The 70,928-nt window shown below is 36.9% G+C and overlaps 7 protein-coding genes and 1 long non-coding RNA gene across 12 annotated transcripts; 6 read left to right on the top strand and 2 right to left on the bottom strand.

Moving 5' to 3' along the window:
- Positions 1-10,508: 10,508 nt before the first annotated feature.
- LOC111213911 (callose synthase 2-like) lies at positions 10,509-11,390 on the top strand. Its single transcript, XM_022715752.2, has 5 exons — positions 10,509-10,550; positions 10,610-10,717; positions 10,787-10,837; positions 10,912-11,076; positions 11,154-11,390. Exons 1-5 carry the CDS (start codon positions 10,509-10,511, stop codon positions 11,388-11,390), a joined length of 603 nt encoding a protein of 200 aa, XP_022571473.2.
- LOC125585367 (probable myosin-binding protein 4) lies at positions 11,174-14,596 on the top strand. The gene is made up of 2 exons (XM_048754297.1): positions 11,174-12,845; positions 13,077-14,596. The coding sequence occupies exons 1-2, from the start codon at positions 11,831-11,833 to the stop codon at positions 14,225-14,227; spliced, it is 2,166 nt and encodes a 721-aa protein (XP_048610254.1). The 5' UTR covers positions 11,174-11,830; the 3' UTR covers positions 14,228-14,596.
- Positions 14,597-15,323: 727 nt separating this feature from the next.
- LOC125585368 (PTI1-like tyrosine-protein kinase 2) lies at positions 15,324-18,302 on the top strand. 4 transcript variants are annotated; one of them, XM_048754300.1, is made up of 8 exons: positions 15,324-15,578; positions 16,284-16,405; positions 16,544-16,794; positions 16,881-17,007; positions 17,091-17,364; positions 17,460-17,592; positions 17,691-17,777; positions 17,889-18,302. In XM_048754300.1, the coding sequence occupies exons 2-8, from the start codon at positions 16,312-16,314 to the stop codon at positions 18,012-18,014; spliced, it is 1,092 nt and encodes a 363-aa protein (XP_048610257.1). In that variant the 5' UTR covers positions 15,324-15,578; positions 16,284-16,311; the 3' UTR covers positions 18,015-18,302. The 4 variants fall into 4 exon arrangements, with proteins under 4 accessions (XP_048610257.1, XP_048610255.1, XP_048610256.1 ...); XM_048754298.1 differs by having other exon boundaries at positions 16,541-16,794; XM_048754299.1 differs by lacking the exon at positions 15,324-15,578 and adding an exon at positions 15,759-15,780 and having other exon boundaries at positions 16,541-16,794.
- A 216-nt stretch (positions 18,303-18,518) lies between these two features.
- On the top strand, positions 18,519-22,435 carry LOC125585817. The gene is made up of 2 exons (XM_048755512.1): positions 18,519-20,470; positions 20,774-22,435. The coding sequence occupies exons 1-2, from the start codon at positions 19,618-19,620 to the stop codon at positions 21,172-21,174; spliced, it is 1,254 nt and encodes a 417-aa protein (XP_048611469.1). The 5' UTR covers positions 18,519-19,617; the 3' UTR covers positions 21,175-22,435.
- Positions 22,436-26,549: 4,114 nt separating this feature from the next.
- Positions 26,550-28,891, top strand: LOC111205322. Its single transcript, XR_007322286.1, has 2 exons — positions 26,550-27,824; positions 28,183-28,891. It is a non-coding gene; the product is annotated as an uncharacterized LOC111205322 (long non-coding RNA).
- Positions 28,892-41,930: 13,039 nt separating this feature from the next.
- On the top strand, positions 41,931-42,561 carry LOC106359316 (pentatricopeptide repeat-containing protein At2g30780-like). Its single transcript, XM_013799042.1, has 2 exons — positions 41,931-41,963; positions 42,016-42,561. Exons 1-2 carry the CDS (start codon positions 41,931-41,933, stop codon positions 42,559-42,561), a joined length of 579 nt encoding a protein of 192 aa, XP_013654496.1.
- An 801-nt stretch (positions 42,562-43,362) lies between these two features.
- LOC106374937 (oxygen-evolving enhancer protein 2-1, chloroplastic-like) lies at positions 43,363-44,633 on the bottom strand. The gene is made up of 4 exons (XM_013814858.3): positions 44,285-44,633; positions 43,972-44,204; positions 43,844-43,894; positions 43,363-43,768 (listed from the first exon to the last, which is right to left on the bottom strand). Exons 1-4 carry the CDS (start codon positions 44,526-44,528, stop codon positions 43,508-43,510), a joined length of 789 nt encoding a protein of 262 aa, XP_013670312.1. The 5' UTR covers positions 44,529-44,633; the 3' UTR covers positions 43,363-43,507.
- A 145-nt stretch (positions 44,634-44,778) lies between these two features.
- Positions 44,779-50,670, bottom strand: LOC106374948 (DExH-box ATP-dependent RNA helicase DExH6-like). 2 transcript variants are annotated; one of them, XM_048754296.1, is made up of 10 exons: positions 47,744-50,670; positions 47,512-47,556; positions 47,118-47,219; positions 46,974-47,032; positions 46,745-46,870; positions 46,467-46,519; positions 46,222-46,255; positions 45,963-46,052; positions 45,723-45,875; positions 44,779-45,620 (listed from the first exon to the last, which is right to left on the bottom strand). In XM_048754296.1, exons 3-10 carry the CDS (start codon positions 47,185-47,187, stop codon positions 44,811-44,813), a joined length of 1,395 nt encoding a protein of 464 aa, XP_048610253.1. In that variant the 5' UTR covers positions 47,188-47,219; positions 47,512-47,556; positions 47,744-50,670; the 3' UTR covers positions 44,779-44,810. The 2 variants fall into 2 exon arrangements, with proteins under 2 accessions (XP_048610253.1, XP_022557492.2); XM_022701771.2 differs by lacking the exon at positions 47,744-50,670 and having other exon boundaries at positions 47,512-47,734.
- Positions 50,671-70,928: the final 20,258 nt, after the last annotated feature.

The following is a 70,928-nucleotide window of genomic DNA, read 5'->3' as shown; positions in this document are numbered from 1 at the left end:
CCGAGGGTAACTGATGTAGCACACCTATACATATCAATTATACAAGTATTAGTAAAATATATAACATTAATTAATTATATTGGTAAAAAATTATGAATAGATTGACATACCTGATCAGCTTGCGAACCAAGAATGAAGGGATCATAATATTGAAGTTTCCGCCGCGAATGAACTGATGTAACACCAAACGCATCAATCTTCACTCCTCTATCTGGGGTGGTGTCATACCAATCACAATAGAATACTACACAACGCAATCCAACCATTCCAGGAAATTGGATTTCCAATATTTCTTTTATGTTGCCGTAGTAGACATCGTCACCAGAAGAAGATGAAACACCAGCATCATATGTTGTCTTAGAATGACCTTTCCTTGTGAATGCATATCCTCGCGTACAAAATTTAGGATATGATTTGACCACATAGTTTGGTCCCTGCACAAATTCGCGTATCCAATCATCGAACACAAGACCTCTGGCCAAACCATCATTCACCTATAAATTAAAAACATATATGATTGCAAAATTAATTAGTTTATATATATTAAATTTAAACTAATCATTTGCATAGGGTAATATGATATATGACTCACATAACTACGAAGCCACGCAGCAAATCCGTTATCTCTAAGTTGTCGAAGCTCATCTTCTGTTGCATGCCTGTGAGTCATACGCAACTCCGCCATATATACACTATATACAAAAATATTATCAATATGAAATAAAATTATTGAATATTAATCTAACAATAAATGAATAAATATTTTTACCTCTCATATTGTAGAACATCTTCACAGTTGGTGAGCAAATATGTTTGCAAATGAGCGTGCTCAGTGTCCGTAAGTCTCCGCTTCGTGAATTTTCCACTAAGTCGTCCTATTTCCTTGAACATGCTTGGGACAGTAACATGATATGTTGCTCTCTCCCCTCTATCATCATGCCGAGCAGGTCTTCGGTGTTTTGTATGCACTTCTGGTGGAAAATAATTTTCAGCAAAGATTGCAGTTTCTTCATTGATCACCTGTGCCACTATAGATCCTTCCACCCTGCTTTGATTTTTGACCATCTTCTTCAGATGATGCATATAACGCTCAAAAATATACATCCATCTGTACTGCACAGGACCACCAAGTTCCAATTCTCTTGCGAGATGAATAGCAAGATGTTCCATTACATCAAAGAATGATGGAGGAAATATCTTCTCAAGGTTGCACATGCTGACTGGTGCGTTTGTCTTCAAATTATTAATACCCTCTTCAGTCACTACTCTGCTGCATAAGTCGCGGAAGAAAACACTAATCCCTACATAGATAAAAGACATAATTTTCGTAAGTATTAAGTTTTATAAGCATAATTGTTAAATATAAAAATAAATTAAATTGTAAAAATATAATATACCTGCAATTGCTTCATGAACATTACGTGGCAATAATGCTGAAAAAGCAAACGGAAGGAGGCGCTGCATAATTACATGACAATCATGACTCTTCAAGCCAGTAAACTTTCCTTCGCTTCTATCAACGCAGTTCCCAAATTTGATGCATATCCGTCAGGAAATTTCACTTTATCTGTAATCCAATCAAAGAACTCTTCTTTTCTAGCACCATCTAGCCGATAAATGGGAAAAGGGGCCGTACCGTTCTCATCAACGTGAAGTTCAGAACGATCACAAATATCGACTAAATCCAACCTTGACTTCAAATTATCCTTCGTTTTACCTTGGATGTTAAGGACTGTGTTCATCAGATTATCGAAGAAGTTCTTCTCAATATGCATGACATCTAAATTATGCCGCAATAGATGACTCTCCCAATATGGCAGATCCCAGAAAATACTCTTTTTGTGCCAGTTATGTAGCTCTCCAACCGCATTGACTCGAATGTTTTCATGTCCACCTACATCTGGCGTCCTTTCTGCATCAAAATACCTAAACTGCTTCAACAAATCTTTCCCACTAACTTCCTCAGGTGGACCATCAAACACCTGCTTGTTCTTCGTAAACGAAGTCTTACTCCTGCGGTATGGATGATCAGGTGGTAGAAATCGTCTGTGACAGTCAAACCAACACGTTTTCCTTCCGTTCTTTAGTTGGAAAGCATCTGTGTCATCTTGACAATATGGACATGATAGCTTCCCATGTGTTGTCCATCCAGATAACATACCATATGCTGGAAAGTCACTTATTGTCCACATAAGTACTGCCCGCATCTGAAAGTTTTCTTTGCGCGAAACATCGTATGTCTCAAAACCATGCGCCCATAGTTGTTGCAACTCATATATTAGTGGTTGAAGAAACACATCTAGTGATCTTTTAGGATGATCTGGCCCGGGGACGAGAATTGAGAGAAACAAAAACTCTCGTCGCATGCACAAGCTCGGCCGTAAGTTGTACGGTGTCACAATAACTGGCCATAGAGAATACTGCCTTCCATGCTTTCCAAATGGGCTGAAACCATCAGTAGATAATCCAAGATAAACATTTCTTCTCTCTTCCGCAAATTCTGGATATGTTGACTGGAAATGTTTCCAAGCCTTTGCATCTGAAGGATGTCTAATCTCACCATTTGTGGAATGCTCTGCATGCCATCTCATTGCTTTTGCTGTGCGCTCACACTGATACAACCTCTTCAATCTTTCTGTCAAAGGCAAATACCACATTCTTTTGAATGGGATCGGAACTCTTCCCCTCGTCTCCTGATAACGAGGTTTCCCACAAAATTTGCATACATTCCGTGTCTCATCCGCTCTCCAGTAGATCATGCAGTTGTCAATACATACATCTATCACTTCATACGGTAGTTGAAGACCTGCAACAAGTTTCTGAACCTCGTAGTATGAACCCGGTGCAAGGTTATCCTCAGGTAGAATACCTTTGACAAAATCAGTAATCGCATCCATACATTCTTCAGCCAAATTATAGTCTGTCTTAATACCCATTAATCTAGTTGCAGATGATAAGACTGAATGACCATCTCTACAATTTTGATACAAAGGTTGTTTTCCTGCATCCAACATGTCAAAAAATCTCCTAGACTCGGGGTTTGGTTCTTCCCCTCTATAATGATCATGTACCATCTGCTCAGTACCTACACCATAATCTATATCCGTTCTAGATTCTTCTAACCTAATATCAGGCTGAGGTTCACTAACAGGCTGAGGTTCGCTAGTACTACCATATTCATAACCAGTTTCCCCATGAAGGTACCAAACTTTATAATTACGTGAAAACCCTTTCATATACAAATGAGTCCAAACATCAAATTCTTTTATAACCTTATTATTATTGCAAGAAGAGCAGGGACATCTTAACATACCACTTTTTGCATCCGGTTGCTGTTGAACAAGCCTCATGAATTCTCCAATCCCTTGAACGTATTCTTCCATAAGCAAATTGGTGTTCGGATCCAAATGAGGTTTATCCATCCACGAACGATAATAAACTTCTGAAGACATGATTTTCACGGAATTGTTATGACTAAAGAGAATGAAGAGAGAATGAAGTGTGAATGAGTTGAATGAGGAGGGGTTGTATTTATAGGAAATTGCTTACGGACCTCCGACGACTTTCCGACGAAATTCCGACGGATGTAAAGCAGTCCGTCGGTATTCCGTCGGAATTGTCCAATCTCAAACGGCTATACAACGGTCATATATATTTGTCGGCAACAGTCACATGGTTCGTCGGAATTCCGTCGGAAAATACTGACGGAATTCCGACGACTTTGCTGTTAATCGGAATGTCGTCGGAAATTCGTCGGAATGTACCGACGAACTTCCGACGACTACAACGGTTACATTTTTTATCGGAATGTCGTCGAAAAGTCGTCGGAAAATTCCGACGACCCATGTTTCGTCGGAATTCCGTCGGAAATGGCCGACGGAATTCCGACGACTTAATTTTTTTGGATTTGGTCGGATATTTGTCAGTATTCCGTCACAAATTTCCGACGACCTTGGTGTCCGTCGGAACCTCCGTCGGAATTCTGTGTGTTTTCTTGTAGTATGAATCCGCAGCATATCAAAGATGAAATGAAGAACATGTTTGGCATGACACTTGATTACACCACTTCATACAGAGCATTGTTATATGCGCAAGAAATGGTGAGAGGATCAGCGGAAGACGGGCTACTGAAGTTTATTATTTCATTGATCTGTTTATTATTGATAAAAAGGCTACCGAAGTTTATTATTTCATTGATTTGTAAATGTGTAAACACATTGTTAGCACATGTATTACATCTTGGGAAACATTGTTACTGATTTTACAAAAAATTCACAACTAAAAGAGTAGACATGCAATTCACAAAACAGACCACAAACAAAACTATTATAGATCATTCTTCTACAAAGACAAGCTTGGACTCCACTTTATATGGAAGAAGACTTTGTCAGAAGACTTCCAGGAAGTCCAGACGACTTCCAGGAAGTCCAGACGACTTCCAGGAAGTCCAGACGACTTCCAGGAAGTCCAGACGACTTCCAGGAAGTGCAGACGACTTCCAGACGACTTCCAGGAAGTCTAGACGACTAGACGACTGTCAGGAAGTCTAGACGACTGAAATGGAAGTCGTCTGGAAGACTTCCTGGAAGTCGTCTAGTGCATTATATTTTAGACGACTAACAGGTAAGTCGTCCCAGAAGTGTTCCGGATCTGAAAAACCTGCATATCAAATCCAGATCTGAAAAACCTGCATATCCAAAAACGTTCAAATGACTTAAAAACAGAAAATATGAGTGGAAGATTAGATAAATCTACCTTTATAGAACACACAAAAATACATATCTAAAATTAATAGATCAACCTTTAAATGAGTGGAAGATGAGTACCATCTGATTAAAAACCTGCAAAAAAGATAGATTAGTAAGAAAAACATGAGATAAAACTGAAAAATTCATATAAAGTTTGGTGTTTTCAAGTCAAAGAGATTAGAGTGGGTTTGGAGAGTTTTAGTTTGGGAAAAAATTAAGAACTTTATACAACAAGAAGTTAACAAATGAAGAAAAACCAGACACAAAAACTTACCAAAACGCTCAGATCTATTATGAAAGGGAGACTTCGTCAGAAGACTTCCATGAAGTCCAGACGACTTCCAGGAAGTCCAGACGACTTCCAGGAAGTCCAGACGACTTCCAGGAAGTCCAGACGACTTCGAGGAAGTCCAGACGACTGAAATGGAAGTTGTTTGGAAGACTTCCTGGAAGTGGTCTAGTGCATTATATTTTAGACGACTAACATGTAAGTCGTCCCAGAAGTCTTCCAGATCTGAAAATCCTGCATATCAAATCCAAATCTGAAAAACCTGCATATCCAAAAACGTTCAAATGACTTAAAAACAGAGAAAATGAGTAGAAGATTAGATAAATCTACCTTTGTAGAACACACAAAAATACATATCTAAAATTAATAGATCTACCTTTAAATGAGTGGAAGATGAGTACCATCTGATTAAAAACCTGCAAAAAAAAGATAGATTAGTAAGAAAGACATGAGACAAAAATGAAAAATTCATATAAAGTTTGGTGTTTTCAAGTCAAAGAGATTAGAGAGAGGTTAAAGAGTTTTAGAGTGATGAACATTACATTTTTGTTGCAGCCATTTGAGAGGAGGAGAGAGAATGTGTAAAGTTTTCTTTATATAGGGAGACAAAAAATCCAATTAGGTTAAATATTTTTGATTCAGACGACTTCCTAGACGACTTACTTGTAAGTCGTCTAGAAGACTTTAATATTTTTAGCGGAAAATTAAAATATTTTTTGTGGGAAACTAAAATAGAAGACTTCTCAGACGACTCGTCTGGTTTAAATTATTTAAGCGAAAAAATATTTTTTTTTTTAATTTTAGGCGGGAATATTTTCTGTTTTAATTTCTTCACCAGACGACTGAAATGTAAGTCGTCTATACCCTAAACATAACCCCTAAACTTAATTAACTAACTAAACACTTCATAAAATAAAATTAAACTTCGAAAGTGTTTACTATACACAAAAATAAACATGTATAGGTAAAAAAATAATTTTTCAAAAAAACATTCAAGCTTTCCAAAATCTAACCCTAAGTATACATATAATACTACAACATATGTTGTCAAACCCTAGACCAAAGAATACCATGATTCACTACCTACACTCATCTATGTTGAAAACAATTCAATTTTGTTATATTTTAATTTATATCACTTAAAACTGTTTGTAATTACATGATTTTAATTTTTCGATTATCAAAATATTTTTTTTAAAAATTTATAAATTATTTTTAAGATCAGCTACACCAAAAGACTTACTTTGAAGTCGTCCAGACGACTTCCAACATCTCAGACGACTTACTAGGGCTATATTCGTAAAAATGGCTTCTGTTTTTTGTTTGGTCACAAAGGGCTGGGCTGTAATTTCACAAAGCTTTTAGGTTGGTTTTGCATTTGATTCAAGTTTGAGTATATGTTTGGGTATCAAGTTGTGGGTTGGTTTTAGCAAATTTCCCCTATTGGTTATTATCATTTTAAAATATGATTTCCAATATATTGTCATTGGTTCTATGATTTTTTTTTTTTTGATAACTTGAGTATCCTGGCCCCACCGAGGTGGTCCAGACTAGAGACCGAAGTGAGCATGGACGCTGCCAGGACATCACCATGTGGCTCACCATGTAATGGTCTTCGGTCTCGGGTGCTGCAGTCCACATGTAAATTTCGCAGTGGCAAAGGTTCGAATCCAGGGGCGGGCACTCCAGCTGTAGCTCCTATACCACTAGACCAAAGCAACTTGGTTAGGTTCTATGATTTTAAAATCATGTGTTATTCTATATTATGAATTTATGTAAAGATTTAATTTGGATTTGGATTTTAGTAAATTTATAACTATTTTTAAGAGAAAAACAGAAAAGAACAAATATTTAGTTGAACTTTGTTATTTTGATTGGATATGTATTATTGGTAATTCTTTATATTTCTTTCCTAAAAATGTCGATTGATATACGACCAAATTTTATAAGAACCTCCTCACCAGAGACTCAGCTTTATGGCTTTGTCTGTCGGAGGTTTTGTTGACGGAATGTGGAAGTCAAAGCTGACCGGAGGTATATGGAGAAGAACACAGTTCTGTTGATAAGTCATTGCTGACAAAAAAATACGAAGAAGAACACAGTTCTCTTAATAGGTAATTGCTGAGAGAAAATATATACGTCATTGCTGTTTTGTTGATAGGTTCTTAATTTTTTTTTTTGCCAAATTTATACATTATCAAACACAAACTCAGAATTTCTTGGACAACAAGAAAGTTCAGAAGAAAAAGGATATTCGATGAAATAGATGACGTACATATTTTCCGTGAAATTATATATTTGAAGAGACGATAATGAAAACTTCAACTCCAAATCCCTTTATTTTGATTTTGAAATATATATCTTTTAATTCTGAATCTATCTGTTCAATTTTAAAATCTAGTCATTTGTTCAAGATTTCTAAATTCAAATAGAATTTCTAAATCTATTAAAATAGTAGAACCAATAAACCTCCACTAATAAATTAATAATAGTAGATTTTAATAATAGCAGATTCTTGATAATAATATTATCAATCTAATAAATTAATAATAGTAGATTTTTGATGAGTAACAGGCTGAAGAGATGGGCTAGACACTAACCCAAAAAATGGCAAAGTGTCATGAATAGAAACCTTTTACGTTGGGCCCTTTTTTTGTTTTCATGACATGAATCTGATGTGTCAATTTAATTGGATGGAAATATTTTGCCCATGTGGAGCTTTAAATAAGAGAACTTTTTAACATACGGGATCAAAATCATTTTTCTTTTGCCAATATCTCTAAATTTTAGGTTCTCTCTGCTGAACACCTATCTTGTATTGCGTCTCCAAGTCCCGAACTTGTCCATCAAATCATTGATTTTAATAGATAGGATTGGTATATCTGAGTAGCTGTTGCATTTGTGTGGCTAAATTATTTGATCAAATCATTTTGTTTAGGATCTAAAGATGCCAGCTGAAGCTAATAATCTTCCCGACAGCGAGGCCGTGCCATCAAGTCTTCCAGAGGTCTCACCAATCCTTCGCGTGGCCCATAAAATACATCCCACACATCCTCGGATTGCTTACCTATGTGAGTTCTGTAACAAATATCACAATCACGATAACTTTCTCATCTTTATAAAATCTCGAGATAACCGGTTGTTGCTTCTATCAGGTGTGCTTGCTGCACTTGAAGAGTCGCTAATCGTTTGCTCCTTGAACTGTCCAATTGATGTTTTCAAGTTTAAGAATTCTCTTTGGTATTGGACTAAAACTATATGTAAACCAAACCAACAAAACCTTTTCCATTTCCAGTTTGTCTATCTTGCATTATTCGTCATGCTTCGTTCACTTTTGTGTAGAATGATGAAACACACGGGGATGGAAAAGTGAGGCCTAGTGATGCACGTGATATGCAGAATTTCTATCTCGAGTATTACGAGAAAAACATCCAAGCTTTGTTCAAGTTTCTTGAAGACAACCGATATTTTGAAGGTACGTACGTAGTGTACCCTAATCACTGGAATCAATTTAGAAAGCTAGTGTGCACTTATTTTACAAAGGGCAACAAATATTTGTAAATAACAACATAGTGCATCCACCTCTGTCATTGCCCTGAAGTCTCTCGTCTTAATGACAATGAACTGGACTCTTCTCACCACCAAATTTTCATTTTCTTTTAGGGTTTTTAATGTTTTTTTTTTGGTAAAGATAATAATTCTGGTTGCTTTCTATAAAAGATATTTTTTTGTTGAATTTAGGATATGGCCCAGGGCCCATGCCTCTCTGGCCTACTCCTACAGACGGCTTACAACCTTCCAGAACTTTCAGTGTCAGAGCTGACAGGTCTTTTTTGTGGCTTAAATGAAAATATCACTTTGCTCAGATTTGAATTTTACACAGCTCTTGTATTTCTTTCTTAATGTATAAATTTACATTCTTCTATTCGGCTCTAGGTGTAACAGTAAAACGTACGCTTCAATATAGATTGTAAAACTCGATCCAATGAATATACAAAGAATCGACCTCACCAAAGCCAAGAGTATACACGTAGAAACAACTCAAGAGCTTCGAAAGGATAAGTTCAAATGTTTACACAGAGAAAGACGAATAGAAATTACACACACTTTTCGAATGAATACAAAATGATCTTCTTTTCCTCCTTTTATTCTTATTCTGTTTCTCCTCCGTTAATCTTCGTAACAAACTTTTCAACTGCTCGTTCAATGCTCTACACGTGTCCTCGTCGATTAATAACACTCTCCTCAGCTCCGTTTACACGTGTACTCCCATTTCCTATAGCAAATCCTCCCCTCCAAGAGAACCTTGACCACAAGGTTCAAAGTTTGGATACTTCTTCTTCAAATCAAAAAGAAACTCCCATGTAGCTTCCTCTTCACCTTTATTCTCCCACTTCACCAAGACTTGAGTCGCATCCGGGAAATTTAGGGTATCCGGATCCGGATCCGGATATCCGGGAAATTTAGGGTATCCGGATCCGGATCCGGATATCCGGGAAATTTAGGGTATCCGGATATCTGGGTATTTTAGGGTATCCGGATCCGGATCCGGATATCCGGGAAATTTAGGGTATCCGGATCCGTCGGATCCGTGGATTTAATATCCGGATCCGGATTCGTGGTTTCCGGATATCCGGGTTTCGGATATCCGTCTCGATATTCTATTATCCGCGGATATCCGGATCCGGATTCGGATCCGTCAAAATAAATAAAAATAATTTTTTTAACAAAAAATACAATTTTTTTTAATATAATACATAAATTAAATATTTATAAATATATTTATATATGTTTATAATATTGTAAAAACTAAAATATAATATTATAAGATTAATTCATGTATAAATATTAATATATCAAATATAAATATTAATAAAATATAAAAATTTAATGTATTTTAAAAATACGGATCCGGATCCGGACCTAAAAATTAAGATATTCGGATCCGGATTCGGTTTGCACGGATCCAAGATTTTACTATCCGGATTCGGATCCGGGCACCCTGGATATCCTATTTTCGGAGCGGATCCGGATCTCGGATAATAAGTCCCAGGCCTACTAAAATCTATTTAAAACATTTACTATATCTAATTAATTAAAATTTGAGAAAGATATAAAAATTCAGATCTCTTGTTCGAACCCAACACCCATGACAATGGCCCTAGGGATTTAACCATCAGAGGCGCTTAGACTTTTGGTATCTACAACCAGAGTTAACAAATTTGTTATACCATTTTGTCTTGTTTATTATACCATTCTCATCACCCACAAATACCGAGATTGTATGCCATGTATCGTATTGTTTATGAAATTTATGTATTGTGTGCAGCTCTTGCTGAACACGTCAACAACTTCATGCCAACAAAAAAAGCAAGAAAAACATTCAAGATAAACTTCATGCAAATAACTTCAACAATATATGCTATGAAAAAAAAAGTGAATCAAGGCTGCAATGAGCTAGCTAACACTACATGGTAGGAGTTAAAAAAAAGAGCTTGGCACTGAACAAGAGTGTAATCAAGCTGCTGCAAAATGCCAGATTGAAATTTCATAGCTGTCTTTTATGTTCCAGATTGAGCTTGCTGGATCACATGAAGACCCTTGCATCAAAGCTATCACAGACTTCATTTATGGGATCGTGTATCAGCTCACTGCATTTGAAGAAAATCATAGTATATGTGTATGTTTTCTTGTTTACAGTTTATGAGAGTTTTTTAATTTTGTTTAACTAGTTCTAGTAATGTTTCAGATCTACGTGGGTTCATGGTTCGTGGGTGTCATCATTATGCTCATTGTGAAGGTACGTAGCTTCTGAACAGTTCTCACTTTGAGATATAAACAAAGGGCTTTACTTTTGATATATAACTACCACAGGTTTTGGGTGAGGCGAGTCCAGGCGGGACGAACTCCCATTGCGCATTCAGGACCATGAAACTTGTGGTATTCCTGACACCCGTGATAATTGTCATTGGTATCACGGCTGTTCATCTTGCAACGTTCGGTGACCTCTTCCTCTCAACCGGATGGGGACTATTACTTGTAAGTAATCTTGTTCACAAATGTCTGTTTAATGTTATTGATGTTTTAATAAAACGTCTAAATTATTTTCATTGCAGATCTCACAAGCCTGCAAGCCTCTAACTCAAAGGCTAGGGCTTTGGCCTTTAGTAATGAAATTAGCGTGGGGATATGACTTTATGATGGGATTCATCTTGTTTGCTGTTATCTCAATGATGTCCATGTTCTTTGGTCCAGAGATTCAAACAAGGCTCCTGTTTAATCAAGCTTTCAGCAGAGGACTTATGGTCTCCCACATACTAACTGGTAGGAGTTCTGCCAACAACCAGGACTAAAACCAACAACTACCTCTTATTGGAGTTTATGAGTAGTTCATATATGTGATGCAGTTTTAATACTCAGTATGCTTTGTCTTTGCTGTTTATGATTTAGTCTTTTACCTGTGTGTTTCAAACGAATGGTATATTTCTTGCCTTAAAGATTCTCTAAAATGTATGGTAATTCCAAAAAAAAACGGTTGACCATTTCTTCATCCAAAAAAAGAACGTACACTAATTTAGGGAAACCAGAAATAACAAATCGTTGAACAAGTTTGTTTGGCCGATTAATCTTGAAGCCAAGTTTTCAAGTTTAGGATCTTTCACGTTTTCACTTCCAAATGCTCAAGAAAATGCAAATCTCAGACACAAGACTCTGAGTTGTGCCCCTTAATTTTTGCTTTCAAGTGATGAGTTTTAATGTTCTCCAGAACTCACTGTCACCACCAGTCTGAAAGATGGTTCCAACTGTCATGTTTGATCAAAAGGTTCCTGTGCTAACCTACGCAGCATGCGAATGGTTCCTCATATTCCTCATGCTCATCGACGCTCTCCTCTCCTATCTCCTCGTCTGGTTCGCACGCTACTGCAGACTGCAGATGCCATGTTTCCTCTGCTCCCAGATCCTTCATCCTCTCCACTGGAGACTGCTCATCTGCAGAGACCACAGATCAGAGGTCTCATCTTACATGTCGTGTCTAAACCACGACAACAAGCTCTCCGACTGCCGAGGAATGTGTAACGATTGTCTATTGTCCTTCACCAAAACGACCGGTCCGAATCCAGACGTGAACAGATTGCTTCTAGGGAAGCTAGGGTATGATTTGCTCTCCACAAGCCACTCTGCTCACCTTAGGTCGTGTTCTTGCTGCGATAAACCGTGGAGGGCAAGGCACCATACGCAGAGACTGATTAGGTTAGGCTCTCGTGGAAGAAACTCTAAACCTAACATTCCTGCTCCGAGGCATCATCTTACCCGAAGAGGAAGCGGTGGGAGTTTGAAGAAGATGAGAGATCGTAGACCAGCGACGAGCGGTGGCGAGTATGTCGACGCTGGAAGCCGCAGCGACGGTGTGGCTCATGCGGGATACACAGAGCTGAAGGTTCACTCCGGCTCGGAGTCTGACTTTTTGTTTACGGATGATGATGCTTTCCTCCAGATGACTGACTTCAATGTTGTTGAGCCACCTGAGAGACGTGTTCGCAAGTCTCGGTCTAGGACATCGTTTGAAGACAAGAAGACACCGAAGCGTAAACAGGATGTGCAAGACAATAAGGATAAGAACAAAGATTATAAAAACGTCGGATCTCCCATGCATGAACGTAAGATTGTAGATAAGACTCAAGACCAACCACCTGTCCCACTAGGAGAGCATGCATCTGTAATCTTTGAACTTATAACTATGAGTGAAGCTCGTCCATTCTCACTGGACTTACCTCAAGAGGACAATGCAGGAGCATCAACACAAAACGGTACGTTTACCTCATGATACACTAGTCAAAATCTATGAATTCATGCAGGTCGGTCCTGAGATTTTGGAAGCCATAGGCGATTTATTAAAAAATTTAATTAATTTTTTTGGGGTCTATGTAATTTTCTTCAAATATTTTGGAGCCTAAAGCCAATGTTTCATTCGGTTTTTCCCAAGGATTGATCGTGCATTCATGTCATATTGTTCCTTAATATGAAGTTATTTCTTTCAGATAATGAAACTGAGCCAAGTGGCAACTCATCTCCTTCTGGTGGAGAGTTTTTGAGTCCTAGAGAAAACTCTGCCTCTCAGGAACTCCAGATTCAAGAGCATGATGATTCCGCAGACTCTGCTCAAAACATATCCGATTCGGATGTGAAAATGGAAGAATCTGATGCAACTATGGAGCAAAAAGTGTCTGCTCATCAGCCTGATTCTGTTGCAGATAATGAGGAAGATGGAGCTGAAGAAGATTGCAAGCCGTCAACGTCAGATGCTCTAGCACATGAACAGTCTAGTGAGGAAGGAAAAGAGACTAATGAAAAGAATGTTGCAGAAGAGTACTTCAGTAATGAAGAAGTGGATGAGGTCAACGAACACTCGGAGCCGTTGACCTCAAAAGAAGTATCTGTCTCAGCTGAAGAACAATCCAGTGAGGAAGTAGAAGATAGTCATGAAGTAGATGATGTGGACAATGGAGCCTCTGAACAGTTGACATCAAACAATGCAAATGGTTCTGCCACAGAAGAACACTCAGTTAAAGAAGAGCATGGAGATGATCATGAAGAGACTGATCCTTTGACGTCACCAAAACTCTCCAGCCAAGAACCCTCATTACAACATAGCGACAAAGATTCCTCAAAGGTAACAGAAACTCAATCCACTTCAAAGGAACCACCGGAACTAAAAAACTCTGCATCCGTGGAGTCCTTTGCAAGCATCAGCAGCGACATCGAGGGCGAAAGTCTCGTTGATCTGCTAAAGCAACAGCTAGAGTACGACAGGAAATGTCTAAGAGAATTAAGCAAAGAGTTAGAGGAAGAAAGAAATGCGTCGGCAATCGCTACAAACGAAGCGATGGCGATGATCACAAGGCTGCAGGAGGAGAAAGCGGCTCTCCAGATGGAAGCGTTGCAGTACCTGAGAATGATGGACGAGCAAGCCGAGCACGACGTCGATGCGCTTGAGAGAGCAAACGACGTTTTGGCTGACAGGGAAAAGGAGATACAAGATCTCGAGATGGAGTTGGAGTACTATAGAGTGAAGTATCCAGATGAGTCGAGAGAAGAGATCCTCGCCAGCATGGGAGTTCTTGAGGGTGTAGAGACGAGCGGAAACTCGGAAACTGATGAGACTAGTGAGAAAGTTCCAACAGATGCTTGAGAAAGAGTTCAACGTTTCCAGAAGCTACAAGAGTGCTGAAAATGGAAGCTCCAAGGCCTAAGAGTAGTGATGGTCACATGAGACTCAAACAGAATAATCTGAAGAGGCATACAGATATTGTTACTAGCATTCATTGCAGAACCATAAGGTGAAGAAAGTCATTCTTTCGATCAACACAGGAAGGGAAAGAAGGAGTTGTTACCGTAGAGAATGAGATTTTAAACATTGGAGAGCTTCTGTATGTAATAATAAGGAGATGTTAGGAGTTAGTTGAAGACAGAAAGCTCTGGAAGTTGAGAGAAGATGAATGATTTGCCTGTAACTGAATCATTTATTATTCCTTTTGTTAGTGTTATTTAAAGGAGAACACACCAATCATCCCACTGAAAACACAAGACTACAGAGACTATTATTATATGACCGAAATTTCAAACGCTATTACCACATGCTCAATCCAAATGAGAGAAAATGGATGAATGTGATTATGACAGAGCAGATACACGTCAACCATTTTCACTAATAATGAATTGCATTACGGATAGTATAATGGAATTAATCAAAATCAGAATTCAACCTTACTTTAATGCGATTTAAATTGATACTTTAATGTTAATAATAATTTGGTATGAAATTTTCTAAATAATTTATTCAATCAATGGTTTCAAAAATCTATATGATGTGTTTTGAAATTTGATTTCAGTCACTTATTCATGAGTCACCACAATAAAATCAATTTAATTTTTTTTTAACAAATTTAAAATATAAAGAACTCTAAAATCTTTAAAAGATGATTTAACACTAAATTTAAAAAACTTGATTTACCAACACTATTTTTAAAAAATAAAATTTAAAATTGTCATTCAAATAACGGTGGATTATGTTTAGATTTAAACTCTGTAACTATATATGATTGAATAACACTCCTAAACTAATTTTACGTAGATTAGGTTATCTGGAATATCAGTGACAAAAAAAAAAGGTTATCTGGAATTTTAAAATTAAATACTTATTAGATAAACTGAGTTTTTGTTCTTCAAATAATTAAAACACAAGAAGAAAGCAACAAAGAAAAGGGTGACTGATTGGTTTCAAACTCAATTATAGGAGGAAAATAAATAAAAGAAAAAATGAATAGAAGAAAAAAAATAAAGTCGGCTAAGGCTTTTTCCTTTCGGTTTGGCCGGTTTATATCCCTTCCCCCCGCGTTTGCCCATCATCTCTTGTCGAGCAAAAGCTCTCCTTCTTCTCAACTCACGCATCTCCTCTCACAGGAGACAAATCATACGCAAGCAAGCAACCTCTGGAAATAGAGCGACAGAAGTCTCAGCGTAGACACGTTTTGTGCAAACCGGTAAAGAAAGACTATTCCTTTATTATTATTTTTTACTCCTTCTGTTTATCTGTTTAGATTAGGGGATCAATTCCCTCGTCGATCTTCTACCTTGTTGGATCCTTTCAAGTCAGACCGATCTTTGCTTTCTTTACTTAGACTTCACTTTTCTGATTCGATTTCGTTTCTGCCCCCATTCCTCGTTTCAAGCTCGATTCTCACTGTATGTTTTTTTTTTTTTTTAATTCGAGTAGATTTTTCATCTGGGTAACGCATCTTGTTTGAAAGTTCTGATCTTTGAATCCAATTTCGCTAATTAAGTTGACTATTGCCGACATCATCTGCCGACAAAAGTTTTTTTTTGTCTCTTTGTGATTGTAATATTGCTGTTGGGTTTCTTGTCTTTGTAGCAACTGGATTTTTTGTTTATTAAATCCTACGAGTTCAAGAGATTAACCAACGTTTTGTTACAAAAGCTGTGCTTATTAAAGTTGCAATCTTGATCTGTTTTGGAAAAGCGTTACTGTGATTTGTTAGGTTGTTTTGTATTATATACATGAATAATATTGGGATCACTTCTCAAAACAGTTAACTTGAGACAAGGAAGTAGTTCCCTGTGAGAATATAACACTTTAGGTTTCAAGTGATTATGCTATTATGGCGGCGAGATAGTAGAAGATTGTTTCTTTTATGCATACATGTTGACTTGGTTTTGAACGATTTCAGGAACTAAAAAGCTCTGAAGAGAACAAGCATGCACAGGTGGATCTGTTGTGGGCGTAGTTCAGGAGATTCGGATGTATCTAATGATGAGCAACATCTGAAAACTCAATGGCAGCAATCTCAAGGTATGCTTCAGACAAGAGACTTCCCTTGAACTTATTGATCTATTGGGAATAGGTTATAGTGCCTACTGTTTGTGTACTAGAGGCTTTGTATGTTTCTAATTAGAATACGTTTGGTTGTTTGTCACACACATGCAGCAGCCAACAATAAGCCAAAACCACAAGCTGTTGCAAAACCTGAGGCGCCCAAGGAAGCTCTTCCCATTGAAGTTCCTCTCTTGTCTGTGGAAGAGGTTAAAGAAAAGACTGAAAATTTTGGATCGAAGTCACTTATTGGTGAAGGATCTTACGGAAGGGTGTATTACGCAACTCTAAGTGATGGTAAAGCAGTTGCATTGAAGAAACTCGATGTAGCCCCTGAAGCTGAAACAAACACCGAGTTCTTGAGTCAGGTTATTACCTCTCTTTTTTTTATTTTTTTTTGCTTCAATTCCCCAGGGAAACTTGTCTTTACATCTTATTGCTTGCGTCTTCTTAGGTTTCCATGGTTTCAAGACTGAAGCATGAGAATTTCATTCAGCTGGTCGGCTATTGTGTCGATGAGAACCTCCGTGTTCTTGCTTATGAGTTTGCAACAATGGGATCACTGCACGACGTTCTACATGGTATGCTTGAGCTTCCCAGCCCATTTGTGCTATAAAATAGAATTGATTTTATCTATGGGTTTTGAAATGTGTTGTTATAACAGGTAGGAAGGGAGTACAAGGTGCACAGCCAGGTCCAACGCTTGACTGGATAACGAGGGTGAAGATCGCCGTTGAGGCAGCTAGGGGTTTAGAATACCTTCACGAGAAGGTTCAGCCTCCTGTCATTCATAGAGACGTGAGATCTAGCAATGTGCTTCTTTTTGAAGACTATCAAGCAAAAGTTGCTGATTTCAATCTCTCAAATCAAGCTCCTGACAATGCTGCACGTCTTCATTCTACAAGAGTCTTGGGCACCTTTGGCTATCACGCTCCAGAGTAAGTAATCTTCCTTATAACCGTCAAAACTTCTGTTGCATCCAGATTAAAGTATGGACGAGGCAGCTAACACGTGTGTCTTCCCATTTTTGCAGATATGCAATGACTGGACAGTTGACACAGAAGAGTGATGTGTATAGCTTTGGGGTTGTACTACTAGAGCTTTTGACAGGGAGGAAACCTGTGGATCATACAATGCCACGTGGCCAACAAAGTCTTGTAACCTGGGTATGTTTTTGTTTATCAGTGCCTGTCCAAATCTGTATCCTGCTCTGTCTTAATCTCCTCTCTTATAAGCTGGAGTTTGCTGTTTATTATTATTGCAGGCTACACCGAGACTCAGTGAAGACAAAGTGAAGCAGTGTGTTGATCCAAAGCTAAAAGGAGAATATCCTCCTAAATCAGTAGCTAAGGTACTTGTCTTCACCCCATGACTGAAAATAACTCAGTTTTTGCATCACTGGAAGTACATTGCCTTGTCCTTTTTTTAATCTCTAAACTTTTCTGTAATGTGGGCAATGCAGCTAGCAGCGGTGGCAGCATTGTGTGTGCAATATGAATCAGAGTTTAGACCGAATATGAGTATAGTTGTGAAAGCTTTGCAGCCACTTCTCAAAACTCCAGCGCCAGTCCCAGTAACGGAACCCTGAGTTTGTGCAAGAGAGTTGGATTCCTTGTTCATACAAAGTTAGAATCTTTTTCTGATTTGGGGAAGAAAACTAAAACACAAAAAGTAAAAGATCATATATTTATTTGAGGGGATGGAAATTTTAGTTTGCATTTTGGTGTGAAGGGGGACAGATTTTTTATTTTGCATATGTCAATGTCCGGATTTGAAACAGGCTTTTGTGGCTGTGCTTGTCGTGGAGGAGAACAATGATGTATTGCATTTGCTGTTCTTTTATTTTTCTATATAGATAAAAGGGATCATTTGAATATTTGTATCGACTCTGGTGACAACTCTCTTAAGGTTTGATTCGACCATTTAAATTATTTTCTTTAGGAGTGCCTGAAAAGTGTATGCATTACAGAACAGAGAATCTGTGAACTGTCCCTAAAAAATAGTGTAGGGAGCTCGAGATATCTTCCGGAACCCCAGCCATATAAACTGTCGATTCTCTAAGCTTATCCGAAGTTCTGATTCAGTCATCAGTGCGCAAAATCATAAAAATAACAGAAATTACTCACTCACAAACTTCATTGTGTATTAAACAAACACCATTATATCACCCATCCCCAAAACGCAAATGAGTGAGAGCGTCGTGGATGATAGTTGAACTCTAATTGACCGCAACTTAGTTTATCGTAAGAGAGAATATTCATATATATATCACAAATAGATACGGTGGAAGTGAACAGCTAAGTAAGTCTTAACCCTCTTCCACTCTGGAAATATCCAGCTAGCTTAATTTATAAGATGGTTTTTCATTTTGGTTGTTTTTGGTGACAAGGATGAAGGAGTTTACAAGGTACCGAACGAAGTCGGTTGTCATATTATTAGTTAAAATGAACTTTTAACATGTGAGCTAGCTTTTGATCAAAAAAAAAACATGTGAGCTAGCCAAATTTTAATTATATTATTGAAAGTGTAAAACCTTTCCGTTCAACTGAATCTCTATTTGCTGGTCGTAAATGCTTTGACCATTTGTGTTGATAAAAAGTTAAAAACCTTGAATTTCATAAAGACTCAGTGAAGTAATTTTTTTTTATGATCCTGGATATTTTTGAAAGAGACCTGACTATCATCTAATGACCGTTCATTGGAACTAAATCGGAGAGTCCGCCGAAAGCATCTAAAGGGATCGTCTTTTTCACCTCCATTTTAATTGACAATGGTCAGGACTCGAACCTAAGTAGCGGAACAGTCGTGAATTCTTTACCACCAGACCACAAACACCCGGTTAAAATATGGTAAATAACATTTCATTGGGACGTTTTCACATGTGATCTCACAAAAATGTTTCACATGTGATATCTCACAAAATGTTAAAAACAATAATATAATAGTGAGATGGTATATCTCAAATATTAAAAGTTTTACTCAAAAATATTTCAAATGAGATACTTTAAAATATTTTTGAGTGAAGTTATCAATATTTAAGATACCTGCTTAATTTTATATAAGATATTTATATTTAAGGCTCTTATTTTTTTGATCGAAAATACATATTTTATGTATTTATAGTCACAAATCAGAACAGCTAAACTCTAGTCTCTCAATATATATTAGGTAAGAAAATCTTTTGTGTAGCCATGGATTCCATCCAACTTCCTCCACCCATCATCCTCGTTTGCCCTTCCTTGCGATACAAATGCTCATCTCGCACGAATTATGATAGACATGCTAAATTTAAGATAGTCGACAGTCCTCATTATTATCCATTTGCCGTACCAGAAAGCTCTTTACCTTATAGCTACTTTGGCCACCTTCTTAACCCTCTTTACTGGTACAACAACAAAGTATTAGCAGATGAGTCTTTTTGTGGTGCCTGTCAATGCCAAGAAATTGGTTCAACTTATTACTTTTGCAATGAATATAATGTACCCTACCACAAAGAATGTGTCGAGTCTCCCCCTTTAATCAAATCTCTTTGTCACCCTAAACACCATCTCCAACTTCTCACATATGGTTTTTCCTTTTCCTTTGGTGTCGATGTTCAGAAAACAACTTGTTCTTATTGTAGTTCAAGTTGTGGAGATTATCCTACAAATTTATTTTACTATTGTTTTATTTGTAAGTTTAGTTTGGATCCTGTTTGCGCGACAAAACCCTCATTCATGAACTATCATAAAAGACATGAGCATACCCTCTACCACTTTCCCAGAAAAGCTGACTTGATATGTGACGTTTGTGGGGTAGTTGATAGCAAGTTTCTCATCTATGTGTGTCTTCAATGTGATTTTGTTGTCCATAAAAATTGTATTTACTTACCATTTGTCATAAGAATATCGCTTCATAACCACCGTCTTTCTTTTACATATTCTGGTCCTAGAATATTGTCATGTGGAGTTTGTCGTCAAGAGGTTGATGGCAATTATGGAAAATATTCTTGCAATAAAGATTGCCCTTATGTAGTGCACTCCAAGTGTGCAATTCGGAGAGATTGTGGGATGAAAAAGAACTCGAGGAAGAACCAGAAGAAGAATATGAAAATCTCAATTCTTTTGAAGTGATAAGTGCTGGAATCATACAACATTTCAGTCATTCACATCACATGAAGTTTGAAAAGACGACCACTGATATTATGTATGATGAACGATGTCACGCATGCGTACTTCCATTTTATGGTGGTGACATTTACAAATGTATGAAATCCAAGTGTGATTTTGTACTTCATGAAGCATGTGCAAATCTTCCACGAACAAAACAACATATAACCCATCCTTATCCATTTATTCTACAAGTGAGTGACACCAAAAATTGTTTCTTTTGTGGATATTGTGATCGTTTTTCGTATGGTTTCAGATATGTGTAGCAAAGCGGTTGAGTCTATAAGCATAGACGTGCGATGTGCTGCAATATCTGAACCATTCGACCATCAATGCCACCCACATCCTTTGTTCCTTAGCAATGAACATGGAAGATACAGACCATGTTCAATGTGCGGAAAAGAGACATTGCAAACTCTGAACTGTATCGAATGTGACTTCTTTTTGTGTTTCTATTGTGCTACACTCCCATATAAAGTGAGATATGAGCATGATGAGCATTTACTCATCCTTACTTACGAAGAGAATGCTGTTGGGTCCCTCCTAGATGGAGAGAACCAAGTGGGCATGAGACATAATAATTCTCATGACCTTAAGTAATTAGTATTGTTCCCCTTTGCACTGTAGACTCACAATAATAGAGTTTAGAGAGAGAGACAAAAGAGAGAAAGAAGAGAGAAGGAGGAGAAAACTCGTCAGGCTATTTCAAGACTGGTTTTGGAGGATCAAACGGAACTTGATCGGGCTGATATTTTGTGGGAAGCTTCTTCAGTCAGTGGGTTAGAGATTCACCGAAGGGATTTGGATTTCAACGGTTGGATCTTCTGTTGTCTGGGTTTTAGTGAAGCTGGTCGTCACAGTTCTTCAGCGGGACAGTCTTGGGTGTTTGGTAAATCCAACGGTGAGATCTTCTCTTCTTGAGCTGAAATTTGGCAGAGGTATTGTCGACTTGTTTATCTTGGATTTGTACGGTTGGATTAGTTTCTGGAAGCCGGAATCTTTGTGAGCTGAGGTCGTTTGGTTGCTGCCGGTTTTGAAGCTTTGTGTTGCTCTCTTGTTGTTGTTGTTTGTGTTGGAGATAGCTATTTGTAGCTAGACTCTCTGTTCTGTTCAGGCTGTTGAACAGGGAGGACGTGGTTGTACTCATACCATTTATATAGTGGATTTTTGAGTGGACTACGGTCCCGTGGTTTTTCCTTCTCACATCGAGGAGGTTTTCCACGTAAAAATTGTGTGTCTCATTTAGTTATCGCAACTTTGATATCTTGCCATCGTCGAAGTATTTTCCTCACAGGTTCGCACAAGGTCAGGGGAACACGACCGTGACATTCCGCTGCGCCGTGTGACTTTCCCCAACAGAGTGGTATCAGAGCTTCTGGTTTTAGAGCTTTGGTTTTGATAACTTTGGGTTGTTATTTGCTTGTGTGAAAGATGGAAAATATGAGCAGGATGATAAGCTTGAATGGTGCTAACTATCATCTATGGAAGGGCAAGATGGAGGATTTGCTCTTTGTTAAAGAATTCCATGTTCCAGTCTTCGAGGAGCAGAAACCTGAGAAGAAGACGGATGAAGAGTGGAAGCTGCAGCATCGCCAAGTGTGTGGGTTGATAAGGCAGTGGGTAGATGATAATGTGTTGCATCATATTGAGACTGAGACGGATGCTCGTTCTTTGTGGAAGAAGCTGGAGCAGTTATATGCTAGGAAGACCGGAAACAACAAGATGTACATGATCAAGAAGTTGATTGAGCTGAGGTATCAGGAGGGGACTCCGATGACAGATCACTTGAATGCGTTTCAGGGATTGCTCAACAAGTTGTCTGATATGGGCATCAAGTTTGATGATGAGATTCACGGTCTGTGGCTTCTCGGTACTTTACCGGACTCTTGGGAGGTTTTCAGGATGTCTCTTTGTAACTCCGCGTCGGAAGGTGTTATTTCGATGGATTCAGTGAAGAACAGTGTTCTTAATGAGGAAGCAAGAAGGCAGTCGAATGCTAGCAGTTCGCGTTCAGATGTCTTTGTTACTGAGTCAAGGGGGAGAAGTACAAGTAGAGATCCCAAGAGAGACAAGAACAGGAGCAGGAGCAAGTCTAATAGATTTGCTAATATGGAGTGCTACTTCTGTCATAAGAAAGGGCACATGAAGAAGGATTGCTGGAAGTTGAAAAACAAGCAGCAAGGAAATCAAGAAGAAAAGGTGGATCGGGTGACTCTCACCGAAGATCAGTTTCTCATTCTTCTTGAGGGTGATGCCATTAATGTCGCATGCCAGGACACCAGTTGGGTGATTGACAGTGGAGCTACTACTCATGCTACATCACAGCGGGATTTGTTTTCTACCTATACTACGGGTAATTATGGTTCTGTGAAGATGGGGAATGATGCGATGGCTCAGGTTGCTGGCATTGGTGATGTTTGCTTGGAGACTAGTCTTGGTACTAGGCTGGTGCTTAAGGATGTTAAGCATGTTCCTGATATTAGGATGAATCTGATATCGACGGGAAGACTTGATGATGAGGGCTATTTCAGTTTGCACGGTGGTGGTAAATGGAAGCTCTCTCGCGGTTCTTTGATTGTGGCTCGAGGTGAGAAGTCTTCATCTTTCTATTGGATGCAGGCTAAGGTCTCCAAAGATGTTGTTAATGCGGTGGAGAATGATAATGCCATGGAGCTATGGCATAAGAGACTCGGTCACATGAGTGAGAAAGGAATGGTTGTGTTGTCTAAGAATGAGGTGATTCCAGGAATCTCTGGTTTGCACCTACAGAAGTGTTCGCATTGCTTTGCGGGAAAACAACACAGGGTATCTTTCAAGTCTTCCGCACCTTCTAGGAAACCCGAGGTACTGGATTTGGTACACTCAGATGTGTGTGGTCCAATGAAGACAAGATCTCTTGGTGGCGCATCATATTATGTGACTTTTATTGATGATCATTCAAGGAAGTCGTGGGTATTTCCTATGAGGACGAAGGATCAGGTGCTGGGATATTTCAAGCACTTTGTGGCATTGGTTGAGAGACAAACGGGGAAGAAGCTGAAGTGTATCCGCAGTGATAATGGTGGAGAGTATCTTGGACCATTTGATGCTTATTGCAAAGAGCATGGAATAAGGCATCAATTCACGCCACCTCATACTCCACAGTTAAATGGGTTGGCTGAAAGGATGAATCGAACGATTGTCGAGAGGATGAGATGTTTGATCTCACAGTCAGGCTTATCGATGACTTTCTGGGCAGAAGCTTTGAACACGGTGGTTCATGTGCTGAATTTGTCACCAAGTGCTCCATTGGATGGTGATGTTCCAGAGAGGGTTTGGACTGGTAAGGATGTTTCTTACAGTCACTTGAGGGTCTTTGGGTGTAAGGCATTTGTTCATATTCCCAAGGTTGATAGATCGAAGCTTGAGATGAAGTCGCGGCAGTGTGTGTTCATCGGTTATGGTCATGATGAGTTCGGGTACAGATTTTATGATCCCGTTGAGAGGAAGCTCGTAAGGAGCAGAGATGTTGTGTTTATGGAAGATCAAACGATTAAGGACATTGACAAGTCCAAAAAGCCAACTCAGATTTTTGAGGGTTTGATCGATACAGAGGCTACTCCTTCTACATCGGTTCACGGTGAGGTTGAGGTTGAGGTTCAGGATAATACACCCAGTGCAGATGCTCCCGCACATGAAGATGGTAGTGGTGATCATGGTGACGATCATGGTGAGACACCAGCTGCTGAGAACCAACCTACTATTGTTAGAAGATCCGAGAGAGGTCTTAAACCGTCGACAAGGTATGATCCTAGTGAGTATGTATTACTTACTGATGGGGGAGAGCCTGAAAGCTATGATGAAGCTTTGGAGGATGAACACAAGGATAAGTGGTTTGGAGCCATGGATGAGGAGATGGATTCTTTTGAGGAGAACCATACTTTTGAGTTGGTGGAATTGCCTAAGGGCAAGAAGGCTTTGCTTAATAAGTGGGTGTACAGAATTAAGCATGAGGATGAAAATTTGCCACCTCGACACAAGGCTAGATTGGTTGTGAAAGGCTACAGCCAAAAGAAGGGAATTGATTATGATGAAATCTTTTCTCCTGTTGTGAAGATGTCATCCATTCGGGTTGTACTTGGATTGGCAGCGAGCCTTGATCTAGAGGTTGAGCAAATGGACGTGAAGACTGCTTTCCTTCATGGTAATTTGGAGGAAGAGATCTACATGGAACAACCGGAAGGCTATGTGCAAAAGGGCAAAGAAAATTTGGTTTGCCGCTTGAAGAAAAGCCTTTATGGATTGAAGCAAGCACCAAGGCAGTGGTACATGAAGTTCAAGTCTGTTATGGGGGAGCATGGTTATGCAGAGACTGATTCAGACCATTGTGTATTTGTGAAGGTGTTCGGTGAGGATGATTTTATCATCTTGTTGCTGTATGTCGATGATATGTTGATTGTGGGCAGGAACATGGACAAAATTAAGGAGTTGAAAGAGCAGCTCAGTGAGTCCTTTGCCATGAAAGATATGGGTCCAGCGAAACAGATTCTTGGTATGAGAATTGTTCGGGATAGAGGTGAGAAGCTGATTCACTTATCTCAGGAGAAGTACATTGAAAAAGTACTTAAGCGGTTTCACATGGACAAGTCTAAAGTGTTGAGTACTCCTCTTGCTCCACACTTAAGACTGAGCAGTCAACAAAGTCCGAAGACATATGCGGAGAAGGAAGATATGGCGAAGGTTCCGTATGCTTCTGCAGTGGGTAGTTTGATGTATGCCATGGTCTGTACAAGACCGGATTTAGCCTACGCCGTTGGAGTTGTCAGCAGGTTTCTCTCCAATCCGGGAAGAGAACATTGGAATGCTGTGAAGTGGATTTTGAGATATCTCAGAGGGACTTCTAATTTGAAGATTACATTCGGAGGTAAGAAGCCTTTGCTGGTCAGTTTCACTGATTCTGACATGTCTGGAGATGCTGATTCTAGCAAGTCTACTTCGGGTTACGTGGTAACATTTGCGGGTGGAGCTGTGGCATGGCAGTCAAGGCTGCAAAAGTGTGTTGCACTATCTACCACTGAGGCAGAGTTCATTGCTGCAGTTGAAGCTTGTAAAGAGCTGTTGTGGATGAAGAACTTCTGTGAAGAGATCGGTTTCAAGCAAGAAAAGTATGTGTTGCTTTGTGATAGTCAAAGCGCTATTTGTCTCGGGAAGAATTCTACATTTCATTCGAAGTCAAAACACATTCAGAGGAGGTATCATTGGATACGTGATGTGGTTGCTTCTAAGGAAGTGGAACTTGAGAAAGTTCATACGGATGATAATGGAGCTGATATGATGACGAAGTCATTACCGAGGGGGAAGCTTGAGGTATGCCGAGAGATAGCCGGAATGGCTGTTTCTTCCATCTAGTCGGAGGGGGAGTTTGTTGGGTCCCTCCTAGATGGAGAGAACCAAGTGGGCATGAGACATAATAATTCTCATGACCTTAAGTAATTAGTATTGTTCCCCTTTGCACTGTAGACTCACAATAATAGAGTTTAGAGAGAGAGACAAAAGAGAGAAAGAAGAGAGAAGGAGGAGAAAACTCGTCAGGCTATTTCAAGACTGGTTTTGGAGGATCAAACGGAACTTGATCGGGCTGATATTTTGTGGGAAGCTTCTTCAGTCAGTGGGTTAGAGATTCACCGAAGGGATTTGGATTTCAACGGTTGGATCTTCTGTTGTCTGGGTTTTAGTGAAGCTGGTCGTCACAGTTCTTCAGCGGGACAGTCTTGGGTGTTTGGTAAATCCAACGGTGAGATCTTCTCTTCTTGAGCTGAAATTTGGCAGAGGTATTGTCGACTTGTTTATCTTGGATTTGTACGGTTGGATTAGTTTCTGGAAGCCGGAATCTTTGTGAGCTGAGGTCGTTTGGTTGCTGCCGGTTTTGAAGCTTTGTGTTGCTCTCTTGTTGTTGTTGTTTGTGTTGGAGATAGCTATTTGTAGCTAGACTCTCTGTTCTGTTCAGGCTGTTGAACAGGGAGGACGTGGTTGTACTCATACCATTTATATAGTGGATTTTTGAGTGGACTACGGTCCCGTGGTTTTTCCTTCTCACATCGAGGAGGTTTTCCACGTAAAAATTGTGTGTCTCATTTAGTTATCGCAACTTTGATATCTTGCCATCGTCGAAGTATTTTCCTCACAGGTTCGCACAAGGTCAGGGGAACACGACCGTGATATTCCGCTGCGCCGTGTGTCTTTCCCCAACAAATGCAAGTCCCAGTTGGTGTGAGGTTTGTGAGGAAACTTTAGATTCAAACAAATGGCTTTATACATGTAATGAATGTAGGGCCACCTTCCATATCCCATGCTTACTAGGGAAATGTGCAGTTTATGTCAACCCTGCTAAAAATCTCTTGTTAGAAGATGTTAAGATCGATATATTTGTGAATGACGGTCTCACTCGACCATCTGTTATGATTGTGAAAGGCGTTGCCAAGATAAACTGTTGCTTAAAATGACTGCTGCTGCTGCTGCTGGTGGTGGTGATGATGATGATGATGATAATGATGATGATGATGAAAAGATAAACAGACCACTTTGCTACCGTCATTGGTAAGTGCGCTCTACCAGGAATCCGAGTGATTTTGAGGGATAATTACATTTTCTAGTTGGTATTGTGTGTTGCTTTTAAGAGTCTGCATAAAGGTAGTTAGTATAATATTTATTTTTACTTGTAATTAAGTGTAACAACTGAAATTCTCAATGTAGTATCTATATATATATAATAGAGTTTACTCAGTCCTGGTGAAAGACACGTCATCAATTAGTTTCATGAGATTCTGACACGTGTGCTATTCATTTTGTGTTTCGTAACTTAAGTTTACATATGTTTTTTATGGGTTTCATCAGTGTTCTGATGGGCCTCGACTGAATGGGTTATTGAACTCCCATCTCTTAAGCAAAGGTTCTTTTTTCCGTGGAGACTTCGATGTAACAGGTCAAAGGTCATCACCAGCAAAGTGCAATCTGGGACGTTACACAAGTTTATTGATTCTAAGGGTCTTCTTTAACGCTCTCATTAACAACAGCTCCCACTCTTCACACGATCTGTCAATCAATGCATCTATTACTTCCATTGTGAATCTTGACTATAAATAGGTCAGCATCAATCCGTCAAAATCATAACGCTTGGAGACTACAACGTTGGTTTCTGCTGAAAGCTTGCGGTGTTGATGGATTTCCGATGATACTGGCCAGTTGGATGCACATGAATTTCACAAAATCAGGTACCCAATTTTCGTTTGGAACCTTGCCGTAGTGAAATCACGTTAGGGATTAGCGAATCAAAAAATGATGTTGGTCGTAGGGATTTAATTATTTGAGCAAGTAGAGGTGTCTGAATTTGATAGATTGCGTTAAGGTTTGGCGAATCTAAAAATGATGACGGTGATAGGAATTTGCTTATTTGAGAGCTGTCTGAATTTGATAGAGTTAATCCGTACGTGTAGCTCTCAAGTGTAGAAGGCGATTTTGAATTGCTTAATCCACATAAGAGGCCAATTTACGCTGGTAGTGTTGAGCCTCGAAGGTGATAGTCTCAAATGGTATAAAATGGAATTGGCTAACCGTGAATAATACTTTTAGGAATTAAGGGCAAATTCCTTTCTTGGTTTGCACCGGTCAAGAGTTAATTTGTCTCAGAAGAGATCCTGAAGAATGCACCAGTTCCTGCGATTGTTCATGCGATTGTTTGCCAGAACTATGTCGATTTTGTTTTGTTTGGTAAAATATGAGTCATTTCCTCAGATTTTTTTCTTCATCAGAAGCCTCACTAAGAAGGAACCAGTTCCTAAGATTGTTCCAGTGGCCGCTTTGTGATGTTCTTTACCTTAAGCAGTTGAATCACTTGAAAAAGTATTAAAGAAGAAGAATTAAGTAAAGGGAAGATTCAGTGCTGAAAAGAGTATCAGCTGCAGTCACCATTTGGATTTGTTTTAGACGACATATCCACAGATTTGGGTTTGTTCATCATAAAGATCAGTTGGATCTATTAAACGAAGATGATACTAAAGCCGTCAACAAAAAACAAGTTGCAAGAAAATGTTGAGATCGGCAGAGGACAAAATGACTTAAAACTATAAGAATCTTACAACTATAAGTTGCAAGCTTTGTGATGTTCTTTACCACAAGGAAGACAAGTAAATTACGATTTAGTTGGTTTGTTTTCATTTAGTTGGTGTGCTTCTGATTTTGTACAAATTATAGTGCAGCATCAATTTCTTATGGAACAACAAAAGATTCACAATGTATTTAAAAACATATTTAAATTGACCTTCAACTGTATTAAATAGCACGTAACATGAGACTTACAAAAGTAGCTTTTTGTAGTTCTGAATCAAAGTTATATATTTCTAAACATAATAAAATATTCATAAGCCAACATAATAAAATTATATATAAACATGGATTATTATTTTTTTAAATAATTGTATTAGTCAAGTAAAAAAAAAATATTTTTGTTACCAAAATCTTCCAAAATAAGGTGTATTTCATCTTTCAAATATGACAAAAGTTAAATAATTAATGAATTTGTGTAGGACTTTTTTTCTGGGTGCATATGCGAAAATACATTAGTATACATGTATAAAAGATTAAAATAAACATTTGTGAATATGTTCTGCCCAAATGGTCAATTTTAAATAATTTATATATGTTTTTGTAAATAACATTCTGCCAAAATACGCAAAGTTTGCTTTATATTCTTTGGTCTAAAATTATAAAGCATCTATTGCACTAATATTAAAGTATAATAGATCACTTATATATATATGTAATTATATTTTTAAATAATATTCCTTTGTTTATGATCCATTAGAGATTCAAATTAACAAAACAAATTCACATTTCAGTTTTGAAAAGATAATCATGAGTTAAATGTGATATTACTATCCAATTTTCATATCTATCTCTTTCCACAATGTAAAAACATAACATCTAATTATCACAAAGTCTTTTGAAACACTAAAGATTAATACAAAATATTGCAAAATACATGTAACACTTCTAGAAAAAATATATGAAATATATAGAACATAGCAGATGCTTGCATATGCGTAACAACATTTACAAAATTGGACAGATTATTGATTAGTGAATGGAATTTGAAGTCTTTCCATGTTATCCTCAAACAAACATACGTTTATTCTAAATCACAAAATTTTATGTTACAACCAAAAAGGAAAAAAAACTCATGTATCTTTTAATTAACAACATACAAATGAATATATATTTCTAAATTAAAATGAAGATTTATTATGTGTTTAAAATTTGAATAACTTTTACGCTCAGTTTGTCCATTTAAACATTTGTCACCTTTTTGCCTTTTCTTTTTATTTATAACTAGGGTTGGCCTGCCCTACAGGCGGGATGTGTTACATTTATAGTCTTCATTACAGATATATGATTGTTAATATGCAAATCCAATGGTAGAGTCCCCGGTTCCAGTCGTAAGCAAGGTGGATTCAACAGCTTCACAGATGAATTCTTCAGAGTCAATATCACTAAAGGGAATCAGAATTAACAACTTAATTTAGTGCTACTTTTGGAGAGAATGCTTAGCCTTTTACATATCCATGATTCATATACATTAGCTATTTTACATGGACAAAGACTGGTGATTAGAGATAAGAACATTACAAAAAACGTTTAAAGAAAATCATAATGCCTCTCCTTGTCTTTAATGGTGATGTCAAAAATATTAGCAAAGTTTTGTCCCAAACAATGCGGTTACAGCTTATAAATTAAAACCAATTGTCGAAAGGAATTAGAAAGCCTGCAAACGGGCCAATTAAAATGGTTAAGATCTCATATCGTTAACATGTTTGAGATCATATAGAAAAATCGTTTAACCTTTTTCTGCTAAATTATTTTAAATTTCTATATAAATTTGTAAATATTTAGTTTATTTTCAATTAAAAATGACTTTGTTTCTGGTGGTCTATCCACGCTAGCGGACATTATTTCATTGTTATTTGAAGAATTTGATGTTTTGCAGTGGGTATGCAAGATTGCGAAGTTGATTTATGGCATATAAAATTAGCCAGCTTAATATATGCATACTTAGAGAAGTTCTTTAGTTGAGATAGAAAATTCATAAATAATTCATTTGATGTTGGTTATTATACAGAAGAACTGGCTACAGCTCCATGTGGTTATCATTTATAAAAGAATACATAGAATTCATGATGATGAGACAGAAGGAAAAACACCAGAATCAATCATATATCAAGAAATAATGAACACTTCAGTCATCATTGAGCTTCTCCGCCAAGATCTCAACCGAAAGGATAGCAATTGACCTCAAAAGTTTCACCTACCTTAAGAAATTTACTTTTTAATCTTTCACCAAAATAGAAGATAATAAAATACATGTATCTTCGCCAGGAGTATTATTTTAGATCACAATCCAAACTTTAGTATAAATATATATTTTTCTTCAAATCATTCCATGTAGAAATATTCTTGGCTAGGTAGATCAACAAAACAAAATAAAATAATAGAGGCAGAACCAACGTCAAATATAAACATATGCAGATGAGAACGTATAAACTATAGAATTTAGACTCTAACTTGCAAGCGTCTATGGCGAGGAAATTTATATACATTAAGAAAGCAGTCAAACTCCTGCAATAGAAAAAATGCTGCACTTTTAATGTCTAAGAAGCTAAGAGTAGAAAATAAGAAGTTAACCTTCTCCCCATAGTTGGGATCAACAACAAACTCCTCAATGACAAACTATCGTGTTAAGATATCTCCCTAGTTGCGCAAAATATGATCCTCTTGAACACCATAGACTTTTCGTGAGGCTCCAGCCCAGTGAGGAATCCAAGCTTTATTTGCTTTGTTGGATCAATAGACTTCTCATGTTAAGAAGGACAACTTGTGAGGCTATTTGCAGAAAACACAACTTAAAAGGTAAAACAATCGCAAATCTCGTACTTCCTACAGAAAGAGCCTCGAGAGCGTCTTCACCCACTTGTTATGATTCTATCTACCTCTGTTGAGTGGTAACACTTTTATAGGCTGAAGCAAAAAGATCACCAGCCTAGAAAACTCACAACAGACACATGAATGCATGAGATACATATCCAATGCTTTAAGATAATTTTTTAAATATGTAATTAGCATAATGAAAGTCATGTATAGTCAAGTCACTTAAATTGTACTGACCAAAGATCATCTATAATACTATATTTTACATAACCACGATTCACAAAGCTGTCAAATTAGTTATGAACCAAATGAGGACTCTCTCTCATATTACCTTGTCAAGAAGGAGCTTGTACTCCAGAAGTTACATTGTAAGAGCGCTGTTTCTGGAGCACAATCATTGGAGTTGATAAGATTTATAAGATACTGCTCAAGTACGACTTTGGATCTTCTTGTTAAGGGAGTCAACGAAAATAGGTACATAAACTACAAAAAAGGATATAAAGATTTAACCTTTTTGGATTTCTAGAGTTGTCGAACCCGAAGCAAACTCAGGAGGAGCGATCTCCACCATGTCGGAATCCATTGACGACGTTCCTGAAGATTGATTCTTTATGCCTCACAAAAAAAAACAGATGCAAAAGTGATTCAAAGAGCCGGTATAACAATTGCATATGTAAAAGTTCAACTCGAACCGTTTCAGAGATTTGGAAGAAGCTCAGACGTTTCCAAGCGCCCAGAAAGATGGAGAGAGACGACCTACGTTTCTTTGCTTCATTATATTTAGGGTTATCGAGGTTGGGCCGACGGGCCGCATACATAATCAGAAAGTAGTAGCCAAAACACTATAGATATTTTCCTGACGATAAAAGCTCAGCAAATTCTCAGATTAAATGAAGTGATGCGTTTAATACAGCCGGGACACGTGTCAGCTTGTCAGGCATCGACTTTCCACTTGGCAAAGCAAGAGTGAGGCGAACATATTTTTTTATATATAGATTTATTCATTTTTTGACGTATAAATAAACTTATTAGTACAATTAATTACTTAATATATAAGCAAATATAACCAAAACATCACACAAAAAAAACAAAAATAGGCCAAGAAATTCACTTCTTTAGTCAACTATCCAAAATAATTAATTCTGCAAAAATATATAAAGTAACCATAATAATCCATTGTAATATAAATACCAAAAAATAGCAACAATTGTTAATAATAGCAGTTACTAACATCATCCAAAACAACTATAATAACTTGGACAGAGAGTTTCTCTAAATTAAATTCTCACTCTCCACTATTTTATAAACCTTCAAAAAAAGATACAATGGTATTTGAAAAATCGATCTCATTCTCTTTGGATCGAAATTGATTGATTTATGTATTTTATAATGGTATAATACTTAAAATACTATAAAATTTTACAATTCTAAATTAAAACAACAACAATACTGGAAATTCAGTCATTTTTAGTTATATAACTGAAATTTAGTGTAGACAACATAATCATACTCACACCTAATCTAAAATAAAAGAAAAGTTATACCAAATTTTATCTTTTATAAAAACTGATCCGTCAAATCCCGCGCGTAGCGCGGACCCGCCCTAGTAATAAATATGCAAGGGTTCAAATTGGCACCATGATGGAGGATTCGGCTCTTATAATAATATCAAGTACCTAGTAAGATGATGTCAAACACCAGGATAGAGAAAAAACGTTGTCGGGTGTAGATGGAAAATTATTGAGAATTGTAATGTTCGTAATGATATATACAAAAAATAAATAAATAAATAATGTTCAAAACTCAAAACGAAGTCACATAAAGAAAAATAATAAAGGAAACCAGAGAAAATTCTTAGGGCCGGGTTCTATGTGTTCCTTTGAGTATGGATTTTTTTTTTTATCATCAACGTACAGATTCAACTAAGATTTTGCATACCAAACTGATAACTTTTCATCCATATGAAACGATTGCTTTTTGGCATTGTGTGCAAGACTGTCTGCATTTAAATTTTGTGTTCGAGGCATATGAATGATTTCCGAATTGTTGAAACTTCTAATGCAAGGCTTCTTTACTTCTAAAGCACACCTTTTGATTCCCTGCGTTGGTCCTTTCCTTCTCCTCGGTGCACCTTGCCTGCAAAATGGATCCAAAGAATCTTTTTTTTTTTTTGCATCAAAGATGTTTTTTCACACGAAGAAAGATTTATTGCATATTGTGAATTGTATAGGAAGCAAATGTGTGATTCTTTTGTTACCTGGCTTGATGGATTTACTTCACAACATTCGACAACTTTACTCCTATTATATTTCCTGTCTCAACCTTATTGAAGATTGCACTAGTCATTTTCTGCATGCAAGACAAAAGTGTGATTGGGCTATCAACAAAATGAGTGATTGTCCGGCATGCCCTAGAAATCTGTGGTGACCTTCAACTGCTCTTGTCATGTTCCTAGAATGTGAAGGAACAAACACATAACTCCCAACAGAAATTATAGAATCAAGAGTAGCCGTTTTAGTCGCAATTGCCTACAAAACCTTTTAACTCTTCTTCCGTAGCAAGCCTTTCCTACAAAAATCAATGATACTAACATTATCAATCTCTAGATTCACAGTAGCATGATAGATTAAGAAAGAGGTGTGGTTAAGCAAACCTTAGTCATATACACTAGTTGGGTTAGTTATAAGGGCATCTCCAATCCAACTCTATTTTTTACTCTAAAATAGAGTAAAATTGGATATGGAGTAAAAAATATTCTAATCAGTGGCGGACCCATGATAGATTTTTAGGGGTGTCACTAATTGGGCCTGACCCAAATGAAAACTAAAATAAAAAGAAAAAATAGCAAACGTGGGCATCGAACCCGGGTGTCACAATCAAAAGGGGGTCAGGAGGAGAGCAAACACAACAATTGAGCTATGTAGTTCTCAATTAAAGGTTACAAACTTTCTACAATATACCTTTAACCTGTGTCAGGTGGCACCCTTTTAACCAACGTGGGTCCGTTTCTGGCTCTAATCCAACTTCATATCCCATTTCATAATAGACTATATTTATGGATTAATCTATTTTTTTTGTTCATTACTCCATTATAAAGAGAGAAATGAAGTAAGATTAGGAACATCTTTACTCCATATCCATTTTTACTCTAGTTTAGAGGAAAAAATAGAGTTTTACATTGAAGATGCTCTACGTATTTAACATGGTAAAAAATAGTGATTTCTAGTGTATTTATAGTTTTTGACTTTCTTCTAAAATATTGTTTTTTTTTGTATTTTCTTACATAATGTATTTTTTTATTATTCAAACTTGAAATGATACGAAAACTAATTAGAATAGAACAATCATAAAACAATTCTCGATTCGAAAGTTTAGCATTCTTAACTAATTGGTCGGCTGTTAATTTCTTCAAACGAGAAACATATACAAGATTGAAAAATGAAAATGTTTTCTTGATATCTCGATTTTGTTTAGCTCCACTGGAAAAATTGTGTCAAATAATGTTTTTTGTTGGCATTTACGTACGATGGGTTAACAAAAAGATTCGCATTAAACAGTATAAACGAAGGTAGTATATATTAAAACACTTGTGCAACAAATATACCTAGAATTTTTTTAGTGAAAGCGTTTCAAGAAACTGAAGTATACCTAGAATATAAGAAGTAGATATTTCTAAAATTTTGCTAATGTGTCACACTGAAACCAATATTAAAAATAAAAAAAACAAAAAAAAATATTAGGCTACATTGGGGTTATATTTGCTTTCTTTAATTGTTTTGGTAAGTTCATCTTAAAAATATATATATATTTCTCTAACAATGTTCATGTATATATCATTTTATAAATTTAAAATGAATGTATATTTAGAATATATGAAAATAGACTATTGACTTTGATTTTGATATTTGATTTACCCCAATCAACAACTAAATTTACATTTTGTCAAGTACTTTGACATTTACTATCAATTGCTCATATATGAATATGACTATTCTTTGAGTATTTCTTTCTTGAATGAGTTTATAATAGTCATCACAGCTATTTTCTAACGTGGCCGGAGAGGTCCAAATAGCACATATCCCTCTTTTTCTTCTTCTTCTTCATCTTCATCATCTTCTCCTTCGATAAACCCTACTTCTGCACACAATTTGCAGATCCCCAGATCCGATCCTTCCCATCAACCTACACTCAGATTCTGAAATTCATGAAATTCATGAAACTCAGTAGTCAATTCATCGACAAATTCACCCGTGTGTCCACATTGCCTGCTCATCATGCTGATTTGATCCAAAAAGTTTCGATTCTAAAAGACGAACTGTTATCGATGGGTAACAGCAAGGAGAAGTTCGAGAGCGTTTTTGTGACAGCATTTACCTTCTTTACTCACCTATCTTTACTTTCACTTTATTACTGCAAGTCTAATAAGGTTATTCCCAGTCACGGGTTGCATCCCGGTTACAGGTCACTTGTTTAGACCGTTAGCATCTTTCTTCTATTTGTACAACTTTGGCATTTTGCTAGAATCATCAATCATTATCAAAACTTATCTTCTTCCTAAACTCTCTCTGTATCTTGTGCATACGCCATTAACGTCGTATTGCTTTGGTCATTGCACTTGAAGGTGACATTTTTTAAACTCAGATCACCTTTTAGTTCTTGATTCATTTCCTCTTTAGATCTACGGAAGATTTACAGAGAGAAACAATCACTCATAACCTTTGCTGTCTCATTTTGGTATCAGAGCCATCTCGAACCTCACGGATCTAGATATGGTGGAAACACGTAACCAAGAGAAGACGATGCTCGAGCTGGTTGAGGAAGTCCGTACCGGTCCAGAACGCCAGACAAACGAGTTCCGTCAGCGCGCTGAATCACTCGACGACCGCTACAACAAACTCGAAAGACTCGTTTTTGAACATGTTTCTCAAACCCAGGCGCAAGGGAAACAACCGTTCAACTACGCCGGTGGCTCTTAGATGATGGACCCAACTTCAGCGGAGTCAAACCGACCCCCAGACCCCCCCAGATCTACATCGGTTCCAGCAATACACACCCGGCGACCGTTCCACACCTCCGACAAACACCCTCACCAATAGGCTTACAAAACTGACCTTCCCAGCCTTCGATGATAAGGAGTTTTGTGACTGGATCTATCGATGTGAGCAGTTCTTCGACATCGACAACACAGCCCCCGAGTTAAAAGTCCGACTCGCCGCGATGCACATGACTGGAAAAGCCCTTCAATGGCACAGAAACTACTTAGCTGAGCAGTTTGGGATCTTCCCATCCTGGACAGACTACATCATCGCGCTCTCAGGCAGATTCAACGGCCTTTTCGACGATCCCCTGGCTGATCTCGTAGCGCTGAAACAAGGCACTGACTCAGTTGAAGAGTATCTGGAGAAGTTCGAGAACACAAGAACTCGACTTTCCCTACCAAAAGCTCATGCCTTGAGCATCTTTCTGACTAACATGAACCCGCATCTTTCTGTTCATGTTCGTCAGTTTAACCCCACCTCCCTGTCTGCTGCTGCAAGGATAGCTAGCTTACAAGAGTCTTCTCTAGCTGCGACCCCTCAGCACTCCTACAGAGCTCCCTTCAATCCTTCTCAACAACAGAAAAGCTATGGTGGTCAGTACAAACAACAAACTCCACTGTTGCCTGCACCTGAGACATCAAAGCACAACCTTAAACCCTCTTTCATTCCCAAGAACAACACTGACAGGTCTGCTCGCAAGTTCTCTTACCAAGAGATGCAAGATCGTAGAGCTAAAGGACTTTGTATGTTTTGTGATGAGGCTTTCTCACCTGGGCATCAACTAAAGCACAAAAGATCCCAGATTGTTGTCATGGAATGTGAAGATGAGGATGATGATGGAGACTCCTTGATCGAGAATGAGAAAATCACTGACATCACAGATGAGGAAGTTCAAGCTGAGCCTACACCAGTAATCTCTGTCAATACTCTCAGTGGCTCCACCACATTTAACTGCATGAGAGTCATTGGAAAATATGGAAAGCGCAAGCTTTACATACTGGTGGACCCCGGAAGCACTCATAGCTTCTAAGACATCAAGGTCGCTCAAGAACTTGGTTGCACACTTGATGCTTTCAGTCCCATGTATGTCACTGCTGCCAACGGCAACAACTTGATCACGACGCACAAATGCAGCAACTTGACTTGGTCAGTGCAAGGGTACTCTTTCACTACCGAGATAAGGACTCTCCCACTTGACTGTTGTGAACTTGTGCTAGGCGTTCAATGGCTTTCAACTCTTGGACCGATTCTCTGGGATTTCTTGAATCTGAGAATGGAGTTCAACTTCAACGGGATCAAACATGTGTTGCGAGGAGTGACGAAGTCTGGTTGCAAACTGATCAAAGGAGCCCGCCTCAGCACACTGATGTTACAGCATCCTCAGATAGCCATGTTACAGATTCGGGAAATAGGATCCTCTGAGAACACTTCCCAACTACTCCCGGAGTCTCTCTTTTCCCACATCTCAGCTCCTAAGAGTACGCTATCTGATGATCCAATGCTGCAGTCACTACTATCATCATACTCTGACTTATTTGAGGAACCGAGAAGTCTCCCTCCATTCCGAGAAGGCTTTGATCACACGATACCTCTGAAAGCTGGAGCAAACCCTGTGAACCTCAGACCCTACCGATAATCCTCTCTACAGAAGGACACCATTGATGACCTGCTAAAAGACATGTTAAAGCAAGGAATCATACAATGCAGCTCGAGTCCGTACGCATCACCTATTGTTCTGGTGAAGGAAAAAGATGGGGGCTGGCGTCTCTGCGTCGATTACAGAGGTCTCAATGCGCAGACTGTTAAGGACAAATACCCAATACCCCTGCTAGAAGACCTTCTTGATGAACTCGGTGGAGCAGTCTACTTCTCTAAACTCGACCTCCGCGCTGGATTTCACCAATTGAGAATGTCTCCTGAAGACGTGTTCAAAACTGCCTTTAAGTCTCATGCTGGCCACTACGAATACCTGGTCATGCCCTTTGGTCTCTCTAATGCACCGTGCACATTCCAAAGCCTCATGAACCACGTTTTCCAAGACATCTCAAGGAAGTTTCTTCTGGTGTTCTTTGACGACATCCTAGTTTACAGTCCAGACTGGGAAACTCATCTGATTCACTTGCAAGAAGTGTTCTCCATCTAACGCCAACAGCAGCTCTATCTGAAAGCTTCAAAGTGCACTTTTGGAGCCACAAAGATTGAGTACTTGGGGCACTTCATTGAGGCAAAAGGAGTGAGCACTGACCCTGCTAAAGTAGACTCTATCACGCGCTGGCCCATTCCCACAACCACGAAACAGTTGCGAAGTTTCCTTGGCTTCGCTAACTACTACAGACGCTTTATCAAGGCCTACAGCATAATCTCACGTCCCCTCACCATAATCCTCCAAAAAGATGGGTTCATTTGGGGTCCTGAAGCCAGAAATGCATTTGGAAACCTCAAGACATCCCTCAGTTCAGCCTCTGTTCTCGCTCTGCTTGACTTCAACAAAACCTTTATTGTGGAGACAGATGCTTGCAACACAGGTATTGGTGCAATGCTTATGCAAGACGGTCACCCAATACGCTATATCAGTCGTGCCTTGGGTCCAAGATAACAAGCCCTCTCAGTCTACGAGAAGGAATTAATGGCAGTAGTCTACGCTGTTCAAACTTGGAGCGCATATCTTGTACACCGTCCTTTCATCATCAAAACAGACCAAAAAAGTCTCAAATACATGGTGGAGAAGAAAGCCACTACTCCTTTTCAGCACATGTGGCTCTCTAAGCTAATGGGATATGATTTTGAGGTGCAGTACAAGCTGGGGAAAGAAAACGTTGCTGCAGATGCCTTATCTTGGGTCTCAGGTTCCCAACTACTCCACATCTCGCTATCTCAAGCTCAGCAAGGGTTCTTCGATTCCCTGAAGCTTCTATGGCAGACAGATTCTCATCTCTCCAAGCTGATCACGGAGTTGAAAGCCAACAAGCTATCTCACCCTCAGTACACTTACATCAACGAAGAATTGCGAAGAAAAGGGAAGCTAGTTGTTGGGAATGATGTGGAGATCAAAACTCACATCTTCAAATGGCTGCATGAGTCCGCTGTTGGAGGTCACTCAGGAAGAGACGCAACTCTCCACAGGATCAAATCACTATTTTTCTGGCCAAAGATGTCTCTGGAGGTTAAGAACTATGTGAGAAACTGCAGCGTTTGTCAGAAAAATAAGTATGAGAATGTGGCTAAACCTGGTCTGCTGCATCCTCTACCGGTACGGCAAGGTGTTTGGGAATCAGTCAGTATGGACTTCATTGAAGGACTCCCTCCTTCCTCTGGAAAACACTGCATTCTAGTGGTCATCGACCGGCTCAGTAAGAATGCACACTTCATCCCTCTTTCTCACCCCTACACTGCAATCGAAGTTGCTCAAGCTTACTTAGACAACATCTTCAAGTTACACGGTTTTCCGAAAGATATTGTGAGTGACAGAGACCCTACGTTCCTAAGTGAAGTGTGGAAGGAACTGTTCAGGGTACACGGTGTCGACCTGCGATACTCAACGGCCTATCACCCTCAAACAGATGGGCAGACTGAGGTCACAAACAAGACTCTAGAGACCTACTTGAGGTGCATGACAGCTGAGACACCGCAGACTTGGAGCAAATGGCTTCCTTTAGCGGAATGGTAGTACAATACAACTTATCACTCCGCCATCAGAAGCACACCTTTCGAGATTGTTTACGGTCAACCACCTCCTCTACACCTTTCTTACATGCCTGGTGAAAGCGCTTCTACACTAGTTGACAGAAGCCTATGTAAGAGAGAGGAGGTGATCTCGATGCTCAAGTTTCACCTACCGAGGGCTCAAAACCGAAACAAGCAAGTTGCTGATTCATACAGATCACATAGGACGTTTGTTGTGGGCAACTATGTGTATCTCAAGCTCCAACCTTACTGTCAAAACACAATAAAGAAAATGAAGATTCCACACAAGCTATCTCCTCGCTACTATGGCCCCTTCAAGGTCAGTGACATGGTAGGCTCCGCAGCTTATCGCTTGGAACTCCCGCCTGAAGCTGCTGTTCATAATGTGTTTCATGTAAGCCAGCTCAAGCTTTTCCCCAACCCACCAACCTCATCACCCACAGTACCGCAGTTCTGGTCTGATCTGGGAACATCTAAAGAACCCGAGGTGATTTTGGAAACAAAGATGGCAAAACGTCGCAACTTGGCTGTTACTAAAGTCTTGGTGCAGTGGAAAGGAGAGCGACCAGAGGATGCAACATGGGAGTTCTACAAGGACTTCATTGCCAAGTATCCTAATTTTCATCCTTGAGGACAAGGATGATCTTGAGCAAGGGGGTACTGTGACAGCATTTACCTTCTTTAGTCACCTATCTTTACTTTCAGTTTATTACTGCAAGTCTAATAAGGTTATTCCCAGTCATGGGTTGCATCCCGGTTACAGATCACTTGTTTAGACCGTTAACATCTTTCCTCTATTTGTACAGCTTTGGCATTTTGCTAGAATCATCAATCATTATCAAAACTTATCTTCTTCCTAAACTCTCTCTCTATCTTGTGCATACGCCATTAACGTCGTATTGCTTTGGTCATAACCTTTGCTGTCTCAGTTTTGGATCAAAAAGGACATTTTTTACTTACAAGTTATCGTGATAGAGCTGGCACCGTCGAGCTTATGGATCAGCTCTTCTCTCTTCCTTACCTGGCTCTTCAGGTAATAAACTTCGAATCTTTCAATCTTGTTTCTTGATTAGATTGATCTAGGAATCTAAGTTTGGTTCTTTTCATTAGGTTATGATGTTATGTCAATGTGTTCTTGAGTTGCTTCAGGTCTTAGAGTGGAGGAGAAGACAGTTAGATTGGTGTATCCCTTTGACATCGGAGGAGTATGCAAAAGGAATCAAAATCGCGGGTCGAGCCAGGGACATAAGCTTTGCAGTCTCTCTTTTCAACGAGGCGGGTAAGAAACGAAGCCAGACAGCTCCAATTTACAACGCTTTGATGAGTGCTTACATGTACAACGGCCTCGCCGAGGAGTGTCAGTCAGTCTTTATAGACTTCATCAGGCAAACACATTGTGCTCCGACCGTTGGGACTTATAATATTCTGATATCTGTCTATGGAAGGCTTCTGATGGTAAAGAACATGGAAACGAAAGCTTTCGAAGAGATGCGGAAACGAAAGCTTTCTCTGAGTTCAAGCACTTATAACTGTCTGCTTGCTGGCTATGTGACTGCCTGGGAATGGGATAAAATGGAAGCTACGTTTAGAGAAATAAAGACTGGTTCAGTTTAGCCTGACACCGAAACGTATCTGCTAATGCTTCGCGGGTATGCGAACTCAGGGGAGTTGAGTAAGATGGAGGAAACGTATGAATCGGTTAAGGATCAGGTTGGTGTAGACAGAAGTCCTTTGGTTAGAGCCACGATATGTGTATTGTAAGAAAGCTGTCGAGGGTAGAGTCGAAAAGATTGAGAGTTTGTTGAGTCTTCTCTCTGGGGAGGAGGAGTATTATCCTTGGTTGAATGTGCTTTTGATTCGGCTCTATGTTCAAGAAGACATTCTGGAATCTATGGAGAGGAGAATCGACGAAGCGTTCGAGCGTAACACGTGTGTTAATAAGTCCAGTATCATGCGGGCAATCACTGCAGCTTACTTCAGGTGTAATGAAGTTGACAGTCTCGTTAAATTTGTTAAGCGTGCTGAGTCTGCTGGGTGGAAGCTATGCAGATCTCTCTACCACTGTAAGATAATGATGTATGGGTCGCAAAAACGCTTTGAAGAGATGGAAGGTGCTGTGAATGAGATGGGAGAGAGTAATTATGGGATTGTGACTAAAACGTTTGCGATTATGTGTAAGGCTTATAAAAGTCTTGGAATGGAGTCAAATGCTGAGAAAGTGATGGGAAAGATGCTGAAACATGGGTATCTATGTGCTCCAAAAACAAGTTTAACTCAAGCGAGTTTAGATGAACCTCAACTTGCGTAAAGAATACCGTTGTTTTGGTTTGTTCAGCGTCATTATCGAAGTGTGAGCACTGGCCATACAGAGGATCAGAAGGTTAGTGCTGTTTTTACCTTTGCATAGATGGTGACATATACCATGGCGTTGTGCTTAGCGTTTTGTTTGTTTTATTCGGTATATCAGGCTGTGCCCCATGAGCGTTGCTAATGAGATGCGGGCTAGGCTTCCAAATCTGTCATCTGCGTTTTAGGATGAGACTAGAGCACATTTTCCCCCCATCATGACTGCCTTGGTCATCATTATCTTGCGATAGTTGTTCATGTTGCCTGCAAGAGTTTCAAGTTTGAACATGTTGGTGGATGAGAACCTCATTAAAGCAAAATCTCTGGAGCTATGAAGAACAGGGTCTGCATTGTGTTTATTTGATTGCCTGTGTAACAGCTGATAGATAGGAAGAACTAGGCGTTTTGTTCTCCTTGAGAAACTGAAGGCTCTGCCAAGTGAAGTTATTTACCTTGAAAACCTGATAGACGTTGCAGCATGTTTCTCTTTGTACCAACATTCAACACTCTCAGATTAACATCTTCTCTGTTGTTTTGCCTTGCGCTCTGTTTGTAATTTAGAGGAAAACAGAGAGAGGTCAACTACAACGATGTTTCAGTATAGAGGGAACCTCATATCTAATTGCAAAATATTCAGTTCTTTTGATGAATAAGCCATTAAGCTTTTTGGTCTTTTAAAAGCTGTGGTAAACCTGTTCATTAGAGTTATTTGTTTCTTTGCATTTTACTTAGTCTATCATGACACAATGAAAAGTTCTGCCAGTAAAAGAAAAACGAAAGCTTTAGCACACTAGTCTTTTAAAATGCTTGTTTTGTTTTCTTGATCCATTTTTTATACATGAGACGATGGAGAAGAAGACAACAAAATAACAGAACATTCCAGTAATATGTTTTGGATATAGTTAGTTTCATGCGACACTGAAGGAAGTAGCAGCATTCTCGACGAACTTCCTAGCTCCTTTAAACCACCTCTTGTCTCCTGCTTGTGCTTTACATATGTAAAGCTTTCCACCATTCACAGTAGCTGTGATAAGTTGATGCTTCCCACCTTCATCTCCATCAGCTGTTCTTGTCAAAACCGACAAGTAATAGTACTTCTTCCCACCAACCTCTTGTGTAGACGTCTCCAGAATGTTCGCAGTTGCTACTGCATTTGCATCAAACCCTCCCTACAAATAGATCAGTAACATCAGCTTTGATCTTTCTCTTCTTGTTTACTAACTCGATGATGCAAGGGAAGTTACCTCAGAGGCGGTCTCGCCGAAGTAAGCTTGCTTTCCAAGGAGATAACTGACCTGCAGAAATCAGAAACAGTATCATCAAGTTGTGGCAACTCTCATATTGATTGAACTTTAATGCTGTAAGGAGAAACCTGAGAAAGGAACTGTTCAGGAGAACCGTAATCAGCAATGGTTTTCTTGTCTGTAGGAGTGATCATCACAGAGACGTTACTGGTGGCATCAAAGTTGTCTTCATACCTTAGGACTTGTCCTGGATACTCAACTTCTTTGCTTGGGTTCCACTTTGATGGGATCTCTATTTTGAATCCTTCTCCATTGTACGGCATGAAGTCTGTGTTCTTCTTTGGCTTACCAAATACATTTGCTGCAAAACGTTTCAAGATTTTCATTGATATGATCGAGATGTGTAGAGAGAAAGAAGGGTGTTTTAGTTGAGGATCGTACCGGCTTCACCATAGGCAGCATCAGCAGGAGAGACTTTGGATCCAACCGCGGCAGCACCTACGAGGAAGGTGAGGGCAAGACGACGGGAGACGGCGGAGTTAACGTCTTCTTGAACCTGTTGAGCTCTGCATACTACATGGACGGGTCTTGAGAAGGACATGTGACGAAGGGACGAAGGGAAGGAAGGTGACCGTTCGGTGGAGGAAAGTGCACTCTGGTGCAAGAAGCATGCGCTGTAAGCCATTCTCTTTCTTGTTTTAACCTGGAGAAGAGCCGAGACCAAAGTAATGAAAGTGCTTTTAAAGTACAGAGTTGATGTCTAGAGTGTTCAATGTTCATTGGCTGCTTTTGGATTTTGTGGCGTCTTCTGTGTTGATGTTGCGATAAGGTTGTATACTTGGATAGATGCCTCATCACGACACGTGGCCATGTTGAATTTATATGCTGTTGTGATACATAAATGAAACTGCTAGAAACAACAACGCTCTAGAAACTGTCGCAACATGAAACCGTGTAAAAGCGCGGTTCATGATATACTTATAAAGTTATTAGTCCCAAGGACCCACCAAAAAAAATGGAGGAGCCATCCAACATAGATTGGTTTATACATAAACTTATCTGCCTCCATGGGACCAAAAACAATAACCCTTGGCTCTTCATGCATTTCCCTTCTGGTCTCCCGTTGCATTTTAAGATCAATCTTTGGAACATACACGCTTTTCTTCTTACCGGAATCCGAGGTGTTGCCTGACCTTGTCTTGGTTTTCTTGATGTTTTGATGCTTAGCCATCGATATAGCAGCTTTTCTTGGTGCTGTGTTTGGTTGCTGATTCCCACCAACATGATCAGAAGCCATGTTATCTTTCTTGTTACCCGAGACCAAACTGTTGGGTGATTTATGTTTCGGTTGCTTAGTGGTAGTTGCAGCGTCATGTTGGTGAATCCCATTGGTCTGACTAACAAACACTTTCTCTTTCTTCTTACCCGGATCAGCATTGTTGGCTGATTTGGGCTTTCTCTGATTATTGTTTTGCTGCCTAGGCATCGATGAAGCTTCTGCTGGAGACGTGTTGAAGCTATGCTGACGGTTCCTATTCCTCTGTGGAGAAGAAGGCTTGTTTTCTTTCAGACTCAGAGACCAAAAGAGAGAGTTAAGGAAAGAGTTTGGTTTCTCTTCCCAACCACCAGTTTCATACATCTCAGTCCTTGAATGTTTTGACCCCATAGACTCCGGTGGAGATGAAACTCCCACATGACCATCATATGAGAGAATGCAAGCTATTGCATGCATAGAAGCTCCAAGATGAGGCGGCAAATTTTCCCGTGGATGTCTTACCTATAATATGCCAATGAACGGTTGGATATTCAAATCAAATCAAATAACAAAACCATTCAAGTATGTCGTAGTTTTAAAGCCTAATTTGGATTATAAACTCACTTTGAACAAGATGGATGCTTCATCTAAAGCAAGTTTAGCTTCAACAGTCAAATCAAGCTTCTGGTCGGGTATACTCATGTTGGTAGAGCATAGATGGTTATCTCCACCTGGTTTCAGAATAGAGAGCACATCCTCCAAATATAGGGATCTCACCTGTAGACACAAAGCAAGGAGATTTAACTTGGGCACAACATAATTGCCAGGTTTGAGAAAGAGGGAAATAGATAAATAGAAATTAACTGGATGTGTGAATCCAGGGACACGGACAACAGGGCAACCTCCAAAATATCCCGAAAATCTCTCAGCATCAAGCGTAGCACTCATTAGAATCTGTTGGTCCAAAATATTTTCAAAAAAATCAGCTAAATAATACTGCAGTAAGGCAAAATTAGGTGACCTTTACCAGGCCATGTATACAACTTTTTCGGAGTTCCTTTATTCTCTTGTTATAAGTGTACCATAGCAGTGAAACAAAAGAAGAACATAGAGCTTAACTAACCAGACGGAGATGAGGATTTGATGGAAGCAAGTCCCTGCAAATGAAAAAGAAAAAGCATTGGAAATTAGTTTGAATTTTTTCATCCACTAAAAGAAAATGAAATAGTATCTTTTGATCATGGCTTGTATCTTTCAAAGCACATGTACACCAGTATGGTATATGAATTGCAGTGGGCAAGAAATGAACAATAGCCTTAAAGTCAGTTTCTTAGGTCACGGAGATTGACTTGTTTAGTAAACATCTACCTTATAATTGCCAACATGAAATCGGAGTAGCAATCCCTTTCATGGATTTCATCCTACAAAGGAACATTCAGGTTACTGATTAATGTAGACAGCCAAAGAATCAAATTAAAAGACAAGACACAGAGTTGAGATTCTGAGATGACAAACAATAACAATTTCATTTTATATTTTCAAACAGTTTAACTTTCCGATGAACCCCGACACATATGACATAGAGCAAATGAAACACATCCTTAATCTACATATGATAGTGGATGATATAAGAAGATCTCAAGTACCACAATGATGTGAGTTATGTCGGAGACATAGCTAACAGAGCCTTTTCCTACAAGCACCCTCAGGAGAATGCCATTGGTGCAGAAAACAACTGATGAGTGCCTTCCACCTTTGCTCTGCAACCGCACCTGAAATTGCAATACAAAGTTAATGGGAATACTTCTCTACAACACCGAAACGCATCCACTTTTCATGTACAAACCCAAATGTCAAACTACAATAAATACTTACCTTGTAACCAATGTTGTCTCCAATGCTTTCACCTCTTTCGCAGGATATTCTTTCAGAAACTTCAAGATAGTAATGAAAAAACATTAAGCAAGAGGTTTGTAGATTAAACAAAAATTATCAAAAGATCAACGAGAATATATCAACCTGACATGGCGGAGATACGACGAGGTTGGGTGCAAACAATTTTGCAAGTTTCTCTTTTGGTTGAGCACATATGGTCTAAAGCATATTGAGTAATTGAGGCACCTAAAACATTAACAAATAACAACAGAGGCACTTGAGAAACCTCAACTATGAAACATTGAGGGTAAATCAAAAGGAATTTTTTTTACAGCTATTGGGTAATATCACATCCCAGACTCACATTGAGCAAAACCTTAAAACTCAAAATATTTTCTCCAATACTTAAAGATGCATATTTATGTATCCCTGGACAAGAAAGTTGATAGCCTGACCCTCAGCCCAGGGGGTGATTAACTAAAATATTAAAGGCTATGGTTCTACTACTTAGCTACAAGAGACAAAGAGTAACAATCACCTGAGTAGTTTTCCTGCAACCAGTTTCACCAGAGATGAGAATAACCTGCAAATAGAATAAGAATTTCACCATATTCATACAAGTTATATCTCAAATTCTGAGGTAGAAAAACAAATAACCGTTGGAATTCATACTGGTTTATAACAATTTATAAATCAACCTACGAATTCAATTTGCCTACAATCTCATGTCAATACTGAAATAAATCTAGATCTTAGAATCTTGAATATACCTGGAAATTTTGCAGCGGAACAATAAATAAAACAACCAAGGTTTCAAGCACTCCAAACATCGTGCCTCTACCGGTATTCACACGCACACAGACTAGATCGGAACGGGATGCTAGTGCCCCAGGATCTTCTCAACGAACAATTCGTCTCCTTTGATTTAATATTTAGGTTACGGCCAAACTGAAACATCAAAGCAACACCTTGTGTCATATAATGCACGTACAATAACCTAATTAAATTAAAGGTTAATGGGCTCAGCCCAATTTAAGAAGTGATTACATTAATCATTCTTCTCATATATGTTCTTCTCATATATGTGCAGACGAGCATAACACATATATATATATACATATAACATTTTATATTGTATATAATCTCCTCCTATATATTAATTGAAAAATCACTTTAGTGATTTCTACTGAGGTGCACTCATATAGAGAGTTTGAAAAGAATCTTTATAATTTCATTGGTTAATGATTTTTTTTTTCTATTTATTTTAATAAAATCTAAAAAATGTAATCTTAAAACCAATTTATGTTAGTTGCCAAAAAAAATTTATAATCTTATGAATAATTATTTATAGTAACTAATGGTAGCAATTATAGAAATTCTATATAATATCTCATCATTTATTTTTTTTCATTAATAATTTTTTTATAAATTATATAAAGCTTGTCGTTAAAAAAAAGTTAATAAAATTAATATACTAGCTTTACTTTTCTATTATAGACATGCGTAAAAAGTTTTATTTTCCTATATGAGTCATAATATACATATATAAAACATATAATTTTAATAAAAAATATTATAATAAATATTTATGCATCATATAACGAGCTTATAAATTATTTACATTAGTTTAAAATCATCTGTGGTAATTGATATATATTTTGCAAGAAATGAAAGTCATTTATATTGATTCATTTCTAATGGTCTGTAAAAAATATATAATAATTTATAATTGTATAAAAAATTAGTAATCATTTTAAGGTTTTAAATTATCAATAATGATTAGTATCATTAACAAGAGTTTACAAATCAATATAGAAATATCTATTAAAAATGTTACAAAGATTTATAAAACCATTTATCATGAAGAATTTCTCATCAGTAATAGGAGTTTAGAAAACATTTATGAAGGTTAACAGATTTGTAACTTACTGAAAATTAAATCCCCCTATATATTAATTGAAAAGTCACTTAAGTGATTTCTGCTAACGTGTCGTTCATAAGAGAACTTTCTAATTAATTGTTATAAGGTTTTTAATTTTTTTATTTATTTAATTAAAGTTTTTAAAAGGAAACTAACCATTGAATTACCTAATCTAATATATGTTTTCATGCATACAATTAAATATCTTAAATAAAGATGAATTAATATAATTTATTTATGGAAACAATTAAATATCATAGATTACATTATATAAATTGATAATATACATTTAGAAACATATGATACTACAAAAACAATTAGAAAATGGTTTTTAATATATTTATATTTATAGTGAATACAATAAATCAAAGATTCCAGAAAAGTAATTAATGTAAACCTAATAATAATAAGTAAACTCACTCATTCACTCTATATATGTATATATATATATTCAAAAACGTATCAAATGAATGCAAAACAGTCAAATATATAATTTTTTTAAAAAATTCATCATTTTCCAATGACAATGAGTTATAATAGATAAGTTATCACTTTTAAAAATGATTAAAATATTTTTATATTTAAAAGATCCTCCTATATATTAATTGAGAAGTCTACTGACGTGCCATTCATACAAGCATTTAGAAAAAAATCTTATAATTTTATTGGTCAATAATTTTTAGTTTTTATTTATTTAAATCATTTTATATATTAATTGAGTAGTCACTTTAGTGATTTCTGCTGAGGTGTCACTCATATAGAGAGTTTAAAAAGAATTCTTATAATTTCATTGGTCTATGATTTTTGGTTTCTATTTATTTTAATCAAATCTAAAAAAGGAAATCCTAAAACCAATTAATGTTAGTTGCCAATTTTTTTTTATAATCTTATGAATAATTATTTATAGTAAATAATGGTAGCAATTATAGAAATTTTATATAATACCTCATCATTTATTTTTTTCACTAATAATTTATTTATAAATTATATGAAGCAAGTCGTTAAAAAAAGTTAATAAAACTAATATATTAGCTTTACTTTTATATTATAAATTCATAGACACGCGTAAAAAGTTTTATTTTCCTATATAAGTCATAATATACATATATAAAACATGTAATTTTAATAAAAAAATTATAATAACCATTTATGCATCATATAACGAGCTTATAAATTATTTACATTAGTTTAAAATCATCTGTGGTGATTGATATATATTTTGAAAAAAATTAAAGTCATTTATATTGATTCATTTCTAATGGTCTATAAAAGATATATAATAATTTCTAATTATATAAGAAATTTGGTAATCATTTTACGGTGTTAAATTATCAATAATGATTAGTATCATTAACTAGAGTTTACAAATCAATATAGAAATATCTATTAAAGATGTTACAAAGATTTATAAAACCATTTATCATGAAGAATTACTCATCATTAATAGGAGCTTAGAAAACATTTATGAAGGTTAACAGATTTGTAACTTATTTAAAATTAAATATCAAATAATCATAAGAATAATTTATAAAATTCTTAAATCAGTTTTAAGTTTATAAATTAATAGATAATAAATTATTTTCTTGAGTTATAAAACCATGTATTAAGATTTATGAAACTATTTATCATGATTTTAAAACTTCTGAAATATAATGGGAAATTGCCAAAAATACCATTTTCAAAGTACCACTTTCTATGTTTACACTAACCACTTTTGCCCCCATTTTTAATGAAGGGTAAAAGACATTTATAACCCTTTGATTAACTTTGACAAAAAAAAACTTATGATTAACTAATCTAAACTTAAAACATCACTCTAAACCCTAAATCATCAACTCTAAACCCTAAACCATAAAACATAAACTCTAAATCCTAAACCCCGAAACATCAACTCTAAACCCTAAACCCTAAACCTTCAAATCAAAACCCTAAAACATCAACTCTAAACCCTAAATGTAAACCCTAAACCCTAAATCTGAACTTAAAACATCAAATTTAAACCCTAAATCATCAACTCTAAACCCTAAACCATGAAACATCAACTCTAAACCCCGTAACATCAACTCTAAACCTTAAACCCTAAATCGTCAAACCTAAACCCTAAAACATCAACTCTAAACCCTAAACGTAAACCCTAAACCCTATATTTTCTGAAATTCAAACCCTAAACCCTAAAACTCTAAACCTTCAAATCTAAACCCATAAACATAAACTCTAGGGTTTTAGGGTTTAGGGTTTAGAGTTTACCTTTTAGGGTTTAGGGTTTAGTGTTGATGGTTTAGGGTTTAGAGTTGAAGATTAGGGTTTAGGGTTTAGAGTTGATGTTTCAGGGTTTAGGGTTCGTATTTCAAAAAAAATAGGGTTTAGGATTGATGGTTTAGGGTTCTTATTTCAAAAAAGAAAGGGTTTAGGATTGGTTGTTTAGGGTTTAGAGTTGAGTTTTAGGGTTTAGGGTTTGAATTTTGAAATAGTATAATTCGAAAAAAAACTAAAAAACTATTTTTTATTTTTTTAGATTTTTATTTATTTAAATATTTATTTATTATATATATAAAAAACAATGACATAAGAGTCTTTTGCCACTTAATGAAAAATGTATTTTTGAAAATGTTCCTTAAATGGTGGTAAAAATGAAAATTGGTAAACATATAATTTCCCCAAATATAATCCATAAAATTTGAAAATATTTTATAGATTATTTATAGTTGTATAGTTTCCTTTATAAGAGGTTAGGTTATAAACACTTTTTCAAATCAGAATCAAACGCAAAATACTATTTTGTTCACAAGTTCATTATTTTCAAAACGATTTTTTTGATTTCATATAAAAGTAAAATAACCACAAAAATTAGAACAGTCATAAAACAATCCAAAGAGTACTATGAATAAAAGTATATTCCTAAATTTCTGAAACTTTATATATTCTTAATTTTTAATTAATGTTTTGACAACTTCTTAATTTTTTATTAAATTAATATAATTTACATATATATACTTATGTTTCTTTTTAATAATTTTTGTTTTTTATACTTTACTTGCAAGCGTGAATCTATTTGTCACATAAGTTCATGTTTTTGGATTTTAATAATTTTTATGGGCGAAAAATTTGATCTACAAACCAATTAAACTATATATATGTTCTAACGATAATGTTATAAAATAATTTAATGAAATATTGTTTGTTAAAGATGTAAAAATCTAACTATAAATACTACATAAATCATATTTAAGAATTCTAAAAGGTATTAATTAATAAAATATGTTTATTAAAAAATCACCTACCAAAATTTTACTTTCAGTTTTAAAGTATTAAAATATATTATTGCAGATCAAAGACATATATTATATTATATTAAAATTTTAAAATTATATGTACCCGCAAAATTTGCAGGCAACCACCTAGTATTACTTTAAACCTTAAATATTATTGATCTAGTCTGCTTAGGTATGTAACATTTTAGGATCATATAATATTAGTAACATATTCTTAACCCATAGATTATAAGCGATTTCTAGCAAAACAGTATAACCACCTAATTTTATATGATTGTCAAACCTTGACGTTGCGACTTTAACAAGAGTAAGTACAAATGATTTTAGGACATTCTCAACAATCTCCCACTTGTACTAGAATCATCTATTTTTATAATCCCTTTGTCTCTATATCTCGATCTCAGCATAAAGCAAGAGCTAGTGTCATCCTTATTAAGCTAGATCACGTTTATCAAACTCCGATTTATACTGATCAAACAAACGACTGACATTCACCTCGTTTGAGCATGGCCATGCATTTCTCAGTATCAAATCTTTGATAGGCCCAGAGATATTTATCTCCCGTTATATGGGAGGTACAAATCCCATCTTGTTTCATCCCTATTATTTACAAACTTGATAGAACACCTAATCAATGCCTTTGTAATCACCCGTGACGACTGACGTTTGACAAGGTCAAAGTGAACTAATCCATAAATAAAGAATCATGACAAACTCAGGTCTAAACACTATACTCTATAGCCGTAATGAGAAACTCTTATGACACTCATATAACAATCTTGTAGAGTTCTCATAGCGGATCAGTCCGATCATGTGCTATCTAACACATATCCATGTTATTGACTTCAATACAACATATTGAATGACTACATGAAACTTAGTTTATCAATCACCTCACATACTAGTCATTCATGGTTATTAATGTCCCACGTTAACAACCTTGACTAGGGACCTCAATAATTTATAGCATCTTTCACTTATAGAGTTTCATGATCAAGTCACATACTTGATGACCTATAAGAATGATATAAATTATTTTGGGACATTTATTTAATTATCCAATAATCAAATAAATCTGAAACAATTTCATTTGTTTGAATACATAATCAAATGTATGTCAATGTGAACATCATATCATAAACATAAAGCCTCCCACTAAAATCAAGATCACATCTTAAGATACTTAATACCCATGGCTGCAGTATAGCTCTCATACTTAGGTCATGGAAGAGGCTTGGTCAATGGATCAACAACATTTGCATCCATTGAGACTATACTATGGTGCTTTGCTTGGAACTCTTCCAACCCACCACTCTCCATTAAGACAAAAGATGAAACCAACTCGTGATCGAAAATCACCTTTGTCATTTTGAAAAATTAGCATCGCTGTAACCACTTATAACAAGCTCATAAATTCATCCATAGACCAAGAATTTATCCTTAGTATTTCTTAAATACTTGCGGATATTCTTGACTGTTGTCCAGTGACTTTCACCTGGATCAGATTGGTATCGACTCGTCATGCTCAAAGCACATGCAACATCTGGACGAGTACAGATCATGGCATACATGATAGATCCTTTAGCAGAAGCATATGGGATTTGACTCATGCGCTCTCGCTCATCCTGTGTCAAAGGACACTGAGTCTTTCTAAGAGTTATGCCGTGAGATATTGGCAAAAAGCCTTTCTTGGAATCATGCATCTTGAATCTATGTAAGACCTTATCGATATAAGTATCTTGACATAATCCAATAGTCTTAATTAATCTATCTCTATAGATTCTTATTCCAAGGATATATGTAACTTTTTCCATGTCTTTCATTAGGAAACAACCTCAAAGTATGTCATCTACATACAACACCAAGGAAAACTGCGCTCCCACTAGTCTTCTTGTAAACGCAAGGTTCTTCTTTATCTCTAATGAAATCAAACTCTTTGATTGCCTCATTAAAACGAAGATTCCAACTCCGAGATGCTTGCTTCAAGCAATATATTGGAGTCAGGGCCCATCATAGCTTCCTCAATGGACGTAGGTTCATCACTCTCTATTATCAATAGATCATGATGATCCGTCACTCAAACCTCATATCTATCAGGTTCGTGACGTGTCCTTTCGGACCTACGCACTTCAGGTTTCACAGGTGTAAATTCTACGACTCTTCGTAAAACTAATTGATCATCTTCCTAAGATGATGAAACGACCTCCTGTGTTTCTCGAACTTCTTCGAGTTGTACTTTACTCCCACTGTTCTTCTTAGAAAGAAATTCTCTCTCAAGAAAAGCACCACTATGAGCAACAAACACTTTGTTCTCGGTGGGGTAGTAAAAGTAATAACCTTTGGTTTCTTTAGGACAACCAATGAAGTAGCATTCATCAGATTTAGGTCCAAGCTTATCAGTAAACATATATTTGACATAAGCATTAGAACCTCAAATTTTCAGAAAAGACAGATTTGGAACCTTTCTAGTCCACATTTCATATGGTGTCTTCTCAACTGATTTTGATGGACATCTATTTAGCGTAAACGCAGACATTTCTAGAGCGTATCACCAAAAGGATGGTGGAAGATCTGCATGACTCATCATAGATCGAACCATATCTAATAAAGTTCAATTTCTCCTTTCGGACACACCATTCCATTGTGTTGTTCCTGGAGGAGTGAATTGTGAAACAATTCCACATTCTCTCAGATGATCATTAAACGCTTGACTAAAATATTCTCCACCTCGATCTGATCGAAGAGTTTTTGTTTTCTTGTCAAGCTGATTTTGTACTTCATTTTGATATTCTTTGAACTTTTCAAAAGATTCAGACTTATGTTTCAATAGATAAACATAACCATATCTACTGAAGTCGTCAGTAAATGTAATGAAGTACTGATAGTTTCCTCTAGCATTTATATTCATTGGGCCGCATACATCAGTATGTACCAGTTCAAAAGATTCAGACTTATGTTTCAATAGATAAACATAACCATATCTACTGAAGTCGTCAGTAAATGTAATGAAGTACTGATAGTTTCCTCTAGCATTTATATTCATTGGGCCGCATACATCAGTATGTACCAGTTCCAATAAGTCTTTGGCTCCTTAGCCATTTTACCCAATAAATAAGATTCACATTTTTCATATGATTCATAATCAAATGAGCTCAAAAGTCCATCACTATGAAGCTTTTGAATGCGTTTCTTATTTATGTGGCCCAAACGAAAATGCCAAAGAAAATTCTGATTCGTGTCGTTAAACTTGAATATTTTGGTACTGATATTATAGACATGCACGCTTTGGTCTAGAATATAAATCTAAAATATAAAGTACATTCTCTAATGGACCGCTACCATAAAAATTATCATTACAATAAAAAAACAACACTTGTTTTTGATCGGAAACTGAAATTCTTCCAAATCCAAACAAGGAATGGAAATAATATTTCTACTTATAGCAAGTACATAGTAGCAATTCTTAAGTTCTAAAACCAAGCATGAAGGTAAAGACAAGTGAAATGTTGCCACAGCTAATGCAGCAACCCTTGCTCCATTTCCCAAGCGTAGGTCTACTTGTCCTTTCTCCAATATTCTACTGTTGCTTAGGCCATTCACATTCGTACATATATGAGCACCATAGCCGGTATCCAATACCCAAGAAGTAGAGCCAGAAGTAGTAACATTTACTTCTATAACATAAATACCCCTAGACGATGTTTCAAAAGTCTTTTTCTTTTTCAGATCTTCCAAGTAGGGTAAACTTAGAAGAAGGATCAAGCTGGCTAGGATTCGAAATCCAGCTTGGTTTATCCTTTCCTTTAAAGTTTTACACTCTTGTTTGAGAACAATTCTCGGGTTTCGATACCAGTGGAGGAAATTTTATCCATTCAATATGTCCTTCTCAAGGGCATATTGCAATGAAAGTGGGTTGTGATGAGTTAACTTTTCAGGAATAGAAGAATAGCAAATATTAATATGATGTATAGGAATTAGAGAAATCTCAACAATTAAGAAAACTCATATTATATTCAAAACGTTTTCCTCAAATGAATATAATAATCCAAGATCCATATTTCACTAGAACCCGAGTGAGCTTTGGCTCATCGTCCGAATATAAAGCTATTTAGGTAAGCAACACTTTGCTAATTATATCCAATATAATTCTTGGTTGTCAAACGACATCTTATGTCTTATCCAACCTATGTCTCTAAGCCCAAAACCGTTTTTATAGCCTAGTCAAGTAAACCAATCTTGTTTCACATGGTAACCGTTACCATCCAACTCACACATGTAATTGAAGACACCTTGCTTTGGCAAGCCCATCTTACAACGAAACGAGCCTTGATGGTTGATAAAATTGGGTAGACATAAAAAATACTTGAAATTAATTGAGGAATTAATTTTATCCAATTTAACTTTATATTTAAAATTTTATATCTAATATAAAAAATAAATATAACTAATACATATCTTATATGTACTTTAATTGGATTATGAATAATTATATTAATTTTAGAATCTAATCAAATTAGAATTCTAAATTATAGGGACATAAACGATCGAATCAAATCGGTCAAGCTAACCAAATAAGAACTGGTTTAACCGGTTTAAAAGTTTAGACAGAATCTGACCAACTAGGTTACAATAACACACATTGACTTCTGAAATCAATTATACATAAACAATTTCTTTGACGTGCGCATGTTGTTTGAATAATCGGTTTCAGAAACCAATTCTCGGTGACGATCACACAATCACATGATTCCATGATACATATTATTTTATCTAAAATAAAGTTAACAAGTATTACAATAACACGAGTGCTTTATTTAAATTATATGTATGCATAAATCATGTGTAAACAACATACATAGTCATCACATGACAACGCGTATATCTAGATATTCTTAAATCACTTGCAACTGATTAATTGAATTAGTTAGATATATCAGATCAAACATAATTTTTTTTGTTCATAAACAAACTAACAACGAACGTGTATATCTCTATAAACACATTGAAGCTATCTCAATTTATTTTCAGTATTATGCAAGAAGGATCTGATACCACTGTTGGAATTCATACCGGTTTATAACAATTTATAAATAAACCTATGAATTCAATTTGCCTAGAATCTCATGTCAATACTGAAATAAATGTAGATCTTAGAATCACGAATATACCTGGAAGTTTTGCAGCGGAACAATAAATAAAACAGCCAATGTTTCAAGCACTCCAAACGTCGTGCCTCTACCGGTATTCACACGCACACAGACTAGATCGGAACGGGATGCTAGTGCCGCAAGATCTTCTCAACGAACAATTCGTCTCCTTTGATTTAATATTTTGGTTACGGCCAAACTGAATCATCAACACAACACCTTGTGTCATTATATAATGCACGTACAATAACCTAATTAAAGGTTAATGGGCTCAGCCCAATTTAAGAAGTGATTACATTAATCATTCTTCTCATATATGTGCAGACAAGCATAACACACATATATATATACATATAATATTTTATATTGTATATAACATATTACTTTAAACCTTAAATATTATTTGATCTAATCTGCTTAGGTGTGTGACCCTTTAAGATCATATAAAATTAGTAACAGATTCTTAACCCATAGATTATAAGCGGTTTCTAGCAAAACATTATAACCACCTAATTTTATATAATTGTCAAACTTTGACGTTACGACTTTAACAAGAGATAGTACAAATGATTTTAAGACATTCCCAACAATAACGTATCAAAGAATGGAACTTTTGACCATAGCTTAGAGATCTGTAATAAAAACCAATAAAACAAAAAAGAAATCCTTTTCTACAATCTCATCACCGCTAATCCGTGGTTTCCGAAAAAAAAAATCATCTCTTCATTGCCCTTGTTTACCAGAGCAAACTACATAGTTGTTAAATGACGTTGCAGCAGCCTCTCCTTCACAAGGTGGATAGTGAGTAAACAGCTCCTGCAGAATAGCATCAGCCCTTGTAAGGTTTTTTCCACTAATTAAATATATTTTTTTATTTGTTCGGACTCGAAACCTTATTTATTTGTATAGAATCATTAATTAATATTAGGTCTGTTACCGCGCTACGCGCAGATTATGTAGTTATATTTTTTTTTTTCAGATAAATATAAATATATGTTATTCATGGTTTGATCATTTTGTAGTAAAAAACTACAAACTTTGTACATGAAGTAGGATAAAATTTTGTTGATGATTTCATTTGGCTGTAATTGGAAAAATTATTGTTGGTCATTTTGAATAGGATTAAGTGAGAAATAAATTATGTTATTGATAGATGGTTAACGGTTCTACTTGGTGTAGCATAAAAATAAGAATTATTATAGAATTTTTGTTGAGCAAAGAATAACATCAAATACATGACGTCAAAATATAAACAATGTATTGGCTGTTGAAAGAAATTAACCGAAAACATTGGCTTTGTTAAATCAAGTGGTGGACTTGCATGTGGTGCAGCAGACTTTGGTTCCATTGTTTTTCTTTCTGGTTTTATCTTTATAAATTTGTATGAAGCTCTTAATATTCTCCATCTTTTGTTGAAGTAAATCGGGTTCTTTAAGTAGAAGTGGGTACCAATTTCCCTAAATTTATAACGAAAGTAATAGAATATTGTTAAGTTACAAAAAAGAAGAGTAATAGGATATTGTTTAAGGTTACAATTTTATATGCTTTATTTTTGAATGTTTGGTTTAATGCTTGTGGCGAAGTCAAATTTATGTTTGCAAGATTGTATGTTTTGCAACAACAAAATAATTTACATAATATTTTCCGGTAAATTATTTAGTTATTAAAATTACTCTAAACCTATCTAAGTTACAATGGATTTACAATTTTTTTTAAAAATATATAATTATAATGTACTAACTTATTATATTGTAAGTAAATACCTCTACTAAAATATTTATCTTGTAATTGAAAATAAATAATTATTTGATCTGTATCTAATTATATAAGTAATTGTTTTGAATATACTTCTTTATCTTGCCTTTATTTAGATGGTTATTTTTTTTAAATAAAAATACATTAATTAAAAATATCCATAAAATTTAATTTCATAAAATTTTATGAAAATATAGTTTCATATCTTAGATAAAGAACTTAACTAAATGCAATGAAAAAAATTAATCTGATTTGGATTAATTATTATCAGAAATATTGTAATTCAGTTTAGAGCGATATATGTAATTCAACACATCTGAAAGTTAATTACCGAACCAATCTAAAATTCTTATACCAAAATCAAAATTTAACTAAAATAAAAATAGTGTTATTTAAAATAGTTTTATTTATTTATATACATTTAAATTACGGAATGATTCAAGATCTATTAATAAATGCAACTGAAATTTTAACTAAATGTTATTATTTAATTCTGTTGGAAAATTATATATATGCATGAGCTTTTAAATTTTAAATTGATCAATACTTTAATTTTTTTTATTTGATTCTCCATAGAACATATATCAAAGAAAACATAGTGTTACTAAATTCAAATTTACGAATCTAAGACAACAAACTAAACAAAATGCATTAACAAAACTAATCAAAATTTATATTAAAAAAGATTATTATGTTGGTTTATATCTAAAATAATATATTGATCCACCGTTATTTTACATTATTAGACTCTACATCTTAAAACAAAGAGAAAGCCATTTGAGGAAATAAATTTGCAATAATAACTCAAAGATCCACCACTACATTTAGTTTAATAATGTAAAATAGGACATAAAAACAAACCAATAAAAAATCCACTGCAACGCTCCGTTTTGGTGAGAGGGGGATTTCTGGGCGATAGCGAGCTAGGATTACGGGCTATGGTTTCTGATGCGCCGCCTGAACCGCCAGGTTCTCCGGCGAGGGTTTTGGACGAGAAAGAGATGGGAGATGAAGGTTCGTCGGTGGGTAACTCGGATCCGGTAGTTGGGGCAAAACCCATTGCTCCGTCTTGGGTGTCTGTGGCGCAAGACAAGAGAGTTCTAAAGAAGTATGAGGTAGAGATTTCGAACAAGGATGGGTTGAATTCGGTGGAGATTCCAGATGATGTTCTTGCCAGTTCCACGCCGCTATGGGAGGATTTCATAGTGGGAAAGTTCCTGGATATCTCCCCCCACGTCACAAAGGTTCACATGGTGCTGAATAAGATCTGGAAATATGGTGAGGTCTCTGCAAAGGTTGAGGTATTTGAGGTCAATGCTACGACAATGAGGTTCCGGGTCGCAAACCCAAAGGCTAGGGAAAAAATTCTGAAAAGGGGGATGTGGAACATAGTTGGGGTTCCAATGGTGGTATCAAAGTGGTCGCCAAGGTCAGAGGAAGAAAAACAGGAGGAGGAGGCAACTCCAATGTGGGTACATCTTCGCGGTGTCCCGTTGCACATGTACTCCTGGGAAGGGCTTGGCTTTATCACAAGCGCTGTTGGATTCCCGGCAAAACTACATCCAAAGACAGTCGCGTGTACTAATTTTGAAGTTTCAAAAGTGTTTGCAAAGGTGGATGTCTCCAAACCTTTACCTAAGGAGATCAAATTCAAGAGGAATGGAAAGGAGTTCGTAGTGGGGTTTCACTTTCCTTGGCTCCCAACTAAGTGTAGAATCTGTGACAAATGGGGTCACGCGGAAGAAGTATGTAGCTCGAAAGGAAAAGAAACAGAGGGAAGGGATGAAATAAGGTCTGTAGCAGAGGATGTAAGGGATGTGTCTCTGGAAATTTTGGAGTCTGGAAAAGCACATCAAGAAGTAGTAGTGACAGGAAGTAAACGAGAGGACGAGGAAACACATCAGGCAGTTGCTGTGGTAGAGAAGAGTTTGGAGATAGAGATGATACATAAGGAGCCGGAAAAGCCTAGGGATGAGGTCATTGAGGTAAATGGAGAAATACAAAAGGAGGGGACAAATCTAATGGAGAGGTCAACAAGTGACAACTGGTACAGCGTCTCTCCTACTAAGGTCGGAAGATCTCCGGTAAATCCCTTTATCACTCAAAGGGAGGACAGTCATATCTCGGCTTCTAAGTTTTCTGTTCTCAGTGTGGGGGATGAGGAGGAAGGAGAAATCCTGCAAGACAGGGAGTTGGTTGAGTGTGATGCTACTGACATGGGTAATGATGAGGCAGGGCAGCTTGAGGAAGACTTCATTAATCAGCAGTGTGCAAATCGAAAGTTGAAAGGGAAGAAAGCTAAGTCTCAGGACGCAAATCCGAGGGCAATGAGCACAAGGTCTTCTCGTCGTCATCATTAATATGTCAAGTTTCTTTTGGAATGTGCGCGGTTTCAACAAAACTTTGAAGCATTCCGTGTTAAAAGATTGGCTGAGTAATAAAGACTTGAAATTTGGGTGTATTTTGGAGACTAGAGTAAAAGAAAAGAAGGCTGGGAGAATTTTGGGGTCTGTGTTCAGAGATTGGTCAGCAATGACAAACTATGAGCATAGTCAAGGAGGAAGAATCTGGTTGCTTTGGAGAGATACAGTGCGTATATCTCCGGTATATAAGACGGATCAGCTAATCACTGTATCCGTTGCTTTACAAGATGAAGAAGAATTTTTTTGCTCGTTTGTTTATGCAAGCAATCAAGTGGAAGAAAGAAAGGTGCTATGGGAAGATTTGATCCATCACAACGCTTCTCCATTGTTTCAACAAAAGGCGTGGATCATAATGGGAGACTTTAACGAGATATTGGATGGGAGTGAACACTCTGAATTTGAAAACTTGGGGAGGTTAGCAGTGGGTATGCGAGATTTTCAAAGAATGGCTCTTCGGTGTCAACTTTCCGATCTCGGCTATGACGGACCTCTCTTCACTTGGTGCAATAAGAGAGATGAGGGACTGATTTGCAAGAAGCTAGACAGAGTCTTGGTGAACCATGTGGCACTGCACAGATTTGGGAATGCTTATGCTGTTTTGAGTCAGGGGGCTGTTCTGATCACATGAGGTGCAAAATTCATTTGTTGCAAGACTCTGAGAAGATTCGAAGACCTTTCAAATATGTCAACGCCACTGGTAGGCTCCCTACTTTCCTGCCTATGGTAAAAGAGTATTGGGACTCAACAGAAAAATTATTCCATTCCACTTCAGCCATGTTTCGGTTCTCAAAGAAGTTAAAGGACCTTAAGCCGCTGATTAGGAACCTTGGTAGAGATCAGTTGGGCAATCTATCCTTAAGAACCAAAGAGGCGCACGTGGTACTTTGTGATAAGCAGAAGAGTACTCTAGCTAACCCAAGTGGGGAGGCAGTTCAGGAAGAGGCAGAGGCATATGGTAATTGGCTTCACCTTGTGGGGTTAGAAGAAGATTTTCTCAAACAGCGGTCTAAGTTGCATTGGTTGGATGTGGGAGACCAAAACAATACGACGTTCCACAACTCAATAAAAACTAGACAAGCTCAAAACACTATGCGGGAAGTCAGATGCCCAAATGGTTCTATGGTTAAGCAACACTCGGGGATAAAGGCCGAGGCAGGGAGATACTTTGCGGAGATTCTCAATCAGACACCGGAGAGCTATCATGGAGTATCTGTGGAGGAGTTAAGGAGTCTGTTGGATTTTGAATGCTCAGGGAATGATTGTAGAAACTTGGAGGCTGTTGTAACTGCTGAAGAGATCAAGAATGTCCTTTTCTCTATGCCATCAAATAAGTCGCCAGGACCTGACGGGTTTCCATGCGAATTCTTTAAAACAGCTTGGTCGGTTGTCTCTCATGACTTCATAGTAGCAGTACAATCAGTCTTTCAACCGGGGTTCCTCCCAAAGGGTATCAACTCAACAATCTTGGCGCTCATACCAAAGAAGTCAGCTGCGATGGAGATGAGAGACTTTAGACCCATTGCTTGCTGCAATGTGATTTATAAAGTCGTCTCAAAAATCCTTGCAAACCGATTAAAACAGATACTCCCGAAGATCATTGTTGCAAATCAGTCTGCGTTTGTGAAAGGCAGGTTACTGATGGAAAATGTGCTGCTGGCATCAGAATTGGTAGCTGATTACCATAAGGACTCAATCACGCCGCACTGTGCTATGAAAATCGACATCTCCAAGGTTTTTGACTCTGTCCAATGGACCTTCCTGCTGAACAGTTTAGAGGCTTTGTGATTCCCTGCAAGATTCATACATTGGATAAAGTTATGTGTTACCACTCCCTCCTTCTCGGTTCAGGTTAATGGAGATTTAGCAGGCTACTTTCAGAGCTCAAGGGGTCTTAGACAGGGGTGTTCCCTTTCTCCCTATCTTTTTGTCCTTTGCATGAATGTTCTGTCGTATAAAATCGACAAAGCTTTCCAGGAGAGGAGATTTGGTCTTCACCCGCGATGTCAATCGGTTTCTCTTACCCATCTTTGTTTCGCCGATGACCTGATGGTGTTTGTGGAAGGCAGTAAGGCGTCGGTGGAAGGAGTCCTATCAGTTTTTGAGGAATTTGAAGGTTGGTCTGGTCTCTCTATTAGTTTGGAGAAATCTACTATTTTCATGGCTGGGGTTTCTGAAGTGGAGAGAAGTAGAATCCTCACTAACTTTCCGTTTGCTGAGGGTAAACTGCCAGTTCGCTACCTGGGGTTGCCCCTGATGACAAAAGGAATGGTTAGACAAGACTATATGCCATTGATAGAAAAGATCCATGGTCGGATTTGTTCTTGGACATCTCGGTTTCTATCCTGCGCAGGGAGACTGCAATTAATCAAGTCTGTCTTGATGAGTATTGTAAACTTTTGGGCCACGGCATTTCGTCTACCAAGTCAGTGCTCAAAAGAGATTGAGCAACTCTGCTCAGGGTTCCTATGGTCAGGGCCAGAACTCAAGTCCACTGGAGTTAAAGTTGGGTGGAAGGACATATGTAAGACAAAAGAGGAGGGTGGATTGGGGATCAGAACGCTGAAGGAAGTGAACTACGTGTATGGTCTAAAACTCATATGGAGAATGCTTGCTGGAGATTCTCTTTGGGGCCAATGGATCAGAAGGAATTTGCTTAAAAAGAAGAGTTTTTGGGAAGTAAAAGAGAGCACGCAGACAGGCTCTTGGGTTTGGAGGAAAATGCTCAAGTTGAGAGATGTCGCTAGAACGTTCCATATGAAGGTAGTAGGGAATGGGAGACATATTTCCTTCTGGTTTGATCGCTGGTCGGAGATTGGGGTGATGATTGAGGTACTTGGTGACAGAGGTTTAATTGAAATGGGAATTCGTCGGGAAGCCACTTTGGAGGAGGCGATTTGGAACCATCGGAGGAGGAAGAGACATAGACGGCCTCTGTTAAATGAAGTCGAAAAGGAGCTGAGTATAGTCAAAGAGAAGCTGATTCTGGATATGGACGATGTGGATTTGTGGAGATGGAAGTCAGGTTTCAAACCCAACTTCTCAACTGCTGAGACTTGGTCGATGACCAGAGAAGTAGCGACGCCATGCATCTGGGGGCAGAGTATCTGGTTCGCACAGGCCACACCAAAATTTGCCTTCATGACCTGGATCGCCATACGAGACCGACTAGCCACAATGGATCGAATCGCTGTTTGGAATCCAGGTGTAGACACTACTTGTGTGTTATGTAAAAGAGCCCCTGAGACAAGAAATCACCTCTTTTTTTAGTGCTCCTTCTCATCCTGGATTTGGGAACATCTTGTCAAAGAGCTGTTGGGAAGAGCCTACTCGAATAAGTGGAATATAATGGTGGAGCTAATATATGTTTCGACAATGGAGAAAAGGAAAAGGTTCTGTCTCAGATATGCATTGCAGGTCACTGTGTATACACTGTGGTGGGAGCGTAACAAGCGACGACATGGTGACCCTCCAAGGCCGATGCAAGTTTTGGCTAAATTCATAGATAAGTCAATCAGGAACAAGCTGAGCCTAGTGCAAATGAAGGATATGAAAGGTATGAGGGATAGTCTGCAATATTGGTTTGGCACAAGACTGTAAATAAGTTTTGGTAGCTAGGAGGTAGAATGCTAGAGGGGTTGTAGCTGTAAAAATTTCGAAGGCTTTACTTATCAAAGATCCACTTGATGTAAAAAGGTTTTTGGTGAATAAAATTTAACATTCATTCAAAAAAAAAAAATATAAAAAAATAATGTAAAATAGAAAGTGACCCTATAAGATTATTTGAAGCAAACGGAGGTGGACTTTCCTTGTCACGTGGAGCTATGTCGTGTGTGCCTTCTTTTTCCACTCTCATTTGGATCAAGCTTCGACTTGTTTGCTGCATGACGAACGCTTGCTGGTACAGCAGATGAGGATAGTTTAGGGTCGTCACTTGTAGTCTCTCGGACTTTTGCTGTCGCACAACGTAATACCTCTACAACAGTGTTTTGCTCACCAGTCAAGCGGGCCTTGTGGCGAATCCGACCTCGATAAACTTATTAAGTTCTGTGTTTCCCTAGGCTGATCCGAGGCTGAAAAATTCTTTGTTGGATGCAGCGGATGCTTACGGATATGCATTCTATATTTCTGCAATTAATTTTCATTTCACACACTATCAAATCATTCATTCACACATCAAAGTTTTTCAAGTTTGTACAAAAAAAAGATAAGGACTTTTACTTGTAATTGACTCTTGACTTCATCATTGGTTAAACCATCAACTTTCATGATATCTCTAATCTGCTTTGGTGTTGCCACTGGTTTCACCAACAACAAACATAAACAACATTAATCTCAGTATAACCAATCAATGGAGAATTGAGATACAAAGTTGGTTCGTTGTTTGAGTAAGGACTAACCTTGTGACCCTCCAATCTTCTGAAGAGCATCAGTGATCCTCCAGTGAAGTTCCTCAGACCATTTCCTTCTCAGCTCTTTCTTCTGAATTGGATGACTCTGCTCAATTCTGCTGCTATAGTCAGTCAATATTTCTGACGTTGGAAGAGACAGAGGAGCTGAAGGAGGAGGTGGTGGAGGATGTTAAATGACATAATTGCCCCTCGTTGTTTTCTTTTTCGTTTCTGTCACAATGATCTCAAAGGTTAAAGATCAATCAAACACAGCACAAAACATCAAAAGGTTTGATTTTTTCCCTCATCTTACCGATTGCGACTGTGAGTTAGAGTTCGAGATCCATAACTGGGAAGAGCTCATCCAGTTCTTCTTATTATCAGTTTCCAATTCTACCCCTTGTACTGATGAAGCCTCTTGCTTCAACCTCTCAATCGCTACACAGAGAAACCATTTCATTAAATACCAAAACACAAAACAAAATTGAGAATCGAGAGAGAGAGAGAGAGAGAGAGAGAGAGTCACCTTCGTTCATCAAGAGCATGCATAGAGGGAGTTCACGTTTGAAAACATCGATCTTTTTTGTAAGAGGCCGATTGGAGTTTACTATAACAGTAAGAACTATAAACCAAATTAAAAGTGGAAAAGACCTTTGGAGTCTTCGTTGGCTTCTCTGTTTCCTTTGAATTACAATCACTACTCTACAATTATTGTAAGCCAAATGGAAGTATATATCCAAATCTAAACCAAGTAAAAAACACTAAACCAAAACCGAAAAAAAAAACCTAAATCTAAATCTGAGTTGAATAATCATCAGCCGCATAACGTCGTCATCTTCATCCACCGCATCACGCCATACATCCTTTGTTTTCATTACTCTCCGGTGAGCAGAGGCTGCTAGCACCACCACCACGCCATACCTCCTCTGTATTCAAGCTCATGACAACCCACTCTGCTCATGATCCATCTTCCTGTACCAAATCAAACGAAAATCAGAGAGAGAGAGAGAGAGAGAGAGAGAGATGCGCAACGAATCCGGAGTGGCCAAGGTGGAGTAGATGACGGCATAAACGCAGAGGCTTGTTGGTGGTAGAGAAGCTCGTCGCCGTCTAAGTCGGTGAGTCCGAGAGCTATAAGCTATCTTCCGGCGGCTGTAGAGCTTCGAGTTGACTCTGACTTCTTGTAGTGGGAGAAAGGGAGGAAGTTGGAAGGGTATTATGGCTCACGCATATAAGATTAAAGAAGAGGAATGAATGATCTGAGAGTGGAGAAACGGAAGAACATGCAGAAAATTGAAACAATAAGAAGAATTAGAAGAGACGCTTGCGACAAAATGCAAAATTGTGAGTAGCAGGTTTGACGTGGCAAAACAATACCTTTTGTATTGGTTGATTTTTTGAGAAGACCTGGACAACTTCCCTATTGATTATATATTCCTTTTCCCTATTGATTATATATTCCTTTTAGTATAGTATAGATTTAGTTAAACTACTGGACCAAAGAGACTTTTACACTTATTTTTCGTTATAAGAACATTAATTGTTTATATATAATTAATGTTTATGAACTTTCATTTTCTTATGATACCATATTATGAATAATACATGTAAATTTGTTTTAAAATTTATACTTGTTTCCATTAATAAATGTTTTCTTATATATATATATATTAAATTTAATTTAATAAAAATAAGAATATAAGAATGACAATTAGATATGATATTTTTAATTTATTAAAAATGATTCTGTAATTAACCTAACAGTTAGAGTAAAACAAGACTTCTCAAATAATATTATAAGATTATTTTATTAATATTAATTTCATAATTAATTACTAACTTTGATAAACCAATTTATATGATAAATCAACATATATTTTATGAAAATAAATAAAATAAACAGAGCTAAATCAACATATATACCAAAATCAAAATAACCAACCCGTAATAATTGACATCTTGTTATATTTTTGGCATCGATTAAGTAAGACTTATCGGTTAGCTAGATTATAGGAAATATTGCCTAAATGATCGTACATAATTTATTGGTTACTTAGATTATACAAAGACCATATTTTATCAGTTAGCTAGATTATAAGAAGTATTTGAATTTTTAATAAATAGAGAATATTCTTAAATATTGTTTGTACTCAAAACTGACCTATTAATATTTATGATTCTATACATATCAATAGAATCGTTTGTTATGATTTCAAGGAATGAGTGGAGGGGTGTTTTTACTAAATAGAATCGTTGTATGTGATTAGAGAAATATCACAATGTTTGCATAGAATATGTAGTGGTTAATGCATAAAACATATATAAAGAATAATAAATTCAATCTTCAGCTCTCATATTGCAGGTAAAAAATATTTGGTGAAGAAGAAGAGTTATTAGAATTGTTTGGATGAGTTCAGCAGACAATCTTATGCCTTAAACGTATAAATGAGTGTATTGTACAGATGGAGGTTCATCTTATTGATCATCTTATTGAAGTTGTAATTAATGGTCGAGATACATTATAGAGAAAATTATCTAGAATAACCTACATTTTTTAACAAATAGCTATAGTGACCCAATAAATAACAAATAGCTACAACAACCAATTAAACAGTTAAATAATTCTATAATGACAAAATTACCCTTTGTAACTAGTTGTAAATTTTTATTTTACAAAAAGGATTTTTTTTTTAAAAAAAGGAAATTTAATAAAATCAAAATCTGTTAAATAAGGAAATTAAATATTGACTAACAGTTGACAAAAAAAAAAATATTGACTAACATTTTTTGTTATTCTATTCCTTCTCCCTTGTCGCTCTTTCTTCCTCTTGGATCTTTCTTCACCATCGCTTGCAGCGAAGCAGGTCCACCAAATCTCTTATCGTTAGCCTGGTGAAGTTTTGGATCAAGTTAGTAACATTATTCTCCTGGTATATCTTTGTTCTCAGCCAAATCGTGAGTTAGTGCAGTTGTTTTCTAAGAGTTTTTATATCCAATTATTATGTTCTTGTTGTTTACAGGATGTCTGTTACAACTAATGTGGATTTAGGATTTCCTTTACGTATGTTCTTACTTGGTTGCCAGCCAAAACCCAAAAAAGTATCAATCATCACAGTAATATTAAGTTTCTAGACGAAGCAGAAAATTCAGCTGGAGAAGACGTATGGAACATTATCCGCGATTCTCCATTGGGAGTGATTATACAGTTTGTAGAGTTGGTCATCTAAGATCGTGAGCATCTTCTTGTGAATCAACTCGCTTGCAAGAAAAACCAGGAGATGTTGTGCTTGTTTGGAAATACACCGGGTCGACACACAGTAGACAAGTCTACAAAATTAACATGTAAAGTCCGCTAGTGGACGTAATGTTATCCACTGATTATCAGTGGACAGTACACTAGTATGTCGATCATCGGCAGACAACGAACTAATTTACGAATAATGAATGTCATGTCTATAGAAACATGTAGTCATTACGCAAGTCTACCAACTTCACACGTAAAGTCTGTTATACACATGTAGAGCTTTCGCTTATCTACTGATTATAAGAAGACAACACACTAATCTACAGGTTTTGAGATTCATGTCTGTAAAATCAAGTAGACACTATATAGACCTTAGACAAGTCTACCAAATGCACATGTAAAGTCTACTATACATGTGTAGACTTTATGTTAATCTACATATTATGAGCGGGCAAGAAACTAATCTACAAATTTTGAATTTCAAGTCTGTAAAATCATGTAGACACAATGTTTCATTACACAAATCTACCAAATACACATGTAAAGTCTGCTATACATGTGTAGACTTTATACTAATCTAAGCAAACAACAAACTAATCTGCAAGTGCGAATTTCATGTCTGTAAAGTCATGTAGACACTATGCAAGTCCAACAAGTGGTTGCAGAAAAAATATGTCTAGCAGTTTGGATATTCGCATCTACCATCTAATCCGGTGAGTATTCGTAAACAAAATATAAGTCTACCGATTTCTAGTCCACCATGAACGTCTATTGGTTATAAGTTTCTAGTCTACCAAAAGTTGACAGACTTTATGTTCTTTCCATCTTCTACATATATAAAGTTATTTCAGTTACATGGATCCTTATATATGTTAAATCTTGAAATTCCTTTCGTATTTTACCATGCTTTTTAAAAGTAATTGTTCTACAAAAAAATTAGCAGTATTAGAAACAAAACATACAACAATATTACATGTGATTGATATTATAAATTCTAGCACTGATATAAAAAGAGAACATAAGTGCATAAAAAGTTGTTACGTTGTTACGTTGAAGTATAAACTTCTGTTTTGATGAAAAAATTGTTTTAGCATAAAAAGATGTTTTGGAAGACGAATGTCTAACAATGGTGATTTTTGTTAAAGCGTTGTTTTTAATGTTATATTTATCATTAATATTATTTCCATATAATTGAATTCAAATTTTTATCAATTTATTTAAGGAAATTAATTATACTTTTAATTTTATATGGCAGAATCAAGAAAACAAATTTTGTATATTTAAGGGTAATATAGTAAAAGTGTCTTTGGAAAATCTTGAAAAATCTGTATGAGTTATTCTAGTTATTTTATATATTTTTAAGGTTATTGTAGCAAATGTCCCTACATTATATATTAAATTATTAACTAACGTATTGTAGTTTTCACAAAAAAAACTAACTTATTGTCGATGGATGTGTTATGTGTACCTTATGAGAACACTTTATATTAATATTCTAATTGTCTCACAGAAATTTAAAATTTTAATGGGTGTTATGCAATAGTTATTGCAACCTACTGAATTTGTTGTGCTTTAATTTAGGAAATGATTTATTAAATTAGGAAAATCTAAAAAATGATTGATTAAATTTAAGTTTATTATCTAATTCAATGGTATTGTATTGTAAATAACTTGTACGTTTTATAGGGTTATTTCTTATTTCTTATTTCTTATTTATACTTCTCTTTAATAGATTAGATTTACATTATTAAAAGAAAAGGGTTATATAAGATTGTTCTTATTGGAAAGCTTCGCATTAAACCCTA

This window comes from Brassica napus, chromosome C4 (genome assembly GCF_020379485.1).
Source record: "Brassica napus cultivar Da-Ae chromosome C4, Da-Ae, whole genome shotgun sequence".
Lineage (NCBI taxonomy): Eukaryota > Viridiplantae > Streptophyta > Magnoliopsida > Brassicales > Brassicaceae > Brassica > Brassica napus.
Note: the sequence above shows the minus strand (reverse complement) of the source record. Positions and strands in the feature narration are given on the sequence as shown.

Coding starts and splice junctions, on each gene's coding strand:
- LOC106374948 (XM_048754296.1), bottom strand. CDS start 47,187: ATGTGCTCAACCAAAAGAGAAACTTGCAAAATTGTTTGCACCCAACCT. Junction 47,033..47,117: donor TCGTATCTCCGCCATGTCAG/GTTGATATATTC, acceptor ACTATCTTGAAG/TTTCTGAAAGAATATCCTGC. Junction 46,520..46,744: donor ACATAACTCACATCATTGTG/GTACTTGAGATC, acceptor GTTCCTTTGTAG/GATGAAATCCATGAAAGGGA.
- LOC125585817 (XM_048755512.1), top strand. CDS start 19,618: ATGGATTCCATCCAACTTCCTCCACCCATCATCCTCGTTTGCCCTTCC. Junction 20,471..20,773: donor GTGTGCAATTCGGAGAGATT/GTGGGATGAAAA, acceptor TCTACAAGTGAG/TGACACCAAAAATTGTTTCT.
- LOC125585367 (XM_048754297.1), top strand. CDS start 11,831: ATGGTTCCAACTGTCATGTTTGATCAAAAGGTTCCTGTGCTAACCTAC. Junction 12,846..13,076: donor AGGAGCATCAACACAAAACG/GTACGTTTACCT, acceptor TATTTCTTTCAG/ATAATGAAACTGAGCCAAGT.
- LOC111213911 (XM_022715752.2), top strand. CDS start 10,509: ATGGTAGGAGTTAAAAAAAAGAGCTTGGCACTGAACAAGAGT. Junction 10,551..10,609: donor GCTTGGCACTGAACAAGAGT/GTAATCAAGCTG, acceptor TTTATGTTCCAG/ATTGAGCTTGCTGGATCACA. Junction 11,077..11,153: donor CCGGATGGGGACTATTACTT/GTAAGTAATCTT, acceptor TTTTCATTGCAG/ATCTCACAAGCCTGCAAGCC.
- LOC125585368 (XM_048754298.1), top strand. CDS start 16,312: ATGCACAGGTGGATCTGTTGTGGGCGTAGTTCAGGAGATTCGGATGTA. Junction 17,008..17,090: donor ACTGCACGACGTTCTACATG/GTATGCTTGAGC, acceptor TTGTTATAACAG/GTAGGAAGGGAGTACAAGGT. Junction 17,778..17,888: donor CTCCTAAATCAGTAGCTAAG/GTACTTGTCTTC, acceptor TGGGCAATGCAG/CTAGCAGCGGTGGCAGCATT.
- LOC106359316 (XM_013799042.1), top strand. CDS start 41,931: ATGGAGGAAACGTATGAATCGGTTAAGGATCAG. Junction 41,964..42,015: donor ATGAATCGGTTAAGGATCAG/GTTGGTGTAGAC, acceptor GTGTATTGTAAG/AAAGCTGTCGAGGGTAGAGT.
- LOC106374937 (XM_013814858.3), bottom strand. CDS start 44,528: ATGGCTTACAGCGCATGCTTCTTGCACCAGAGTGCACTTTCCTCCACC. Junction 44,205..44,284: donor TGCTGCCTATGGTGAAGCCG/GTACGATCCTCA, acceptor AACGTTTTGCAG/CAAATGTATTTGGTAAGCCA. Junction 43,895..43,971: donor CTGAACAGTTCCTTTCTCAG/GTTTCTCCTTAC, acceptor TGATTTCTGCAG/GTCAGTTATCTCCTTGGAAA.